The 72,089-nt window shown below is 33.1% G+C and overlaps 1 protein-coding gene across 1 annotated transcript; it reads left to right on the top strand.

The window, feature by feature from the left end:
- The first annotated feature begins 33,750 nt into the window (after nucleotides 1-33,750).
- Nucleotides 33,751-66,723, top strand: LOC133201905 (ceramide synthase 5-like). Its single transcript, XM_061337696.1, has 10 exons — nucleotides 33,751-33,917; nucleotides 43,268-43,391; nucleotides 45,351-45,457; nucleotides 46,652-46,709; nucleotides 46,811-46,861; nucleotides 60,373-60,465; nucleotides 62,214-62,342; nucleotides 62,576-62,682; nucleotides 63,770-63,926; nucleotides 64,335-66,723. Exons 1-10 carry the CDS (start codon nucleotides 33,754-33,756, stop codon nucleotides 64,467-64,469), a joined length of 1,125 nt encoding a protein of 374 aa, XP_061193680.1. The 5' UTR covers nucleotides 33,751-33,753; the 3' UTR covers nucleotides 64,470-66,723.
- The last annotated feature ends 5,366 nt before the right edge of the window (nucleotides 66,724-72,089 follow it).

Here is a 72,089-nt window from a genome sequence, read left to right as displayed (position 1 = left end):
AAAATAGTATAACAGGTTTCACAATAAACGTCAATTTATAAAATTGTTATTATTTAAGTTCTTACAAAGGGGGGATGGAGACGTACCTCTATTTCTGCTCCAAAACTAAATGCGGGATTTTAAAGAAAGTACATGTGTTTCTTCCTATAAATTTCATGTTTGTATAAGTTTTGTAATTAAAGTGTTTTCATAGTTTTCTCATCTGTTGTTGCGAGAAAAAAAGTCCTTATGCATTACGATGGCTGATTCTTGATCAGTTTCTCTTTATTGATTTTTAAAATATGGACGCTATTTACTACTTCCGTTTCGTCCCTTTGAATCGTCGCATACATAATGCTCTTTTTAGCATTGTAACACAGAAGTCTAGTGAACCTAAAATCTGTCAATTCTTCCTGCACGAAATTGTAATTTGAATATTGTCTGTTTGTCTGTACTAGACACAAATAAGAAATCTGCCACAACACACAATCCATATGGAGCCCAGTCAAGTCTTCGAAACCATATTTGATCACCTTGAAAATTTATACAAGTGAGAGTTTTGTTTTTGGTATCTGAAACATATACAACATCATGATTTGGATTTATTTCCATCTGCGCCACAGAAATATTGGGAATTTTCTTGCAGACTTGTCTTTCCTTGGCGTCCATGATAATAAGACAGCGGGATCTATCATCGCTGATATCACACGTCACAGCGTAATGCTGTCTGTCGTATTTGCAGTGGCATCCTTTCCCAGGCAGAGAAATTTGTTTTCCTTTGGGATTTTTGGGAATTCCACGCATTAAGAAAATAGTCAGCAATTCCTTACCTTCTTGAGTGATGGCAAACTGTTTGCTATCAACCGCTGTTATATCCCGGCAATTGTATATGTTTTCTATAGAACCAATGTAATATCCAGAACTATCAAACACTTTAAGGTTTAAAATTCCCCTCATCATAAACGACCAACCCGCCGTCTTCTAACGCCGTTATACACGTAATTGAACACCTACATTTATCCTCCTTAGGAATACTGCAATAAACATTACGGGTAACTTCCATCGGAAACGATTTTTCTTGGAATTTTGGCGATTTTGAAGTAATTGAATATTCAATGGAAGAACCGCAGACAGAAAAAAGATAAGAACCCTTCTCTAAGTTTGTATAACAGTTTTCACGATTCCTAACATTGTCTTCAGCTGAAAGATGTCCACTAACTCTACTAGGGAAATCAGGAACTAAATAAACCTGTGCCTGGGTGGACTGTTCAAATTTCGGAGCAGTTACCCTATTGGAAAAACTAACGTTATCCGAAGGAATAGGAACCTTGCTCGGAGCTTGTTTTACTGCTTTAACTACTCCTGTCATTGTCTTTTGTTTCAAATTGCTGTCTGTCCTTGAATCACCATTATGTGACCTGTGCTTGACTAATATCTGAAAATTAAAGATAGCTAAATTGTGTATAAAAATAATTCGATTTCTATTTTCTAAAAACCTTAGAAATTAACATGCATATGCTATATTATATTCATCCTGGTGCACATACATTTTATATATATATGTAGGACTCCAGAGTGCGATGGGACTCTAAAGTCCGATGGTCATGCCAAAGTCCGATGGTCTGCGACAAACCCCGATGGTTTGACACGCCAAAGTCCGATGGTGCGGAAAAACGATTGGCGTTTGTGACGTCATAGTACTATTGCGCCAAACTGCAATGCCGAGCCGTGCCAAGGTCTTAAAAAAGTATAGATAAATATCATTATGCGAAAACTAACCCTAATCTCTCGGATAGGTGCGAAACTAACTCAAATCGCTCGAAAAGTGTGTACCAACTACCTGTATAGTGTAGATATCTTGGGTGGGTGCGAGACTACTCTAATCACTCGACTAGTGTGCGAGGACAAACCCTAAATCTCTCGGGTTGGTGCGAAGCAAGGACTTCCCTAATCAGTCGGGTGGTGTGCGAGGACTAACCCTAATATCTCTGGTGGATGCAAGCAATAAGCAAAATCAGTAAAATTGTTTGCGAGGACGAAAACTGAACTGATGGCTTTTGAATGCAGGACAACGGCGCCACGGATTGCCGTCTGAATATTGTGACCTTATAAACGTTGATTGCTTCTCGGCACTATCGGACTTTAACGTGTCAGACCATTGCACTTCCGCGCAGCGCGTCTCATAGGAAACGAGCCATCGGACTTTGGCGTCCGTACCGACATCAAACCATCGGGGTTTGGCGAGACCATCGGACCTTGGCGTCACCATCGGACTTTGGAGTCTTACATATATATTCAACATTGAGTAGTGAAACCAAATTAAGAAGTAAGACGTGAAATTAAGTAAATAAATATTAATAAATTAAATAGATAAAAAGCTTGAGAGCTACAAAGACACTGCTGATTTAGTCATTATTGAAATACCTGATATATGGCCCTTAAAGTGAATTAACTTAAGTTAACTAATTAACTAACTTAAGGTCAATATTTAGCTATTCAAAGGTGAATTTAGATTTTTCAAATTAGAAAAATTATTAATTCCTCAAATAATGCTTTATAAATATAGTTTGATAAATTGATATTGGGGCATATGATGTTTTAAGTAAACACAAAAAAAGAAAAACATTTCAAACTGTCATTTTCATTGAAAATTTAAGAAAACAAGTCATGAATATGGGAGTCCCTTTCCTTATGAGACAAAGGAGTATGCATACATGTACTGCCTACAGACTCTCAACTAACGGTAATTTATATATACATTGTACTTGATCTATTTAATATCACATTTAATTGAATATAGGTATCGGGATAAGTTTTGAAATGATTTAAAATTGAATTCCACGAAAATGCTTGATTTTCTACAGCCAGAAGAAATCAATTATGATTTTGAAATGCATCTAGTGCCAAAACGACAGTAAAAATTCATATAAAAGATCTGGACCTAAAATTGAGCTTTAAATTAAGATTCAATGGGAATCTTGAATGTGTCATTAACCAGCAGCCCTCACCCACACCCCATAACAAGCATGCAAACACAGTATAAAGGAGATTTAAAATTTTAAGAACGAATTTCCACACATTTAAAGCCAAATATCAGGATTATGAAATCACACATTCTCATTATTAGACATTATGAATAAAAAAGGAAAAAAAGCAGCAAAAATATATAAATAAACTTTCACTAAATTTCATGTTTTTTTCGTTGTAAATATACATACATATATATATTTATCTATTTATTCTGCATCAAACCCAAATGCAATAATGTTTTTATCATCGTCCAAAAGAATGTTGCTTGGTGTCTAACATGGACTAAGTTCACAATCTAGGACATCCCATTTAGTTACGTGTGTTTTCATTAGCCCTCGTTCAATTTCATCACGTATGGCAAAAAGTAGTACCAATGTCTATAGCTACTACCACCTTTCCTTCACCTTCTCAATATTGAAAAGAATATCAAAGAAAATACAATGCATAGAATTTTTTATCGTGATAGAAGTAAACTGCATACTAGTGTCCATACATATATATAAAAATATAAAAACAAAGAGGTCTTTAATATATATCAATTTTAAGAATAAACGGTAAAATCGTGGACAAAGCGTTTTTATCGAAATATAATTGGCGCACTAAGCTGAAATTCAGCAAATGTTTATTTATCATATTTAAGTGCATCTTAATTTTTTGATAAAATATAGACGAAAATAAAGATATTTTATTGCTTGAATGTGCACAGGGTACGGTCCTACGGCGCACAAATTAAAAAAAAACAGGGTTGGTTTCATTAGAGAAACACGAGTATTATTTCGATATAAAAGTATTATATAGATTAGGTTGGGGTAAAAATTATACTTTTTTTTTTAATCTACTATCTATTATGTCGTAGTTTGGAAATTTCAAGGTATTTGCTTAATTTTTGGCAATTTCCCGTGCATTTGAAATGGGAAAGTGGTAAACACAACACACGAAAAATGGCGACGTTTGATGACGTTACGGAGAGCCGTTCATTTTAATTTTTTGATTTAGACGTAGTAATATTAATGACGCCTTAAGAGACTTTAAATGACTTCAGAAGAAAACAAATATATATCTTAAGTACACAAGTGAAAGGGGTTTTCTAAGCGGAAGAACAGAACATATAGACAAACAGCTACTGGCAATAGCGAAAGACGCTGTCACTGTAGACCGTCGACATAAGATAGCCTATTTAGTTGAATGATAGTGAGAGTACTGTCCATATCTTACTAATAAATCTTCAGAAGGTCCCATGTGTGCGAGATGGGTTCCTCGATTATTTATGGAGGAATAAAGGGAAACTCAAGTATGTGCATCAATGAAATTCCCGAATTTAAGTGGGGCTTATCCAACAGAGGAAACGTTTCACTGCTTTAGATACTTTGACGTTATCATCCGTGCACCTTTAGGCGAAACCACACATAAAATAAAGTCTCATATTTTGTTTATTTGAACATATATCTATTTGAAATTTATGTATGTTGATAAAAAGAGTACTAAAAGAGTATTTAAAAGTTTAGAAGGCAATGATGATTATTTTTCACTCTAGACAACTTGTCTACGTTTTTATCGGACAACCCTAGTATTGCATTAAGAAAACAAATGTAAGATATTTGTTATATCATCAGAATGATAACTTAGCTAATATATTTATGCAGAATAAACTCGTGACAAAATAAACAGTTATAATGCCAAAATAAAAAAAGTTTTTAGAAATAATCATACTGCAAAAAGTTTACATTTTCCATCATTAATTTCAATTTTTATTTTCAATCTGCTTGGCATTTCTTCACTTGCTTTTGCACATTTCTCTATTACATTTGTGAATATTTGCGGGAGGGCATCCTTTTCTTCCGACTCTGTGATTCTTGATTCCGTGCGAAATTTAACAACCAGGGCTGAAATTTTAAGATTTGGTTTTTAAAGTGTTTGAAGTACAAGCTATTTCTCTTCGTGCTTAAATGAATAACCGTTTCATATTCAATAATCTTTTTTATTATTATTTCTTTTAATATGAAAAAGATTCTGAAGGAGACATCTGTATATAACATATATTCAAAAAGGGAAAAAAATGTAGCTGTTTTCTTCAAAAGATCTGCGTGATCGGAAGATCTCGGGTTCGAACCCCCTCAACTGACCTAAGTCGATAAAAAAATAGGTAGCAACTGTTCCCTCGCCAAGCGCTCGGCACTTTCAAGTGAAAGTTGCGGGTCCTTCGGATGAGACCTTAAAAACCAAGGCTCCATGTCACGACAGACGCTGGCACGATAAAGATCCCTCACTGCTCAATGACCCTGAGTGCCGACTATAGGTCTAAATTTGAAGCCCTTAACCGGTATATGGTGATGTCTCTACATCAGTGAAAAATTCTAAAATGGGACGTAAAACTACATACAATCAATTCATCAATCAATCAAAAAATATGATGCTCGTTTTCAGATAATTTCATAAGCATGAATAATAACAACTATTAAGGACAGACGATACGTTCCTCAATAATATATAATTTTTTCTAAGATTTTGTCATTGAAGTATTGCTACTTTAACATGTTTACTCGCAAAAAATTAAGGTACCTTACCAGGCATTTGTGCAAGATACCAGAGGATGTTTTTCCTATAAAATCCTTTTGGACAAAACTCAATTAGCCAATAGCACATTTTTTGGTGTTTCATTTTTTTAAAGACAATTAGAAATCAGTTTAGAAATCAGAAGGTTATTAAAATTTTGAATATTTTCCACATAATTCGAAGGTATACAAAACAGATATTTGAGGAACGTATCGTCTGACCTTAAGTGTGAACTCACAGTTGTCTTTCTGATTCTGCTGGTTCTGCACAAGTTTTGTATCAATTATGATTCCAATTCTCATTAGTTTTACTTCGGATATCAAATTAGCAAACAACAGTAAACGTTTCAATAGAGCAAGAATAACTCCATCCTCTGCCAATAACCTTGCATATTTTAGGCAAGCTTTTGTTCTTAAAATAAGGTATACAGAGCTTCCGACATGTTTTATGCTTTCGATTTCACAGTGCTCCAATTTTTCAAACTGAAAATTAAGATTTCTTATTTTTTCATCTATATTTTCCGTCAGTGTACGCGCCAAGGAAGAAAATGTGATATTCTTTGGATAGATGATACTCCCTTTTGCCATCACCCATATGTTGTCGTTAGCTGCAAGAAAACAGTGCTTAAAAGCTGAATTTAGAATTATATATATAGTACATAAACGAGTTGCAAATTTTCAATTATACATTTTACTTTACAGAAAGCTACATCTCGTAATTTATTATCGACTTAAAGGTAAAGTCAAATGAAGAATTCATTGATAGGAAAGATAATTTTAAAAAGACACCTTCAGTTGTAAAATCATAGCTGGAAAGATTTTGTAATAAATCTGTCAAAAGAACATCAGCATCACATGTACATTCCGCAAAATGCCATGACAGATGTGAATGAAAATGAAAACTTCCTGCTTGGTACAATTTAAAGCCTTCCTTGGAACCTGTAGCTGAAGAGCACAACATTAGATAAAGTCTTCATCAAATTATTCAAAGGTTTTAAAACCTAATCAAAATGTTATTGGAAAAATTTATTTTAACAACATCGCCCTCATTTGTCTGACGAAAAAATAGAGTATTCAAATAGGTGGGCTGCATTCTACTTTAAGTTATCAAAACTAAACAGTCCATACTCACGAAACATACAATCTTGCCTACTGAAATCAAGACAGTACTCATGAGGATTGTAGATATATCCATCAATATTCAATTCATCGACACCATGATTTCCTAATATTTGTGCCATTTCTTGTCTTCCAAATAAGCATTGAAATATCCAATGGATGTTTTTCTCCATCGTATCCTTGTTTTTAATGGTAAACGTTATCACAAGGCTCCCCTTTTCAATTTCCTTTATAGAGACGTCGTTGTCTTTTAAAGCAGGGAGCTCATTGATCTCCTCAATGTTCAAGTTACTTTTAGTAATAAATAAAGGCGAATATGCAAAATTTCTTTTTAACAGTGACCCCTGTAATATTGAAAGTGTATATATAGAAATATATGTGAAATTACCAAATTTGCCTTCTCGTGCTAAAGAAATTTCCTTTTGAAATTCACGTCCAATGTCTTTAAGCTCCAAACGATTGCTCATTCTGTTTGCGATTTCCATCAGTACAGAGAGAGCTTTATTACTGTCATTATCCGATATTGACTCTTCCAAATTGTTCTCTATGTTCTCTTCCCATACCCTCCATATTCGTAAAATATAATCAGCTATCCCAATACATCTGTCTGGAATTTTTTTAGTAGAATACCAACCAATAGCAGGTGAACCAAAAAAGCAATCACAGACGCCTGAGCGAAAAATGTCGCACAATATTGTAAATTTTAATTTGCTTATTCTATTCAGCCTTTCCAAGGTTAATTTGGATTCATCAGAGATCTTTTCCAATTGAAGCTTTGCTTTAAGATCCTCAAATCTATTAAATTTTAACTGTAGAATCTTCTGTAACAGATTTTTGCATGGTCTCTTGAGACACGTTCTAAGTGCCTCATATTTTTCTTCCCCTCTATCAGACTCATCTGCACTCATCATGAGTTTTTATATAAACTGCTATTGGAGAGAGAAACAACATTTTTTGTTTAATTTATCCTTGTTCAGCAAGTGCATTGTTTGTATTTTACCAATGACGTAATAAACGTTTAACAAAACTGCAGTCACACAATATACAATCTGATTATTCTTTTAACCTTCATACATGTATATCATTAAAAAAAAATTAAATAATTATACTGTACCGACCAGACCTGAGAGTCGAAGAAAAGTCTTTGGGACTGCTTTCTTAGTCTATTCTGAGTCACAGAAAGTCCTACATGTAAATCGCACAAAAAAAAAGTAACCTTTAAAACAGTTACTAACAATGGCAACATTTGACACAGCAAACACAGATTCGCTAATTCACTTTAGTGTTGGTGGTGCTAAGTCATAATTGGGTTGCAAATGAACTTTGGCAACATTTTGTGTTCAATATCTGCTATTATACGCTTAAAAGTAAAAGAAACCATAATGTATATATATTTTCATTTCAGGAGAACGATTACGCGTTAACTTAAATATACTAAAGCATTATAATTATGTAAACTATACAGTAGGCCTGAATATTGGTGGGTCACAATTTAGATGAGTGGTTTTCCATTAAATTTGGCGGATACAATTTTGTTTAATCCTATGGTATATTAATAAAAAAAAAACATAGTTATTGTGAATGCTATACGTTTCCTCAGGCAGAAAATGTTCTCAAGCATAAAAGTAGCAATGCTTTCATCAATTATTACTACTGTATGCATATTCAGTGCTAGAAACCAAATGCTCATTTTAAGTATCACTTAAATTACTTTGATGATTATGCTAAAGCAAGTAAATTGTATATTCAAAGGTACTTAAATTTTGTACATTTTAAATTTTGATGAGATAGATAGATGATGATGAAAGAGGCAGAGAGAGAGAGAGATTTATTGAATGGGAAAGAGAAGAGAGAGGAAAAGAGAGAGAGAGAGAAGAAACAGATAATTAGAAATACCTTACAGATAAAAAGCTTATCTCTAGCTTTTTTTCAACGAAGCTTTCAATTTTTCTACCCATAATATGTGCGGTGAAGTTGGGGTTTTAATAAGGAAAATGAAGCATTAAAGGAAAATCTGTCAACCATTTTTGTTCGAGCTATGTACTATTAACCTTAATTATAATTAAGGAGATATAAGCATTTAATTTCAACACTTGTTTTCTTAGCAAAATGATTTTTTATGCTCATTTAAAGATTAGGAAAATAAAATTTATGGTTATGATTTATTTTGAACCAAAGTTTTAAATGCCATATGTATTTTTTTTTTTTAAAAAAAAGGCGTGTTGAAATCTTCGGCATTCAAAACACCATTATCCGCATGGAATATCAGAAGGTAACCGTAATCATATTTATTTCAACATGGTCAACTTTCAACACCATAGAAATGAAAATCACTTTCACTCTCACGTTGAACTGGGACCACTGCTCCCTTAATTTAGCTTTACAAGTTTTATTTCACATTTAAATGGTTTGGATAAATTATGCACTTTTCAAGACAGCTTCATCAACTAAGAACTCACTTGGGGGAGAAAATTCCATCAATATATATTGTGAAATTTACTATTTAACTAAAAATCTTCGTTTTATTATTTACAGGTAACTGCTGCAAGATCACACAGGACATCGTTGAAGAAATCATAAGCGTGTAAAAACACCATAATATTATATATAAAATAGTTTGAATAATGTTTAAAACATCACAAATTCTACATATTAATGCCCGTAAAATATCTTAAGACCATTTTGACCTTATATACATTTCTCTCTACATTCCACCATACTGTATCTATAGTATATGTTTCTTTTCTTCCTTTTCCACCTCACTGCTTTATAATTATTCTGAAATGCAATATCTTTTTTGTCGATAGAATCCTTATAAATTCAATGAATGCTAGATGCCATGCTTGACGTGTCGCACAGTCAACAACGTTTTCGAAATTCATTTTATGACCAAGGATTTAGAGTCATTGAAAATTTTATTGAGCTACTTGACACCACCTTCAATCCTTTCAAATTTATGAATAATATTCTTCGCAAATGTTCGCAGCGTTTGTTATTCTGCAGGTTATACAACCATTGGAGTTCACTTTACTCGTACAAATAAATTTCACAATCGAGATGGATGAACAAGGCGTGCAGAATGCCTATAGCTTCAGTTATGTAAAATCATATTCAGTTTGTGAATTTAATACTTAGAGTAAAGTTCTCCTTATAGATTATGATAAAAAAAATATTATAAAAAAAAATTCTGAGGTTCATTTTCTCGGAAAAAAATATTCTGTTATTAAAAGTGACCGATCTCAAGAAAATCTACAAACAATACAAATCTGTAAAGAGCATAAAACACGAACCCTCGGAAATTCCAGAGATGGGATCAGGTGTCAAGGAGGAGAGGGCATCTCCTGTAGGAAAACGATTGTAAGGACAATATGTATATTCAAATGAGAATAAATTGAATAGGGACCGTAGCACAGTAAATTCATGCATCCCACGTAATACATACCTCATGTAGCATTACACTTTTATCACTTGCATATGGGGTTTGTATCTCCCCGTTGAATAGATACGCAAGAGCATGCTCAACGTACGAACATTTTTTTTTTAAAACGAGGCAAGCTACTGACAAACAAGTTCATGAAAAAAAAATATGAAAAGTCTCATTTAAAGTCATCATATTGCAAGTTTAATGGTCGATACAATGACCTTGTCAGCAAAAAGAATCATTAAGTTTACTGCTGACTGACGTTTTTGATACTAAATGTTAAGCCATTATTTACTCACTGCATTGTAGGAATTGTAGACGGATTTTCCCGTTTTCCCCCATCATGACAAGGAGCACTCGGCGGATGTGACCGGTTGCAGGGGATGCTTACTCCTCCATGGCACCCGATCCCACCTCTGATGTTTAAGAGGGCTTTGTTTGCTCTGCTCCTATTTTGTATTGTTTAATGGACTTTTGAGCTTGAATACTGTTCGTTATCTCCATATATTTCATGGACTCTTGAGTATGATTACTGTTCATCATTTTTCTTGTAAACTTATTATCAATGAAGACATAGTTGACAAAGTAATTGCGGTAAGATACAAGGCGAGTCACTGAGCACTCAATGCAATAAGAAATTCGTTTCGGTACCAAGTGCAAAGAGCCAAGCTAGCCCTAAAGCTCACTTTATCAAAGAACCCTAGCTTGAGTTCCTGTATATAAGCATACGTATCTAATATCACCGTAAATAAGGTATAATTGTAAATAAATTCATTTTCTGTACTTATTCATAATCTCAAGAAGAGCCAAAGGAAAATTTGTATTTATATGTGTCCACTGAGACCCTTTATCCCTTGAAAAATACCCCTTCGATTTTACCTTACAATACTTGTTGCTCAGCCAACAAAGATTGACCTTTAATAAAAAGTTTGGTGAACTGACCAAACTTTCTCAAAAGTGGACAAACTTAGAAAAGGCATAACCAATATACTAATATCTTACTATTTTATTTTCAGTTAATAGTGTATATAGATGGAATATAATCTTTAGTATGCTTCACTTATAAGAAAGAACAGGAATATGTTAATTCTAAAACGGTTTTCAACATTCCAGAGATATTTCATGTATATGTTTATATTCATTTTTGTTGGTAGGAAGAAAAAACTTGGGGGTTTCCCTTGTTAATTTTCCCTTTTTTTAGTTTTACCTGAGCCATTAAAAAGTGTTTTAGTGGGAGTGTATTCCATGAGAGATTTTTGCACTCCGACCATATATTATTAAATTTAATTTTCCCCACCAAGGGAGTAATTGCTTATACATAATATATTTACATGTATACATATCATATTAAAATTATATTTATTATTTTAATATTATATAATCATGATATATTTGTATATATATATTATGTTTGTATTTATTTTGTAATTAGAGTAATTGCATTTTTTTTCAATTATAGCGCAAAAAAAAAAAAAAAAAAAAAAAAAAAAAAAAAAAAAAAAACAACTTTGAAGTCCTTTTTATCATTATGGCTGCTTTATGATCAGTTTCTTTTTATTGATTTTTAAAATATGGACGCTATTTACTACTTCCGTTTCGTCCCTTTGAACCGTCGCATACATAATACTCTTTTTAGCATTGTAACACAGAAGTCTAGTGCATTTAAAATCTGTCAATTCTTCCCAATGTTGTCCACGAAATAGTAACTTGAATATTGTCTGTTTGTTTGAACTAGACACAAATAAGAAATTTTCTGCCACGACACACAATCCATATGGAGTCCAGTTAAGGCTTTGAAACCATATTACATCACCTTGAAAATCTACGCAAGTGAGAGTTTTGTTTTTGGTATCTGTAACATATACCACACCATATTTTGGATTTATTTCCATCTGCATCACAGAAATATTGGGAATTTTCTTGCAGACTTGTCTTTCCTTAGCGTCCATGATAATAAGACAGCGGGACCTATCATCACTGACATCACACGTCACAGCGTAATGCTGTCTGCCGTATTTGCAGTGGTATCCTTTCCCGGGCAGAGGAATCAGTTTTCCTTTTGGTTTTTGGGGAATTCTGTGCATTAAGAAAACAGTGACCCATTCCTTATCTTCTTGAATGATGGCAAACTGTTTACTCTCCATTGCTATTATATCACGGCAATTGTATATGTTTTCTATTGATCAAATGTAATATCCAGAACTATCAAATACTTTAAGTTTAAAATTCCTCTCATCATAAACGACGACTCGCCGTCTTCTAACGCCGTTATACACGTAATAGAACACCTATATTTATCCTCCTTAGGAATACTGCAATAAACATTACGTCTAACTTCCATGGGAAACGATTTTTGTTGGGATTTTGGCGAATTTGAAGCACTTGAATATTCACTTGAAGAACTGCCGACATCTAGAAGATTAGAACCATTGTCAGAGTTTGTATCACAGTTTTCACTATTCCTGACATTGTCTTCAGCTGAAAGATGTCCACTGACTCTACTAGGGAAATCTGGAACTAAGTGAACCTGTACCTGGGTGGACCGATTGATGTTCGAAGCAGCTGCCCTCCTATTGGAAGAACTACCGGTATCCAAAGGACAGGGACCTTGTTCGGAGCTTGTATTACAGTTTTCACTACTCCTATCATTATGTTTTGTTTCAAAATCTTTTTTTGGCTTTGCTGTGGGAATCTTCAGGTTTTACGACTTGTGCTTGTCTTTTTTCTGTATATTAAAGATAGCTGTAGTGTGTAGTAATAGAATTCTAGTTTTATTTTCTTTAGCTGATACCCCCCCCCCCCCGGAAAATGAACAAAATATTATTAGATAAATAAAAAAGAAATATATATACAGCGTAAGAGCTTCAAAGAACTCCGGGGCAAAAGCGTTAGGTAAAAAAAAAAGAAAAAAAAGAATTTAAACTGTTATTTCCCCTGGAAAATGAAGAAAACCAGCTATAAACCATGGGATTTTTTTCTTTATCAGACAAAAGTTATGTATCCAGATTGCCTACAGAAAACTTGAAAATTATATTTCTTGACCTCTTCTTAAAAATAACATTAAATTGAAAATGTATCTGAATTACTTTTCACAACATTTCCAATTGAATTCCATGAAAATGTTTTATTTTCTACACCCATAATTCACAGGTAAAAGTTAGTTACGACTGATTAATTTTAACTTCATAACCGATCCAATACCAAAAAGACAGTATAATTGTATTTAAAATCCAATTGAAATCTTGAATATATCATTAACACCCCCCTCCCCCTCGGCATCACCACCACCCTACAGACACAACATAGAGGAACTTTTTAAGAACAATTATCTCCATATTAAAAGCCAAGTATCAAGGTTAGAATTTTTTTTACCAACATTATCCGATATTATGTCTAAAAGAAGCAGCAAAATATCTATGAACTTTTCACAAAATCCCATGCATATTTTTCTTGGAATATATATACATATACAAACTGCAACCCAATTCCTACCTTTTTCGTGATTACTACTTTCCGCCATATTTATAGTAGTTGTTTTTTTTCCTATCCACCTCACTGCTATTTAAAAATTCTGAAATGCGATAACTTCCTATTTCTTTGTCCAAGGAACCTGCATATATTCAATGAATACTATATGTCATTCCTGATATAACATTTGCACAGCCAACAAAGATTGACCTCGTTTTCGTCAATTTATTTTACGACCAAGGCCATGGAGATTTTGAAATTTTCGTTGAACCTCGTGACTCCATCCTATTCAAATCCTTTCAAATTTATGTATAAATGCTTTGCAAAAGTGTGCAGCATTTGTAATTCTGCAAACAAGCGTGTGAAACACTTTATGTTGTAAATAAATTTCACAAATTTTGAATGATGGAAATAAAAAGAAAATTACATTAACTTTTATTGTCCATTAGTGGATGCAAGAATTACAAAACACTTAAATATCATTACGGCATTTATGGAAAATAAAAAGGGAACAGATATGTAAAACATGTGGGTATAGATATCGATTAGAATTTCTTTATGATTCATCTCAGTCTGAGCCCCGGAGGAAGGAACCAGCATAACTGTTATTTTGTTGCCAGGTAACAGTTTGTTTAATACTTAGTCTCCGTCCATCATTTGCTACCTAAATTGGTTTCAATAAAAGGTTATTATATTTTAATCAAGATGATATCTTGATATTTCTTTTTGTAGAATTTGCTCTATTTCAGTTGTGGTTTTGGTTGGTTGGTTGTTTGTTTGCGTAATTTTTTTCGCTTTTTTGGCTAATATGTTATTTAATCATTTGAATTGAATACACCTTGCACTTAAGACTCTTTTTTAGCATACTTAGTATATAGAGCAGGAATATTATGATTTCAAACTCATTTTGACAGTACCATGCTTCTAAATGAAATAGATATAGATAATGAATAGTGATCGATCTCAGGAAAATCTACAATTAATTCAGATCTGTGAAGTCAGGGCATAAAACGTGGACCTCGTAGGAAATTCCAGAGGTGGGATCAGGCGCCAAGGAGGAGTTTTTTTTTTAAACCACAGAACCATCATTTACTTAGGATTTTTTTTTTCGTTTTGTTTTATTTCTATCTGTAATATCGTTATCTGTAGGTCTTATTTGAGAGGACTTGTATAAAGATATATAGTGCCCCCTGGCTCCAGCTTTATCTAATTATGTACATAAGTTATAGTACAATACTCTTTGAATTCAATATTTAAAAAATATATTATGTTTATTTCCATTGAATTCAAAAGAAATAAACCAAAAAAAAAAAAATATTAATATGAAACAAAGTTTTATTAATGATTTCAGTGAAACTTAAAGTTCATATCTAAACCCCTCGTAATGAATTTTTTTCATGTCGATTTTAAAAGCGGTCACGTTGTTCACGACAACATCGTCCTTGGAGGGGCCCGTCACATACAGCATATCACACTTTGGGCGTGTACTGATAAGTCCCACACACTCTACCCCCGATATTTCTTCTTCTTCTCCCCTCCCCTCCGTACTCCTTAATTTCATAACCGTCTTTGTATCAGCATTACAGATAAAAAGATATTTAGATGCTACAACAGTTAAGTCCATTGGACTCCATTGTAAACGCTTGAACAGAATTACACTCGGATTATTCCTCTCGAAATAGAAACATGAAATAGTTTTGTTTGTCTTGTCCGAGATGAAAACTTCATCATGTTTGGGATGCATTGTAATGTGTGAAACATCAATGTTAGGAATTTTCAGACCCCTCGCCTTTCCCTTGTTATCAATAATAACTATAGACCGAGAGTCGGGGTCAGTCAGGTCACAAACAACACAGTAATGTCGTCGGGAATATTTACAATGAAATCCTATTCCCGGTAAAGACAGTTCCTTACTTTTGGACCTGATCGATGCTCTTTCGATAGAGAAAAAGCTAATGACGTTCTTATGGGTTTGAGTTATTGCAAAAACGTTCGTCTGATCCGTTCCTGTGATGCCGAAGCAGTTGTATATTTCTTCTTCCAGTGACAAACTTTTAATTCCTTTCTCGGTAAATGCTTTCAGTTTATGATTAGCCTCATCATAAACAACAAGTTGTCCGTCTGCCAATGCAGTCATGGCTGTAATATGGCATTGTGAGGTGTCGTCTTTGCTTGTACAAGGTAAATGGTGAGACACTTTCATAGGAAACGCCCTCTCTCTATACGATCGTCGCAGAGAAGAATTGGAAGAAACTCTTCTTTCAACTGCAACCTGTGCCTGTTTTACCTCCTCTGTAAAAATATCAGAAAGTCTGTTAAAAATGGGTACATTGTATATATATTAATTCAATGTTTAGGTTCCTTCAGGATAGTTCTTTAAGGATAAATTAAACATGCATATTAATATTAGGCCCACTCTAAATTCTTTAACATAAGTTTGCTAAGAATTTTGCAAAGTATTAACAATTTCAAGTCAATTTGCATTAAGATACGAATATAGGCCAGTTTACGTGAAAACGTTTACCATTTATCTCCATTCCAAATAACAATATTCCTCTGGTACATGTATAATATTTCTGGAACAGTACTCGTGAAATCTATACTTTTAGTTGAAGGAGTCCCTCTTATTTTCTCTAGTAGATTACTCCCCGTCCTTATTTACTGTTCGCCCACACCTAGCTCTGGGTTATGACATACATTCTATTTTTATATGCTGGGATTACCGAAAATGTCACTCTATAGATATTTGTCAACAGTGCAAAGTATTCTTTAAATTTGTATTTTGGTTTCAATAATAGATTTTTAAATGTCCTCTCATGAATTCAACAGAGAATGAATGTGAAAAAACGTGCATTTAAATTATGTTATCATCATCTTATCAATATCCTTGTACATTAGAAATTCATATAAATAAATAATTATAAAAGCATTTTAGCGAGAGTGTCTTTAGAATATTGTTAACGGGTGTGACTGTCATTAAGTGCGATAATGGATGGAAAACGACAATGATGCAAAATATAATGTTTAAAAAAAGCAAGTCCTATTTCTTATGTACAGTAAAACGCAGACCACGGTAGATTGGTTATCCTAATATGTAGACATTAACGTTATTTCTTACACAGTACAACACAGACGACGGTGGATTAGTTAGCCTTATGTGTAAACGTCAACGTGATTTCTTACACAGTACAACACACACCACAATAGATAAGTTAGCCTAATATGTAGACGTCAACGTTATTTCTTACACAGTACAACACAGACCACGGTGGATTAGTTATCCTAATATGTAGACGTCAACATTATTTCTTACACAGTACAACACACACCACAATAGATAAGTTAGCCTAATATGTAGACGTCAACATTATTTCTTACACAGTACAACACAGACCACGGTGGCTTAGTTATCCTAGTATGTAGACGTCAACATTATTTCTTACACAGTACAACACACATCACAATAGATAAGTTAGCCTAATATGTAGACGTCAACGTTATTTCTTACACAGTACAACACAGACCACGGTGGCTTAGTTATCCTAGTATGTAGACGTCAACATTATTTCTTACACAGTACAACACACACCACAATAGATAAGTTTCCTAATATGTAGACGTCAACGTTATTTCTTACACAGTACAACACAGACCACGGTGGCTTAGTTATCCTAGTATGTAGACGTCAACATTATTTCTTACACAGTACAACACAGACCACGGTGGATTACTTATCCTAATATGTAGACGTCAACATTATTTCTTACACAGTACAACACAGACCACGGTGGATTACTTATCCTAATATGTAGACGTCAACATTATTTCTTACACAGTACAACACAGACCACGGTGGATTACTTATCCTAATATGTAGACGTCAACATTATTTCTTACACAGTACAACACACACCACAATAGATAAGTTAGCTTAATATGTAGACGTCAACATTATTTCTTACACAGTACAACACAGACGACGGTGGCTTAGTTATCCTAGTATGTAGACGTCAACATTATTTCTTACACAGTACAACACACACCACAATAGATAAGTTAGCCTAATATGTAGACGTCAACGTTATTTCTTACACAGTACAACACAGACCACGGTGGCTTAGTTATCCTAGTATGTAGACGTCAACATTATTTCTTACACAGTACAACACACACCACAATAGATAAGTTAGCCTAATATGTAGACGTCAACATTATTTCTTACACAGTACAACACAGACCATGGTGGCTTAGTTATCCTAGTATGTAGACGTCAACATTATTTCTTACACGGTACAACACAGACCACGGTGTATTAGTTAGCCTAATATGTAGACGTCAATGTTATTTCTTACACAGTACAACACAGACCACGGTGTATTAGTTAGCCTAATATGTAGACGTCAATGTTATTTCTTACACAGTACAACACACACCACAATAGATAAGTTAGCCTAATATGTAGACGTCAACATTATTTCTTTCACAGTACAACACAGACCACGGTGTATTAGTTATCCTAGTATGTAGACGTCAACGTGATTTCTTACACAGTACAACACAGACCACGGTGTATTAGTTATCCTAATATGTAGACGTCAACATTATTTATTACACAGTACAACACAGACCACGGTGTATTAGTTATCCTAGTATGTAGACGTCAACGTGATTTCTTACACAGTACAACACAGACCACGGTGTATTAGTTAGCCTAATATGTAGACGTCAACATTATTTCTTACACAGTACAACACAGACCACGATTGCTTAGTTATCCTAGTATGTAGACGTCAACATTATTTCTTACACAGTACAACACAGACCACGGTGGATTAGTTAGCCTAATATGTAGACGTCAACGTTCAATTGATCATAAACACCTAGTGACTTTCAGTGAAAGATCAGGGGAAACAGACCTTAGATACATGTACAAACAAAAATCAGTTCCAACAAAACACAGCATATATTTATCAATTATGTACACACTAAAGAAATAGCATGGTGTATTAGAAAATTGATGATAACCGCCTAGAAACATGTGACTTTTCGAGTCATACCGTCATTCTAGTCAAGTCCAGAGCTCTGAGTCAAGTCAATATAATGCTCCATCCAGAACTAATTGCAACAGAAATTATTTCTTCGCCAGCAGTCTCTAACATCTTCCCATTATATCTTAATAAAAGTATAGGAAAATGTTATTAGGCAGAAGTTGTTAATTTTGCAACTATATTTTAATTTTACACTGTATTTACTAGGTTGATTGAGATGAAATACCAGGCTACCGTAGTCGCCACGAAACTGTAAACTCTCAATCAATAAATGTATGTAATATAAAATACATATTCCCTCAAGATCTTCCCAAAAATACAACAAAATAGCATATTTTTGTCCAAGTATGTAAATAGTTACAAATTCAAACTGCATATGCATGGGAATTAAGCTGCTCCAGTCATCACCGTAATGTATACTGCATTGCACATATTTGATAACAAGCTTATCTTTTAAAAAAGATAGGTGAGCTAGCGCGTTAGCCATCATAAAACACAGAATAAGATATCTGAACCCTTTGTTAAGTTGCTGAATCAATTAATTATTAATAGGCGCCGTGGTGCACTGTGTAAGGTAGGGGGAGGGGGTGTGTGTCTCAATTCAGAATGAATGGTGAAAGTGGGCTTCACATCGGCGATGGCATAAGTCATTAACTGTGCTTTAAGCATTCTGTAGCTGACTGTTATTTCAATTTTGACGTGAAATATAAGAGATCAGTATAACCTAGGTATGGGCACCTAGTTTAAAATTATCCAGTGTAGTACTGTTTTGTAGCAATCGCATCTTCTCGGGTCTTTCCGGTAACATATACAATCTGATTAAAATCAGATACTTTGATCCGTTCACATAGATTGCTGCACAAGGCCAAGATTTTAATCAGGTTGGCAACATATATATCCGAGACTGTTTGCCGAGCTTGCCAGAAAGAAGTTAAGAAATACTTGGTTATTAATATTCTTTTAGAATTAACCGATCTCTTCAGTCTTGGCATTATAAGACCTAAGTTTAACTGTTACTTTTTTAACATTTGTATACAGCTTAGACAACAAAGCACAAAACTTCAGATCATATGTATTTTCAGATAATTAAACGAAATTTACATGGTACAGTTTATCTACAGTTGTGTTCCCAGAATGCCCTACCGTGAAGTCGAGCATGCGTATTCCAGGAAAATAGACTAACGTAGTTGCTAGCGCTCGAGCGCTAGCAATAACACAAGTTAATTTCAATATGAACGCAATATTAACCATGTGACAAATTAATTGAAATGCCTGCACCATGATTGTGATAAACTAAGGTTAATTTACACTTTACAATCAAAGAATTCTGTTTCAATATATAAGAGGATCAATGCAGAAATGTTTGCTACGATTTTTCATATTAAACAATTTATTAGGCCTAATTTTCATAACCGCCTAACCAAATGTTACATTTTGAAAATAATTCAAATTATTTCACTACTGTGTTCCCTATAATCTGATATTTCAGGGCACGTATCATGGAGAGATGTGTTATCTGTCAAGAAGCTGGCAAATATTGTAAAGCAAAAAACATCTTAACATCCAGACATTACAACCTTAGTAAAGTATTGGTCAATTGCTTGCATTTTACATACACGTACAATCAAGAAGATTTTGAGAGCGATAATAGCACGTTATTTTAATAGTTTAAGTACGTTGTAAGGCCCGTCCCAACAAAAGTCCAACTTAAGTACACATCTGAATCAATCGATCTCATTGCATTTCATCTGAGTTTAGTTTTGATCCAATGATCAGATCACCCATCTTGTATGAATGTTCATGATATGCAGCCATTGCAGTGGTTGTGAATAAGTCTTTACATCAACTTTTGTATGTGATTCCAATATATGTCATAAGTTTCTCTGCAACCCCTATCTACAAGGGTTAAACTATGTGACCATTAAGTTGAATACTTTTTTCATCATTTTTCTTTGTTGATGATCCCTTCTATTTGCAGTTATTGTTTCTTGCAAAATACAGATTATGTTCAATTGTGTTTTTTATAGTTCATAAGAATATCCTTTTGTTCAACTGAATTTTGATCTTTTTGAAAAAAAATTGCAGTACAGCGTTATTGCTAGTATTCCTCAGATATCTAGTACTATCTCCTTTATATAATTAGGTCCCAAAAGAGTCATGAGCTGTGCACCAATACGACAAATATAGGCATTGTTACTGGGGCATGTCGACATATGGAAGACATCAATGATGAAAAAAAAAAACTATGTCAATTTCTCCATACAGACAAACTCCTTTATCTCGGAAAAATTAGAGATGATAATTTTATTCTATTTAATGGAGGTCCTTATGAAATTGAAATTTGAACTCTTCTTAAAAATAGTTTAGATTGACTAATGAAATATCTCACACCAGAGTAAATTTCTTGGACACAGCTATTTACAAAGGGACAAGGTTCTCAGAAACCCAACTAATAGACACCCGTTCGTATACATGTGCATCAAACCTAACAACAGCTTTCAGAACCTAGACAGGCAAAGTGCGCACATCCCGCAGACTTCAGGAACCTCATTAAAGGAGAGTGTACTAGATATCTGCGTAAGATTTGCAATTTTATTTTACATACATATACAAAATATTACTTTTCCATCACAAATGATTATAAAAATGGGTTAATTATTCAGTATGCTGTGCCCAATTTCTATCCAAACTAAAGGTACTGTGAACAAGCTTAAAAAATATTTACCCCCTCCCCTTCCCTTCCATTTTTCCTAGAGTGCTGCGTCCAGTATTTATTTCTTTTAAAATTATGGCCAGTACTGGGATTATACGCTGCCACAAGTGACCTTGAACTTGACAAAATGACTTAGGACCTAACTCAAGTCTCACATCATAAGCAATCTTTACGCTAAGAGTGAGCTTCCAATGTTTCACAGTTACAAAATAGGTCAGGACAGAAATTATCCATTTTTGAAAATGACCTTGATTTTCTTTCCAAAATGACCTTGGTTTAAGGTCATGACATACCCGCTGGGCATATATAATCTTTGTGTGAAGTACACCTGTCTATTATATTTCCATTACAGTCTATGTCCAAACATTAACACTTTTTATGCCAGTGACCTTGAACTCGTCCAAATGGCCTTAACCTGCCAGGGACCTTGAACTTGCCCAAATGACCTTGAATCAAGTCCATGATAAGTCGTCAGGTCATAAAAAATCCTTGTGCCAAACATGAACTTTTAATGTATCTGCATTACAAAGTTTAATATGGCCCGGACAGATTGCATGACTAGACGGATAGACAAACGTACAAGTAGACTCCTTATTTCTCCCAGACTTTGTTTCGGGGGGGGGGGGGGGGGTATTATTAACTGTAGACGTTTTTTAAAATTCATTTTAGTGGCCAAGATCAAATAAATTCAATTACGGGCCTCATGAATAGTAATTTCTTCATTTTCACAATTTTATGATTATTTAAAAACTTTTTGCACCCAAAACTGGGGTTTTGCCTGATTATTTTTTCCTTTACTTTTAATATAGATTAAGACATATGCCATGCGTCATTTTGATAAAAGAAAAAAATTCTGTACAGTTGCAATTTGTCCGGGGTTTTGCCATTTTATATATAGATTGATTGGACTAAAATGAGGTCGGAAAATATGTTAAATTGAATCTAGAAATCTCTAGACAAGTAATTTCATTTTTTTCTGCGAACTGGTTGAAATTTCTGTTAGCGCCCCGAGCTCTAGAAACCATGTTAGTCTTTTTACTGGAATACGCATGCTCGAAATTAACCATAGTGCATTCTCGTAAAAGATACAATGTCAGTTTCGTATTATCATTTGAAAATAAATATTATCTGAAGTTTCGTATTCTGTCGTCTATACTGTACAAAAAAGTACCTGTCCAGTAACTTAGCCCCGATTATGTCAAGACTGCAGAGATCATTGATAATAAAACCCCAGCTTTAACTTCTCGGACCTTTCCGGCAAGCTCAGATAAATCTCGAATGTATTGCGCAAGCGTCCGTGACAACCACCTTTTCACAAACATTGAAATAAATCCAGAGGGACCTCTTACATGTACCCATAGAATCTTAAACTAGACTTCATTGAATGCAACATATGATATAACCTAAATATATATAACAGAAGAGACAGTCAACTCTGTCTAGCCAATATTTTAATTGATAGAAAGCGACTCCATTTTGCACAAAATTTTAACATCAGGTGATTTACAGTATTTTCCAAGCCCGAGAAGATGTAAAGCAGTACCACACTGGAATGCATTTGTATTTTAAACTAGGTTCTCATTGGTTCTACTGATCTCTTAAAATTATTGTAGTTTCCACCTTTCCGTAGTTATTTAATATTGTGTAAATAATGGTTTGGGTCGTGGATATCGTCCTGCATGGCTCAGTTGGTAGGGCACCTGACTAGTGATGCAGGGGTCCTGGGTTTGATTCTCGGTTCAGCATACATTTTCTCCTCTCCTATTACATAATTTGGTGTCGTGACCAGGATATGACAGTTGAAAGACCTGCCAGGTAAGAGCCTGGGTTGGTGTCTTTGGGTGCGAAAAACCGGAGGGAGGAATGTGCCGGTGTCAGATGAAATCCCCAGTGGCCAGATAGATCAGTTGGTAGAGCACCTGACGGAAGATTCAGGGGGACCGGATTCGAATCCCGGTCTGGTCCGTCGCGTTTTCCTCTATCCTGTTACAACTGAAACTACAGTGTACGACAGATTGCTTAAAGCACAGTGATGTCATTACCGACGCGAAGCCCACTGGAGCTGGCACTGCAATACCTTAAATAAATGATTTAATTTTGTTATGTTCAACTGGAGGTTTTTTTGTTGAAGATGATATTCAAAGTCTTTAAGGAATGATTGTACAAGATCACATTCCCATAGAGTATCGATGTTCAATTGTTTCTTCTCCTGGTTGATAAAAATTACACTGCTTGGAAGTTACGTTTCTGATTTTGAATAAAAAAGAATTATTAGCCAATATTTTATTTTAAATCCTGTACTGAAACCAATGGAGTTTACAGTTTTTTGTAACTTGGAATGGTTACTTGTGAATTATTTTCCATTCTTGCTATCCAAGTCAAATAATTCACTCCATTTCCTGTAACCAGCTGTAACAAAGGAATTTTGACAAAGAATAATATAAAAAAAAATTTTTGGTTGATTTTTTTTAATTTCAATACAAGATAAATATTAGACATAATCATAGGGTTTTCTGATTTCTGTAAGTTTTTATTGAAGTCGCTCTTTTTCATCCAATTCTTACATGTAATTGAATGATTAAACTAGAATATTAACTATTATTAATAGGAAGTGAGACAGTGCTATACTGAGGATGTGTCTGTGTGAGGGGGGTGGGTGGGGTGGGGTGGGGGGTGGGGGGTTAGGAAGACTTTAGTGTTAGTTTAGAATATTCTTATAGATATATATATATATATATATATATATATATATATATATATATATATATATATATATATATATATATATATATATATATATATATATATATACATTTGTGGTATCTCTCTATTATATAAACATGCAGAGAGCAAATATCTTCATACCTGTATGAAGTTTTTCGAAGGTCAAAGGTCATTACGTGACCTAATCACACAGCGCAGTAATATCTACATAAAAAGACTTACTTATCAATATAGCATGTTTTTCATGCATGAAAATGTACAAAATACGCAAGTAAAATAATAATCATTTTATTTACAATGTAAACGAATATTGAATACAGTTCTTGATCGATTTTACAAACAGAATAGAAAACTACGTGTTATAAGTTTCTTTTCTGAGCTGCATAGTCTCAACGTTTACCCTTATTTTTCTTGCAGACCTCTGAATGCTATAATTTTTTTTTCATTAAACTTTACTCACAATAAATTTGAAAATCTGCTGAAAAACATCAATGTAATGCAATCACGCCACAAACAGCTGACAAACACTGCGCTTTGGAAGTTCGGTAGGCACACCTCCATCATCGAGATCGTTGTGACGTTGTCTTAACGTAGGTCGCGGGTTTGCAGGCCATTTAAAAGTGTCCGAAAACATATCATGAAAATTAGTTATATGAATCCTCTACCTTCGTTTTATATTCTCTGAAAATTTTATAAAATTCGTCTGCATCGTTTTTGTGTAATTAAATCCCAAACAAGCCATTGTTGTCGTTACATTTTCGACGTTATTCTATTGAATTATATAAGAAAAACGTCGTTTTCGGCTCGTTTTGAGGCAAGATTTTGTTTCAAAAAATATCAATAACTTTTAAATGGTGCAGACGAAATTGTTTCCCCTTTGGTATTTTAACAAAGAATTGATTTGAAAAAAATCAATGTGAAAAAATTAATATGTCTTCGGGTTAGTTTTCGCGTAATTTAAATGTGGATAATTGCTTTTATATCGCAAAATGTAACATTTTTAAGAACGACGTCATAAAATATCGCGACGTCATGCTTGACGTCGTGAATGTCTTTCCGGTATTCAGTGCAGAAAAATAAAATAATTTTTATTTAAAAAAAAAAAATCACGTCTATCTGCTTTCAAGTGACCCGTGAATCGTATCATAATAATTCAATATCAATGAAATGATTATTAGACATGTTTCTCTTCAGATTAGGTTTTTTTGTACGTTATATATTTGTGAAAATTCTCGCAAGGGACGTTAAACAACAGTCAATCCTTTAGTTTCTTTCTTACAAGTTATTTTCTTTATGTGTTGTTTCCTTATCGTTTCTTTTCTGTTAGTTTTTGTTTTGCATTTTTTCGTAGATTAGACGTATCCTTACATTTGGTGTATTTTTCTTTTCCAGCGTGCTGGCGGAAAACGCTATCCTCTAATTCAAGTAATTCAAGTACATAATTTTTTTTTATTTAGACCATTCAGCAAGGCGCTCAAATCTACGAATTTCTGCCAAATATCGTCCCGGCTAAATACAATATATTTTCGGTGTATATTTGAAAAAAAATATTTATTTTTACATACCACATTTTCAGAGGGGTAAATGGGACGAGAATTTACAAATTAATTTTATCTGACGTTATCAACAGCCATTTTTTAGAACATTAATTCTACTTGTTGGACATGGAAAGCATGCTGTTGCTTAGGGGACGATCATTTCATTCGGGGAAGGGGGGGCTTACAGATTTTGTAAATAAATAATCTGTCCTCGAAAATGTTGAAAATAAATAATCTGTCCATGACTACCGCTAGTTCTAGCAACCCCCCCCCCCCCACCCCTCCAATGGGAGTTTTCAACTTTGATACTTTGATGTATTTCTTTCTTTCTTTTTTTTGTGTTTTTGTTTTTTTTGTTTGCTTGTCAGACTTTTCCAGTGAAGCAGAAATAAATAGTCTGTCCTTCACCGACATGAAAATAAAGAATCTTACTCGGTATATAAAATTTGCCACCCCCTCTCCCTCAAAATCAAATAGTTGTCCCCTAACAGGAGGTCAGTGTCGCTAAAAAATTGTCTTTGTTTCATCGTACCTTAGCAGTATTTAATTTATGATAAACTTGTAGATTTATATATTTTAAAAATACCCTTTTTTAAAATAAAGGTTAATCTTTTAATGTAACAGGTGTATTTGCGATTCTTTTTTAAATAATGGCTTCTTTATTAATAAAACAAACTGTTAATTCAAATACGATCAAAGGAAAAAAGGTCAGATGAATCTTATGTCCATGTCGTTTCGCGATACCCAGTGAAAACAAATCAATCGCAATTTCTCGGGCCTTTCCGACAAGCCGAAAAACAACCACTTGTATTTTCCAAGCTTGCAGGAAAGGCCCGAGAAGATAACAAATAAATAAACGTTTTTTAATACTTCCAGTGTCGATCATTTGAATCGTAATAAGCCTTCTTCACTAAATTACCAATTCCAACAAAAGTTATATGTAAGTATTGCATCGACTAGACAAATCGTAAAAAGTCTTCATTATTTGTGATAAGTTGTCGCTTAAATAATATAACACTTAACTACCAATTCCAAGAAAGCTGTAGCTAAATAATAATATACTGAAGAATTTAATAAAACAAAAATCATCGCAGATTTCTTTTTCATTGTGACGTCATAATCAAATGTGCACAAGAAAGTCGCCCAAATCATATAAATTGCGTACCCAGTTTTAACGACGTCAGCAAACCCGCGACCTACGTTAACAATGTAAGCTGTCGCTAGTGTTTCCATGTCAACATCATAAATTAATAAATATGCCTGACTGAAATCGTAGATTTTATGTTTTTGATCAAATTTTGTACTTGATTTCAAGTTATCTGGTCCGGACAAGTGTCTCCATCCATCCCTTTCCGACCGAAATTCCTCCAACTTTTTATTATCAAACATCGGACGTGTTTCTTGTGTTTTTTAACATCGAATATGGGTTCCCATGAATACAAAAATTCCCGGACACCAATATGCTCACTATATTTGATCACATCACAAGTAGCCTTTCACAGAAGATTCCCTTCAAAACAGAATCCTTTGCCAGATGAATTTGAAGCGTAACCGCTTTTCAAGCCGATTTACATCTAGCGTAATTTGTCAAAATCTACGACGTACAGTTAGTGCAATATTTATATTCGATTACATTCGATTGTCCGTCTCAAATGTATATATAAGTAATAAATAACAAGTTTAAAAACTTCAATGGGAATTGAAGTGGGTCGGTACGTGATCAAATCTTCTGAGAAGGCCTTCGGCCTTCACAGGATTTGATCACGTGACCGACCCACTTCAATTCCCATTGAAGTTTTTAAACTTGTTATTTATTTCTTAAATATATTTTAGGAATGACTCTAATTCTTGGCCAAATTATTCGAGGATAACCTGGTTTGGGTCAGTTTACGCTTTATAATCCGCGAAGCGGATTATAAAACAGCGTAAACTGACCCAAACCAGGTTATCCTCGAATAATTTGGCCAAGAATTAGAGTCATTCCTTATAATTTAATTCTAAAATCATTAAACAACTCTGGGTGTAAAATTTCGTTGCTTTTTATTAGTTCGAATTTGCCGCTCAATAATACAACCCTAGTAACGGAAGTGATGGGAAGCGAGGGGAGGTAAAAACTGATACATAGTCCTAGCAGCCATGTTTTTTGTTTACATGTGGTAAGATCCGAGTTACTGTTTGAAGTTATTAAATCTGGAATTTTCCATGAATCCCGAGGACTGGAAATGAGAGGATTGCATGGATACAGACGATTCAGCTGGTTGTCAGGGGGGTGTGTCCCCATACCAAACCAGGTTATACAGAAATAATTTGTGTTCCTTTTTGGATATTAACCAATCAGAGGCTAGAATACAAACAAAATTAAATTATATATATATAATTTAATTTTGTTTGTATACTAGCCTCTGATTGGTTAATATCCAAAAAGGAACACAAATTATTTCTGTATAACCTGGTTTGGTATGGGGACACACCCCCCTGACAACCAGCTGAATCATCTGTATCCATCCTCTCATTTCCAGTCCTCGGGATTCATGGAAAATTCCAGATTTAATAAATGTACCTTTAATTTCAAACAATAATTCGATCTTACCACATGTAACCAAACAACATGGCTGCTATGCCTATGTATCAGTTTTTACCTCCCCTCGATTCCCATCACTTCCGTTACTTCCGTTACTATGGTTGTATTATTGAGCGGCAAATTTGAACTAATAAAAAGTAACGAAATTTTACACCCATAGTTATTTAATGATTTAAAAATTAAATTATAAGGAATGACTCTAATTCTTGGCCAAATTATTCAAGTATAACCTGGTTTGGGTCAGTTTACGCTGTTTTATAATCCGCTTCGCGGATTATAAAGCGTAAACTGACCCAAACCAGGTTATACTCGAATAATTTGGCCAAGAATTAGAGTCATTCCTAAAATAAATAAATAAATAAATATATATATATATATATATATATATATATATATATATATATATATATATATATATATATATATATATATATATACCTGATTGACAAACATATTGCTTAGTAGTCATCCAGTGCCTTGGTGTCCTTACCAAATCCACCCATCTTCCGGTTGCCCCAGTTTTGTGGAACAATCTTGAAATTATTGTGTGGTGCTTTCTTAATGCGGTCGCTATCTATAATAGTAAACATTTTTATAATTGTTAATTCATTTGCAACAATTTTTCATTAGAGGAATGAATAATCTTTTAATTGTTTTAGTTTTTCCACAAATTTCTCCAAAGGAACCCCCTGCAGGCACCATACTGACTGCCTTATCACGCTCTTCTAGGGTCAAACGCCGCATACGGTGTAGCTTTTTTCTCAGAGTTTTGAAATAGTACAAACATAAGAACACAACCACTAAGAAAAAATAGAAATTTATTCCACCGAAAAAATATGGACACGATTTTTTAATTTTTTTTTCTTCAACGAAATGGTTACGCTTCAGTAAACATTGCTGTTATTTATCAGTTAAGAATTTAAATGCCTCATTTTTTTTTATTAAAGTAACATAATTATATATCATAAACATCAGAAACAAGTTTCATGGAAATTCTGGTGTTGCTTAACTTATTAGAAAATCCTACTCCTTTAACGTGAGAGAAATAGAGATTGATTCTTCTAGAATAATATGTATTGAATGTAAAAATACCAATATAGGTAAAATATATATTGGTGTGTACCTTCCAGCTGAAAATGCAATCGACTTTTACAAAGATGAAATATCAAAACTACAAGAATTATATGACTATTGTTGTAGATGGGTGAATTAAAAAAAAAATGACCAAATGCATCTTTATCAACCCACACTAAAAATACATGCAATGAAAATAGATTTCTATGTCTCAGCATATGTCTTTAGATAGTGTCTAAATACCTGCCAAATATCTCGTTGATATCTCAATTAACAAAAAAGTTATGCCCAAAAATGATGCTAAAATTGTCAGGAGTGCAACACCTTTTTGTGACATTTTGAAATTTCAATATTTTTTGGAGATCTGTGAAATAAAAAATAATGCTTCATGTTGAAAATAAAGACTTTCCTGATAATATTCAAAGTATTGAGCTTTAAATGTGGACTGTCATAACTTTTGTTTACTCAAGTTGTGGTCGTGGCTGATGTTTAAAAAAATGTTATACCATGTCAGGAGTGCAACAGAAAAAATGTAGTGTTGCCAAAAAAACATCAATTGTAAAATTCTCATAGAAAATTAAGACAAAAAAGAATTTTGGAAGTGTAAAATAATAACTGATATACATTTTAAAACTTAAAAATGTTATATAAATCACAAGCAGCATTAATGAGAGTCAAGTATATGTGCATACCCAAAAATGTCAGGAGTGCAACATTTGATGTTTTGCTCCCAAGCATGAAAAAACTATTATCATTATATGATTTTCTGATTTTTATTTTGGAAAATAAAGACACTAAGAACATTTTTACCAAATAGATTTATCAATTACAGGTTCTGTCTGTGCTTCAGATCCATATTTCTATGGTCAGGGGTGCAACACATTTTTTTAAAGATTCAAGTTGTGTGAAGAAAAGACTTCTATTCATGCTTAGAAGTATTCATTAATTAATAATGATCTTTTTGTATAATTTAATGCTAAATTATTGACAGTTTTATTATTAAAATCCTTCCTCTTTCTTCCTCTTTCAATTTTATCAATTCAGATGTGTTTTTATTTTTTTTTTTTGCGATTTTTTTAATAAACGTTAAAAATAAACACACTAAAACATTGTCATGAAATTCAAGTAATTCCTCCTCAACTTCACTGAAACAACAGAACAGGTTCTTATGTAATTTTCACTTCACAATTCTACTTTAAAGGCACCAATGCTTTTGGTCAGGAGTGCAACAAATATGTTAGAATTATAAATCATCCAATAAGAATAAAAATAAAGAAAAAATGATGAGTAGAATTTTTCTGGTGGGTTACTGTGTTTGTCTTCTAAAGGAAAATATGCTTTAAAATATATTTTATCTTCTAAATATACATTTAAGCTAGTTTTTTTGGCATAAAATAGGGTATAATTCCAGATAAAATGTGAATTTTAAATACTTTCATCTGTTTAATTATGAAGTATTGGACTATAAGTATTGCACAATTTCATTACCACTTGATGTTGCCAACACTTTATGAATTTTTGTGTTCTATGGTTTTAATTTTAAACTTTACTGCAGTCAGGAGTGCAACAAAACTGGTTCATAATTACCGATGCTTTTTAACTATCTTTACTAAAAAATAAGTTGAAAAAAAAATGCTTGATACTATTTTATGTTCAAAACACTATGTCTATCAACAAATTACAGAAAATTTACAGTCAATTCAGGGAATGTTTTTCATCCTTTCACATATATTTTAATTACAATTTATATATATTACACTTTGCAAATAATCTTGTTTTAAGGTCTTCAAAATATGAAAAACCTGCTGTAAACGATGAAAAATATCAACACGACAAATTGATTTACAAAGTAAGAATGGGTTATTGTGTGTTATAATTTTTAAAACAATGTTAAATAAAATACATATCAGATGTCAGGAGTGCAACACAATAATGTAACATAGGGTCACTTCAAAATCTAGTATTTTTTGTAAGAGAACTCGTATATAACAATTCTTTTTTGGCCTAGATTTAAAGAATTGACTTGAACGGACAAAAAAGTGAGCTTTGGGGAATTTTATTGCTTCATATTTTTTTCATATTAAAACTTTTCAAACCAGAATTGAAAAAATAATGTAAAATAACAATCAAAAAGACAATTTTTTGTCACATGTACAAGAGAAGATACTCATTGAAGGTATAGATTTAATCATTTATACCCCTTTTACCATTTTGAAGCATAAAAAACTATAATTTCTTGTGATTGTGTATTTTAGAAAGTCTTTCAAGGTGTAATGATAATTTCTTTTTTCAAAAGAAATTTTACTAATAAAAATTCTGAAACTTTTTAATCCAATTGTCTATTCCATTGCCACTTCAGGATTTTGAACTAGAATGCATTTGCAATATGATGATATAAGTGAAAAATATGTTTTAAGTAGTTGAATTTTAATTTGCCAAAAAAATTCAGTTTGGTGGTCATTTTTTTTTAAAATTCACCCAGATACGGTCATGTTATCATAGGAGGTGATTTTAATGCTAGTTGTCTGGAAAGAGACGTGGGTCGCTGTAGTTTTCATAAGTCAAAAGAATTGCTAAAATTTGTAGAAAAAAAATAAACTTCATTGTCCATATGCAAGTGACCATTTTTGTACCACTAAATATACATGTACCTTCACTACGAACCAAACTACGCTAGATTACATTTTTACAGATACATTCATGGGAATGTTACTAAGTTCCTATGAAATTCTGGATGAAGGATCGATATCGATTACTTTGGATCATTTACCCGTGATAGCAGTGTTTGATGTAAATAGCAAACAACATAGAGACTTGCAAACTTGAATGAAAGTTTCCCCGCGTGGCATAAAATAAAAGAAAGTGAATTACGTTCATACGAACTATATTTAGCAGAACAACTAGAGACTAGATTTAGGAACATTATTCCTCAAACACATAGTGAAATTAATCAATTCAATAATGTTTAATTGCATGTGCTATTGAAACTGTACCGGTGAAGAGATTCAACCCTCACACTAAACCTTACTGGACAAAGGAAGTGAAGGAATCTCACAACAGAGAACGGAAAATGAGAAATATTTGGGTAGCCGATGGCAGAATGCAGCATGAATCGTACTTTAATTAATTACAAACAGGCTAAAAGAGAATTTCGCAGATGCCAAATCGACGCATTTGAAAAATACGCCAAAGACACCAAATCAGATATATATCATGACGCTGGATGCGACATCCGCCTCTGTTGGAAACTTGTTAGCAAACAGCGTCCACGTCGTGACAAAATTTGCTTGAATGTACAGAACAAAATTTTGGTGTTTATAATGTAAAATCAACAAATCCAACACTAGCTGATAATATAGCATGTTTGAGTGCAAGTGCTACTGGTTTACAAAAAATGTTAGATTGTGCTTATACCTAATCATATCTATGGCGTTTTTCTTTTAATGCTCAAAAATCCAGTATATCGTCAAATCTGGTAAACAGATCTCTACAACACAGCAACCCTGGATATTAGGAAATGAAATTTTTCCCTTGGATGACAATTACAAGCACTTAGGAATTATTCAACAAACTCGATTTAAATCTATAGAGAGGACATATGCAAGCTGTAACAAGGGTAGAAAATCATATTTTGCTATTCAAAATGATCTGTCAAACAACTCAAACCCACTAACTCTTGCCAGCCTTTACAAAAAAGTAGTTATTCCATCTTTGCTATACGGATGTGAACTTTGGAAAAATTTAAAATCAGCAGATCTACAACTATTCAAATAAAACTATACAACTATCAACTATACAAATTTGATGTTCATTTATATGTAGAATTAACTCACATGTGTGATTATGAATCAGTGTTTTTATCATTATTAGGTGACCTTCTCTCTTCATATGAAATAAACAAACTCTCTTTAATTTTTGTGTTTAAGTCAAGATTAAAACATTTTGCACCACCCAGACCTTTAAACGTAGGCGGACCATTTCATATATAACAGGCGGACCTTATATGTTATCGTATAAGGTCCTCCCGGACCTTAAGGAAGCTCTAAACACTGCTCACTAAACATGCTAAAGAGTTCAAATTCCATGGTAGTTTTATGCGCTTAGAGTGACCTGCTCTTTGATGTAAAATGGAATACATGGAACTCTACATTAAATGACACAATTTAAAATAGATTGAAGCATTCTTAATGTTACATTAGACCAAGATAAAGTAATTGTCTGAAAACATTATTTTCAAGTACTTTCCCAATTTTAGTAAACAGAGATGATTTCAGTTCAATAATACTTCATTGTCCTTGAACATTCTGGAGAAATATGGCAGGTACCCTATGTTGAAAATGAAGTAGAAAAATTCAATAAATTATGTACACCTTTATATGAAAAATTTTCTCAAAGTCCAAAAAAAACATTTTATGTTAGTGTTTAGAGCTTCCTTAAAACGTGCCGGAACGTCGCCGGTTTGGATTTTCTTTTTACACGGATGTCGGCATAATATCAAACATGAACATGGAGATACTGTGGAATGAGAAATTTTGGTTTCCCAAGGGAGTGACATGGAAAGATATGCAGAATGTGGACCCCAAAGTGTATATTCCACAGATTGAGGATATAGGAATCTTCTCCATTGTTGTCGGGCTCGTGCTACTGATCACTAGATTCCTAACGGAGAGGTAAGGCGAAAGCGGCTTGTCTCGAATTTCCTCTATCACTTGTGATGCAGCGTAATGCATAATCGGAAGGAAAATATAAACGTGTTAACTTATTCCATATCATTATTTTAAATACATTGGATATGCATTGTTATTTAATTCTTGTACTGACCACAAATTCTAGCATGCAAGTTTTTTCCCCTTAAATGAGATGTATTGAAACTGGAACAAGATTGAACACCCCATAATCATGATAATTTGGTACGCAAAATACCAGTACTCATTCCACCAAATCATAAGCCTGATTTTTCTTACATTATGGGAGTCAAAACTGAAGATAGGGGTTCAAATTATCCCTAAACATTCACTGATCCCAGGACTAGTGAGCTTGTTAAATTTTATAACTAGTCCTTTATAACATTAAACACTAGTCCATTGGCAAATATTTACATTCCTCTTGCATTTGCCTTATAAAGTGTGTGGAAAGCTTTGGCATTCAAAACACCAGAATATGGACAGGGAGTAGGGGTGAAACGATACACCTCCTTCACGGTTCGATACGTATTGTATAATTTTGTCTCGGTTCGGTTATTTTCGATACGATACATTTTGATAGAAGGAAACAAATTCTACGTTGTTTTATGCTTTCTTTTTCTAAATCTAGTCACATATTTTACGAATTTTATTTGCAAATTGACTAGAAGAAATTGATTAAAATTATTTGACTGTCAAAAATTATTTTACAAGCAATCAGTCATCAAAAATTTACGTTTTCTATACTTATTTATTCTGAGTAACGTGTTATACCTTATGCCAAACCCGACTGAATAACGATCCCGACCGAAAAATGAACCGAACCGAAAATTAGAGATTTTGCACTGTGTATCAAACCGAGAAAAAATACCGCGGTGCATCGATACCGCGGTGAACCGTTTCACTCCTAACAGGGAGGTCAAAAGGTTAAGTTATGGGTAACTTTTATTTTGAGGTTGAAAATCAAAATTCATACTTACGTTGAACAGAACAGATAGTTTTCGATAGACGTGATTTTATCAAGAGTTATTTCCCGTTTGGTCGCCATCCCCAGATTCCTTCATAATTCAACCAATTTAAGCTTAATTGGCATACTGGACATTGAGATAGAGATGACACTGTCTTTCTACCAAATATACGTTTGATTAATCCCCTTTCAATTCATAATTTTATTAGATGAATGATTTTTCCCTTTATATTTCTGTTATGCATGTTTAAAATTGGTTGCTCAAAGAGGAAAATTCACCAGTTTGACCTCCAAGAGGTCAAGGGAAATATCTCGGAGGGAAAATACATCATATGAAAACTATCTATTGCCTGCTTGGGCTGTACAGACAAATTTTCAAATTTGTCCCTAGCAAAACATTGACTTTGCCATTATATATGCATATGGAATGGGGGGGGGGGGGGGGGGGAATTCATTTTGTGAGATCACTGTTCACATAATGTGTGCCAGTAGACATTTCAAAATGATAGAAACAGCAAAATTAATGTATGATACATATAAGCACAGGTGTTTATATTTTCCATGTTTCCAAATTTTTTTTCTAACATCTTGGTAGGTCTTGGTTTCTTAGTTTGTTACTCTGGTGGAATTTTAGCCATGAGCTTCTTTTTAACACATTTTATAGATCGAACAAAGATTGAATGCACTATTTCTGCTAAAAATGAAGCCAAGATGAAAAGCAATATTAATAATTTCCTCTTTTTATGACATGTGAAGGTTAAATTTCTTTTCCTTTCTCATATTTCTGTTTAGCATGTTTAGATACCTGATTTTATACCTTTATTACTATATCATATATATATAGATGTTAAAAATGCTACATACTGTTGCACAGAATGGTTACATATAATGAGATACTTTTTGAGATAAATTGGAAGTTTACATTTTCCCCTCAATGTGAGGTTTATAACATGGTTTTCCACAAGAGCTATGGATTAATTTTGTTCCTCACACTGAATTAGTACTGTTCTAGAGTGATTTCTCCATCGAAAGTAGGATAATATTAAGTTCTTAGTATTATCAAACAGACCAAGGTTTGTATAATGTTTTGAAATGATAATTTTTAAAGATAACTCCACATTAAAATATTGATATTTTGGACACAAGCTGCAATTCAGGGTTAAACAAACTGTTCTGGAGTTTACAATGTATGCAAAAGCCATGTTCAAAATTTATGGTGTAAATAATATACGGTACCAATTTTGATGCACCAGATGTGCATTTCGACAAATTATGTCTCTTCAGTGATGCTTATGCCATAACGTTGGAAATCTGAAATATTTATTAATAAATTAAAAAAAAAAAAACTTTGAAGAGCTGAGAAAAGGGGTGCCAAGGACTGGAGCCAAATACGTCGAAGGATCAGAGCTATGCATGAGGGAGATAGTCCTTAATTTTGAAATAAATTTCTAAATTTTACTACAGCAATTAAATATATATTTATCCGTATCTTCAAGCTAGTACCGAAGTTCTTAGCTACTGGGCTGTAGCTACTGTGTCCCGTCGGGGACCAACAGTCCACCAGCAGAGGCTTTGACCCAGGGCTAAGTAAAAATGGTCTAAGTAAAATTTATATTTTGTAGTGAAGTTAATCCTGCAGATCCTCTTTGATCCCTAAGGCCACACCAATAAATTTTTTTGTTCGTCTGACCCGCGCGCTCATATTTAAACAAAACTATAAAAATATTTTTAATTTCGATTTCCCGCACCATGGAAATTATGTGCTATTTTCTATTCCATTTCCGCTCTATTTTTCGTATTTTAAATCTGCTTACTCTGCAAATCAGAAAAAAATATAATTGTCCACGCAAATTTTTGCACACTCCACCTAAAAATTTTGCCTACAAAAAAGTAATATTATTATTTAACCGCTCACCCGCTCGTACTTTTTTTCATCAAATGTCCGATGATCAAGAAATTAAATTGGTGTGGCCTAACCCCCAAATTATAAAAGTTTACCCATCAACAGCATGAACAGTGTTCAGAAATATAAGCACAAAACTAGCAATAATAAAGAAAACTGTAAATCTGTACAGCGTTATTTCTGTGAATAACAGCATTGACAAAGCTTTGAATCAAGATTGCTGTATAAAAGCTTCTACTTTTACATGTATACGAATATTTTATTCTCCAAATTTACTGCACATACTACAATCCATGCCTTAAATTAGTGAAAAAAAAATTAAAATTAAAAAATATAAAGTGTTCTGTGTTTGGAGACTTCCATTGATTTACAGAAATTGATATAAACTATGTATAAAAAATGCACTAACTAGCCTAAGGATGCATCATTTCAGGAACTCTATATATTCCCCTATAAGTCGGTCTACTTATAAGACGTTTGAATTTTTTTTTTTTAGGTTAAGATTGAAGGATTTTCCATTGATCCCCTTATAAGTACAACTTTTTGTCAGAATCAGTTGACAATTTCATTTTCTCTAATGTTTTTACCCATGTGTCAAATAATACTTTGGGAATGACACCAAAATTTTATCTTTTATTATCCCCTCGTGCAACTAGTAGCTTGTGGGCAAGATATAAAGAGAACCTTAAAGTTTGCACTATCAATTTTCAGCCTCCACATAGTCATACTCATGTTGCATTGTAAAAGAATGAACCCTATTTATTTTCAAGTTAATCGGTGAAGTATTTCTTAAAATATCGAATTTTTTCCTACCTTGAAACCCTGAAATTTTATGTACGAGTTGACAATACTCACTTACGGTTAATTAAACTGGTACCCTGTTGACCGGGTAAATTTGGGTCGCTTCGATGGCACCAATCCATGGGGAACCAGTTTAAAAAGACAAGCTACTGTCTGCAGTAGGTGTGTTTTGTATTTGTGTATACTCATATCATTGTGCATATCTTGAGACAGTCTGTATGAGTCATCTCTGACACAGAATTGAAATAATTTGATGAACGTCGTGGTTTCTTTACCAAATTACCACACGTTTGTTTACAATATGGAATTTATTCTTGAGGCGCACGTAATTCTTAAAAGCTATTAAGACATTTCACAAGTTTCATCGACCTCTCATTGCCGATATATTGTCATTTTTCATTATGAAAAAATATTGCTTCTGTGGGAATTCTCAGATTTGATGCATATTGCATGCAACTGTGAGGTACATGTATACTCAGGTAGGTAAATTACTGAAATTTAGAGCATACGTGATATGTTTCTGTTAGGAATAATAACCTAAGTCAGACTTAGAGTTTTGGACCAAACTCCCCAAAAATCTGACTTATATGCAAATATATAAAGTAGATGTTTGACTACCTATGAAATTATAGTTCTGTGAATGTCATTGTACCAAGTAATTATACCCCCGCTCCGAAGGAGAGGGGGTATACTGTTTTACCCTTGTGTGTCTGTCTGTCTAGCTGTGTGTCTGTCTGTAACAATTTTGGTCGCAGTTTTTTCAGCAAATTTTTTGTACGAATCCGATGTCAACTTCCTGTTCCTCCGTGCGTCTGTCCATACCATACATAAAAAATGTTGGTGGCAGTTTTCTCAGCAACTACTCATCGCAGATGCTTGAAATTTTAGCACACTCATTGTTTAGGCATGCCATTCATTTTTGGACAAATCCAATGTCAACTTCCTGATTACCACTGTGTCTGTCCATAACTGAACTTGTGTATTCACATCAGAGCGGCGGTATTATTAGTGAGCATTGGCTCACAGACCTTTTGTTTTGCACTTAATTTACATGATTCATGTAGCTATTTTAATAAGTACTATATACATAGTACATGCTACTACATGTTTATACATAGTACAGGCTACTATATACATAGTACACTATATACACAGTACAGGCTACTATATACATAGTACACTATATACATAGTACATGCTACTATATACACAGTACATGCTACTATATACACAGTACAGGCTACTATATACACAGTACAGGCTACTATATACACAGTACAGGCTACTATATACACAGTACACTATATACATAGTACATGCTACTATATACACAGTACATGCTACTATATACACAGTACAGGCTACTATATACATAGTACACTATATACATAGTACACTATATACATAGTACACTATATACATAGTACACTATATACATAGTACACTATATACACAGTACAGGCTACTATATACACAGTACAGGCTACTATATACACAGTACAGGCTACTATATACATAGTACACTATATACATAGTACATGCTACTATATACACAGTACATGCTACTATATACACAGTACAGGCTACTATATACATAGTACAGGCTACTATATACACAGTACAGGCTACTATATACACAGTACAGGCTACTATATACATAGTACAGGCTACTATATACATAGTACAGGCTACTATATACACAGTACAGGCTACTATATACACAGTACAGGCTACTATATACACAGTACATGCTACTATATACACAGTACAGGCTACTATATACATAGTACAGGCTACTATATACACAGTACAGGCTACTATATACATAGTACAGGCTACTATATACATAGTACATGCTACTATATACACAGTACAGGCTACTATATACACAGTACAGGCTACTATATACATAGTACAGGCTACTATATACACAGTACACTATATACACAGTACAGGCTACTATATACACAGTACAGGCTACTATATACACAGTACAGGCTACTATATACACAGTACAGGCTACTATATACACAGTACATGCTACTATATACACAGTACAGGCTACTATATACATAGTTCACTATATACATAGTACATGCTACTATATACACAGTACAGGCTACTATATACACAGTACAGGCTACTATATACATAGTACATGCTACTATATACACAGTACATGCTATTATATACATAGTACAGGCTACTATATACATAGTACATGCTACTTTATACATAGTACACTATATACATAGTACACTATATACATAGTACACTATATACATAGTACAGGCTACTATATACATAGTACAGGCTACTTTATACATAGTACAGGCTACTATATACATAGTACACTATATACATAGTACACTATATACACAGTACAGGCTACTATATACACAGTACAAGCTACTATATACACAGTACAGGCTACTATATACACAGTACAGGCTACTATATACATAGTACAGGCTACTATATACATAGTACAGGCTACTATATACACAGTACACTATATACATAGTACACTATATACACAGTACAGGCTACTATATACATAGTACACTATATACATAGTACACTATATACACAGTACAGGCTACTATATACACAGTACACTATATACATAGTACAGGCTACTATATACACAGTACAGGCTACTATATACACAGTACAGGCTACTATATACATAGTACAGGCTACTATATACATAGTACAGGCTACTATATACACAGTACAGGCTACTATATACATAGTACAGGCTACTATATACATAGTACATGCTACTATATACACAGTACATGCTACTATATACACAGTACAGGCTACTATATACACAGTACAGGCTACTATATACACAGTACAGGCTACTATATACACAGTACAGGCTACTATATACATAGTACAGGCTACTATATACACAGTACATGCTACTATATACATAGTACAGGCTACTATATACATAGTACATGCTACTTTATACATAGTACACTATATACATAGTACACTATATACATAGTACACTATAAACATAGTACAGGCTACTATATACATAGTACACTATATACATAGTACACTATATACACAGTACAGGCTACTATATACACAGTACAGGCTACTATATACACAGTACAGGCTACTATATACATAGTACAGGCTACTATATACATAGTACAGGCTACTATATACACAGTACAGGCTACTATATACACAGTACAGGCTACTATATACACAGTACAGGCTATTATATACACAGTACATGCTACTATATACACAGTACATGCTACTATATACACAGTACATGCTACTATATACACAGTACAGGCTACTATATACACAGTACAGGCTACTATATACATAGTACAGGCTACTATATACATAGTACATGCTACTATATACATAGTACAGGCTACTATATACATAGTACATGCTACTATATACATAATACAGGCTACTATATACATAGTACACTATATACATAGTACACTATATACATAGTACACTATATACACAGTACACTATATACATAGTACAGGCTACTATATACACAGTACACTATATACACAGTACAGGCTACTATATACACAGTACAGGCTACTATATACACAGTACAGGCTACTATATACACAGTACATGCTACTATATACACAGTACAGGCTACTATATACATAGTACACTATATACATAGTACATGCTACTATATACACAGTACAGGCTACTATATACACAGTACAGGCTACTATATACATAGTACACTATATACATAGTACATGCTACTATATACATAGTACAGGCTACTATATACATAGTACATGCTACTTTATACATAGTACACTATATACATAGTACACTATATACATAGTACACTATATACACAGTACAGGCTACTATATACATAGTACAGGCTACTATATACATAGGACACTATATACATAGTACACTATATACATAGTACATGCTACTATATACAGAGTACAGGCTGCTATATACATAGAGCACTATATACACAGTACAGGCTACTATATACATAGAGCACTATATACACAGTACAGGGTACTATATACACAGTACACTATATACATAGTACACTATATACATAGTACACTATATACATAGTACACTAAATACATATTACACTATATACATAGTACACTATATACACAGTACAGGCTACTATATACATAGTACAGGCTACTATATACACAGTACACTATATACATAGTACACTTTATACATAGTACACTATATACATAGTACACTATATACATAGTACACTATATACATAGTACACTATATACACAGTACAGGCTACTATATACATAGTACATGCTACTTTATACATAGTACACTATATACATAGTACACTATATACATAGTACACTATATACACAGTACAGGCTACTATATACATAGTACACTATATACATAGTACACTATATACACAGTACAGGCTACTATATACATAGTACAGGCTACTATATACACAGTACACTACATAGTACACTATATACATAGTACACTATATACATAGTACACTATATACATAGTACACTATATACACAGTACAGGCTGCTATATACATAGTACACTATATACATAGTACACTATATACATAGTACAGGCTACTATATACATAGTACACTATATACATAGTACACTATATACATAGTACAGGCTACTATATACATAGTACAGGCTACTATATACATAGTACACTATATACATAGTACACTATATACATAGTACACTATATACATAGTACACTATATACACAGTACAGGCTACTATATACATAGTACAGGCTACTATATACATAGAGCACTATATACACAGTACACTATATACATAGTACACTATATACATAGTACACTATATACACAGTACAGGCTACTATATACATAGTACAGGCTACTATATACATAGAGCACTATATACACAGTACACTATATACATAGTACACTATATACATAGTACACTATATACACAGTACAGGCTAGTATATACATAGAGCACTATATACACAGTACACTATATACATAGTACACTATATACATAGTACACTATATACATAGTACAGGCTACTTTATACATAGTACACTATATACATAGTACACTATATACATAATACACTATATACAGAGTACAGGCTACTATATACATAGTACACTATATACATCGTACACTTTATACATAGTACAGGCTACTATATACATAGTACACTATATACATAGTACACTATATACATAGTACACTATATACATAGTACACTATATACATAGTACAGGCTACTATATACATAGTACACTATATACATAGTACACTATATACACAGTACAGGCTACTATATACATAGTACACTATATACATTGTACACTATATACAGAGTACACTATATACATAGTACACTATATACATAGTACACTATATACATAGTACACTATATACATTGTACGCTAAATACACAGTACACTATATACACAGTACACTATATACATAGTACACTATATACATAGTACACTATATACACAGTACACTATATACATAGTACACTATATACACAGTACACTATATACATAGTACACTATATACACAGTACACTATATACATAGTACACTATATACACAGTACACTATATACACAGTACATGCTACTTTGTGTCTATTGCAGGTTAATAGTGATTCCTCTGGCAAAATGTCTGGGAGTAAAAGTCAGAAAGAACGTCCAACTGACAAATATTCCAGAGTTAGAACAGCTATACAAAAGAAAGAAAAATGATGCCAGATCTATAAAGGTAAACATCAGATCTATAAAGGTAAATATCAGATCTATAAAGGTAACATCAGATCTATAAAGGTAAATACCAGATCTATAAAGGTAAATATCAGATCTATAAAGGTAAATATCAGATCTATAAAGCTTAATATCAGATCTATAAAGGTAACATCAGATCTATAAAGGTAAATACCAGATCTATAAAGGTAACATCAGATCTATAAAGGTAAATCTCAGATCTATAAAGGTAACATCAGATCTATAAAGGTAAATACCAGATCCAAAAAGGTAAATATCGGATCTATAAAGGTAAACATCAGATCTATAAAGGTAACATCAGATCTATAAAGGTAAATATCAGATCTATAATGGTAAATATCAGATCTATAAAGATGAATATCAGATCTATAAAGGTAACATCAGATCTATAAAGGTAAATATCAGATCTATAATGGTAAATATCAGATCTGTAAAAGTAAATATCATATCTTTAAACTAAGATAAATTTCTGGAATGTAAAGGTACATTTCAGATATATAATGATAAATACCAGATATATATATAAAGGTAAATGATATCTATATTAAATGTTAAGTCCTGTAAAGGAAATATCTCAGAGGAAGTTATTGGGCCCGTTTTACAAAAAAAAAAGACAAGAAACCTTAGTTGTTTGAAAAATATTGCAAAATTAATGATTCTGTTAAAAATTATAAGCATTAAAATATCTTTCTAAATTCTTTTTTTAAAAATATTAAAACTCAGCTATGTTACACAATTACTCAGTAATGGATATATGCCGAATACTGTTCTATATGTAAAATTATCAGACTGTTTGAGGCCCATTAGGGCCGAAAACAGTCTGATAATTTTACATATAGAATTGTATGAGACATATATCTTACTTAAAACATTGCTATTTAAATGTCCAAAAGTTACATGGAGGAGTCCGATAATTACACAACAGGAGTTCAGGCATCAATAGTTTTCTACCTGAAACCACCTAATAAGTAGACAAAAGAAAAGAGAAAGTTTTTTTCTTTAGACAGTAAAATCAGTGAGTGAACTCTTTTGTTTCATTCATTCAATGGCAGTCGTTTGGCTTAGCAGGAACTATGGACAGTGGTCAGGTGATGAAGGATTTTTTTTATGATTCGGAATATTTTTTTTATTCAGTGCATTTGACATTGATACAGATACAGTGTTGGATTATGTCTTCAAAATGCATTTAAAGTAAAAATGCGGATTTTTATCTAAAGTTTTAATTGGATCTTGGGTTCTAAATTCATTTAAACTAAACCTTGATTTCACTCTGGTTGTTGTTTTTTAACTACTGTCCGATTTTGTTATCACTGCCGTCCGATAATATGTTATTGGACTGCTAATTATTATTATCGGACGGCTACAGGTAAATTTTTAGACTGCAAGAACAAAGGCATGACGTCACAGCAATGTTTTAAGATATGTTACACAATAACACAGTTGTATTACACAATTACTCAGCTATGTTACAAAATTACTCAACTATGTTACACAACAACTCAGCTTTGTTACACAACAACTCAGTATGTCACACAATAATTCAACTATGTTACACAATTAGTCAGCAATGTTCCACAATTAGTCAACTATGTTGTACAACAACTCAGCTATGTTACACAATTACTCAGCTGTGTTACTCAAAAACTCAGCTGTGTTACATAATTAGTCAGCTATGTTACACAACAACTCAGCTATGTTACTCAATTACTCAGCTGTGTTACACAATGACTTCAAATTTAGTATGGGGATAGTAAAAGGAATACATTTCTATCTTTAGGATTCAAATGTTTGTCAGAATTCTTTGGTCAGCAAATCCACATACCATTTCTCCTTCCTCACTCTTCTGCAATTGTGAAAATCTTAAATGGAAAAAAGAGAAGAATGATGCAGAGCAGTGATATGTTTATCCTATGTCATAGTCATTAAATTTTCTTGATAGGAAGTTGCAAAAAAGACTGATTTATCAGAAAGGCAGGTTCATCACTGGCTGCGGAAACGGGCTAAGAAAGACAGCCCGAGTACCATGCAGAAGTTCACTGAGTGCAGGTGAGGATAATATACAGTAAACTTGTCTGATCCGAATCTATTTAGATTGGCCAGACTAAAAAACATTCTGGATTTGAAAACATTTTTACTGATTCAGAAAGAGACTTAAGTTTTCATATTACACAACATCCCAATTAGATAAGTTTCAGTGCATAAGACAAAATTTAGGAAGATGTCTGTATTAACATGAATGAGGGGGGGGGGGATTTTCCATTAAAATTTTCCGTGAAAATAAGGTGTCATGAAAAATTGTACAGTGTCTTGAAAACCAGGGACGTTGATTGATTGATTGTATGTTGTTTTACGTCCCATTTGAGAATTTTTCACTCAATGACACATAGAGACGTCACCATATACAGGTGAAGGGCTTCAAATTTTGACCTTTACTCGGCACTCAGGGCCATTGAGCAGTGAGGGATCTTTATCATGCCAACACCTGCCGTGACATGGGGCCTCAGTTTTTAAGGTCTCATTCAAACTTTTACTTCAAAGTGCCGAGCGCATGGCAAAGGAACCGTTGCTACCCATTTTTTATTGACTTAGGTCTGTCGCGGCGAAGATTCGAACTCACGACCTCCCGATCACAGAGCGAGCACTCTACCGACTGAGCTACCGGGACATGTTGAAGTGAGTTGTAAGTCCTTACCTCGATCTTATTCTTTATGCCTTTTTAATCTCAATATCTCTAATTTGTGGATATCTGTAATTTTTGGATATCTCTTATATTGGGTATCTCATTCAAAGTTTTTTCTCTCAGTCCCACTGAGTTTGAGATTAAGAAGTTTGACTATAGTTAGAACCATTTTATTAAAAGCCATTTATTAACTGAAAGATTTCTTCAGAGGTGAACTCTTTTATCAATGTAATTACAGATCACTAATATTACATATATTTCACACACCATATATTAAAAATTCCAACAGGTAAATGTAAACAATTAAATGTCTTAATTAATTTCTTTTATTTGTTATTTTGAAGATTATGTGCAATCATTGCAGAAAAAAATTACAAAACATGCGTACATGTATGCAGGTTATATATTTTTTCTGCAATATCCCAACTGTTACATGTATCTCCCCGTTAACCCCCCCCCCAACCCCCCCCCCCCCCAACCCCCAAAAAATAAAAAAATAAAAAAAAAATGTTTAAAGAAATTAAATTTTGTGAATATTTTAGATTCATTTTATTTTTTAGCTACCATTTTATGTTCTACTGTACCATGTTTGTGTATGGACTCTACATACTATGGGATGTAAGTAAAGGATTTAATATTCATGTATTTTATGTGGTACATGTAGCTCTGTCAGTATTTGTGAGTATATATTTACATGTACAAATGAATATTTTCTCTAGAAATCCTGGTTTTGGGAAACAAAGTATTGCTGGATTGATTGGCCTAAACAGGTATGTCAACTCTTAAGGTAATTTAGATTAATGTATCTATTTTTTTTAATACCACAGATACATGAATCATTTAACACCTAGATATTAAATTACAAAATTTTTCTTCTTTGTTTGTAAGTGAACCTGAGCCAGAACTGATTTGGCTGCATTACCAAAAACCTTGAATGAAAACTTAACTGTTATCATTACCATTCAGAGGCCAGAGACAAACTACAGTTTATAGAGAAACTTTATTTTTATACCATATATAACTTACATTGACTTCAGTGTACATGCCAAATTCAGGGAAAATCTACCGTCTAGGTAGTTTTTAGGGACCATCTCAAAATACAGGTACATGTACTATAGGATTATATGTAAAATGGGAAAGTGCCAATTTTTAGCACTTCAAAGCAAATTATTTAAATAAGACTAAAGACTCTTTGCTCAAATTATAATATGTGATGAGTTATACTATATTGTACATTATGTGAAAGAAACACAAAATTCCACTGTCTGGTTTCCAGAGGGGGTATCTCAAAATGTCAAAATTAATGAAATTTTCCTGTTTTTACGGAGTACTACAAAATATGACAGATACAAAGGATTTGTACAAAAAATTACAAACATAATTGTGAGATTCTCAAATTCCTATAATGGTTTAAATTTCATCTGCTTATACAGTCCCTGAAACGTTCTACTTTCCCATTTTTCCGTTCGCTCACCGTTCGTTCAGCGTGCGTTCACCGTCCGCTCTCCGTTCACAGTTTTGCGTTCAGCGTTCACCGTGCGCTCGCGTTCACCGTTCACAAAGCGTTCAGCGTTCGCTCTTCGTTCCGTTCACTTTGCGTTCACCTTGCGTTCAGCGTTCACCTATCGTTCAGTTTTCATTGTCATTCGGAACTCCGAAGTGAAAGGACTTATCTTTTTGTAGGTTAGGAGTTACAGGTTTTTTTAATTTAATAACTTACATATCGTGTCTGAAGAATAATTATTTCAGGGGGGGGGGGGGGGAATATCTACGATATATATTTTTATTATTCTAACTTAGCTGTTAGGTTATTTATTAAATTACTCTGGAAAATGAATGTTGTTATAAGCACATTCTGTACCTATGTAGAACGATGCTGAAATATTAAATTTAACTAAGGGCAATGTGCAAATACTTCAAGCACTGCAACATTTTGTTGTTTTGTTAAAGACGACAAATCGTTAATGGAGATATAATTATCCAAGTCAAATAATTACGCAGCAAAATTACGAAAATATTTATTTATAACACGTTTTTTTTTCAATTACTACAGAAAATATGATAGAACTAGTTCTGAGAGTTATACGTAGTACTGCGGATATCGTATTAATTTTTTATCTTTGGAGCGAATTAAATTGATGGCGTGGTTAAAGGAAATATTTATTTAAAATGTAATGCACTACAGAATTTTCTCTACTATAATATGTAAAGTCTATAGTTATAGAGAAAAAAAATCTTTCTTCACCGTAACTTTATATGTTTGCCATTCGATATGATTAATACCCCCCCCTTTTCCCCCTAAATCGGTTACTTAGTCAGTATTGTATTTCCAGAACATTTTAATTAACATTTTAAAAAAAAAGTTAAGGTCTTTTTTAGATCAAAAATTTCAGTCTCAAAACAAACAGGCATCTAAAAAAGTCACAAAACAATAGTAGTTCAAAATGTACACGTGTCGGCGGTGGTATTTGGAATTGGCAGAGAGTATGTTTAAAATTCAAGTGTTAATGCCCTATGTATTTAATTCAATTATTATTCAAATGTTGGAATCAAACCTAGAAATGATAAAAATAAATGTTAAACTTGTTGGAAGTACTTGCACTTCGTCTTCGATGTGACGAAACTTTCACACCTGCACAGTGTCGAATGATTTTGATTGACAGGACAAGCACGTGGACTTCGTGTGAACTTGAAGCAGGAAAATAAAAAACGACTGTCAAACAAATGGATTTGATTTGTTGATTTGAAAAAAAGTTACTTTCACTGTCTGATATACTTAGAAAAAAATTTCAGAGTTTTTGTTTGATATAGGTACAAACATGTAGTGAAGCCTGAAATAGGGGGGGGGGGCTAAAACGGAATCTCTCTCTCTCTCATTTGTCTGTTTAATAAAAACTAAAACAGCATATTACTTGAATATCAAGTTCTGAAAATTGAATTTATAACAAATAATATGAATATGTATCTTTGTATTATCTTGTCCGAGTATAATCACGGCCATCTACAGATAAATGTAGAAGTCTGCTCAGTAAACATGGCCTTAGGAACCGGGGGGGGGGGGGGCGTGCCCCTCTCCCCAATAATTTTGCCGATATATAGATTACTATAGTAAACATAGATACTATATGCTTGTGCCCCCGCAATAAAAAGTCTGATGACCTTTTTTTAAGGTCTTCCGCTCCAGGCGGAAGACCTTCTACTGATTCTGATGGTTAAGATTATTATTCTTTTTTTTTTTCTTCTTTTTCCTAGACGCCAACTTTGAGACCTCATATCTCGCTCATTTCTCAACGGATTTTGCTCAAATTTGCAGAGTTTATAGACGTTACAAAACTCTATCAGAATGCTGTCAAACAGTTCAAAAAGTCACTTCCGCTTTTGAGTTATTGCCCTTTAAATGAAAATTTATTAGGCTTCATTTCCAGACAAAGGCTCCGAGACTACAAAAGCTGGAGCAGAAATTCTACCGAATTTAGATAATAGAAGGATTGAAGTTGTGCACATCTATTTTTGTTTTTTGATTTCTGTATTCAAAATGGCGCTAATTAGGGGTCAAAATTTAGAACGCCTAAAAGAGCGAAAATTTAGACATATTTTCCTTTGTATCTTTAAAACTAAAAATATTTTGATAAGACATGTAGAATAAAAGTTGTGCACAATTTCAAGGCCTTTCATTTGACACCACTAAAATGGGGCTGGCCCCTCAAATTAGGGATCTGGAGCCCTTTAAAGTTTTTGCTTTATAACTCAAAAACGGTAAATATTTCGAAATGGCTGTCGTTAAAAAAGTTGTTCTTTAACATCTTATTGATTTCTAGAAAATGTTATTTTGTTCGAGTCTTGTGTTTTAAATGCGCCAGAAGCTTGACCCATTTACAGGTAACTGTTTTCATTCAGCAAGTAAACGAGAGCTCTTCATGCGTGTAACTAAAATAAACTTACTATAAATAATAAATCTGGCTACATTAGATGCTAATATTCTTTAGAATAAGGTTTTTGAAGTGTTTTGTGCTTTATTTCCAAGTTATTTTTTGACAACTTTTCGTTTTATTTCATTTTTTTCAAAGTCGAATAAACCAGTCTACTAAAAAAAGGGGAAAAAAGATAACCTTTTCTTCTTATCATATAAAAACAAACAATATACTGAGAAAATAAAACATAACTTTGAAGCATAGACTATTTACAGCCATTAAGTGTGCGCCTTTTACATTCACCTTGTGTGTTTGCAATTATGTAACACCTCCCTCGATAGCGCGTAGCAAAGGAGGTCACCGGGGATCGATCGGCGTGTGTGATCCAGCGACCTAGTCATACAAAAAACAAATCATAGAATGGCCATTCCAAATTCATTTTGTAAACTAAGTCATGAGTGGATAAATATGTTGAATTTTTCAGATTATTTCATAATATCTTTGATAAAATCGCTAATGTATTTTATTTAATATTTTATTCGCTGAATTACAGGAAAGTTGCATAGTTATTTTTATAAACAATTTATTTCTCGATATCGAGTTAATTGTCTGTTTTATTCATAATAAAATTCAAAATATGTAACCATAATTAATTCCTACTAGTAATGGAACTTTTGAAACTTAAATGTACATGTATGTAATCTAATATACGTTCTTTTGTCGACGCCCTTAAAATGTACAACTGTATATATACAAAGCGCCCCAAATATATGCATATCGAGCGTATGGAAAAACAAAATCCCACATTCACACGCGCCTCCAAAATATGTAGAATGAGACATACATGTGTAACTGTATTTGAATATTACAAATTTATTAGACACCTAACCTTGAACAAATTATTTTTTTCTACTTAACTTGTTATTGTATGCGAACAAAATGATAAACATGTAATTATTTATAGGTTCCCATTATTTTTGCTGAAAATCAGAACACATTTATCAGCTCTCTTAAGGTTTTAAGGATACATACAATCTACACGCATGCAAGTACAGAACATGCACGTTTTATAAGTGCATATGCAAGAGCGCCCCAAATATATGCATATCGAGCGTTTGAAATTCAGAAAAATTCTAAATCCCAAGTCTTTTTTTCCCATTATCTTTGCAATAAAATATCAGTTAAACTGAAATGATTTTATTGATTTACAGCATATATTAAAGTCAATTATAGGTCCGCTGAGTTGATCATGAGTTGTTTTCATAACGGGTAGTCCTTCTGGCCAGTCATCGTCACGGTTTGTAACATCGTAATTACACAGGTAAATACTAAGATGTTCCATAAGAAATGAATTACCGGGAGATGTCTCGTTTTCTCTGATCATATATTAATTGACAGCGTTTATGAACAGCTGTTAAATCACAGGCCTTTGTAAACCGGTAAATCACATAAAAGAAAAATCCGAGACAAAAAACAGAAAATATAAATGTCTCTGGAAATAACATTGCCTTTAGATAACTAAAATAAATTAATGTCCGCCGATTTTTGAATTAATCTGAACATTCATTGATGTGTACCTGTACAAGCAGTGTGTATATTTTTATGAAGCCTTCGTCCAAACGAACAATATCATAAATCTTGAATGAATTAACTAACCCCTCAGTACACACACATTCGCCTACACCTGAAATCTAATCAAAATCAGATCTTTTTTACGGCCCGAAATTCTGATAGTCGCTGTATTTCTAATCTGATTGACTATACATGTACAGTACATGCAACGCAGATCCCGTATTTCCCGCGCCCCGTCGCGGTATAAACACAACGCTGGATTTGGCCAGGTGAGACTGGTAAACCGCGTTCCCTCCGCGGGAAATTCATGACCTACCTGTCCCCGCCGCGGTTAAATCATCGATCAACTAGTATCGTAAACAAACGGGAGTTATCTCCCCGAACAGGAATTTTGCGAAATTCCCTCTTTAAAAAAAACAAAAAAAAACAAATTAAAATCCCGCAGTGTACAGTCCCTGAAACGTTCTACTTTCCCATTTTTCCGTTCGCTCACCGTTCGTTCACCGTTCGTTCAGCGTGCGTTCACCGTTCGTTCACCGTGCGTTCACCGTTCGCTCTCCGTTCACAGTTTTGCGTTCACCGTTCACCGTGCGCTCGCGTTCACCGTTCACAAAGCGTTCAGCGTTCGCTCTTCGTTCCGTTCACTTTGCGTTCACCTTGCGTTCAGCGTTCACCTATCGTTCAGTTTTCATTGTCATTCGGAACTCCGAAGTGAAAGGACTTATCTTTTTGTAGTTAAGGAGTTACAGGTTTTTTTAAATTTATTAACTAACATATCGTGTTTGAAGAATCATTATTTCATGAGGAAAAATATCTACGATATATATTTTTATTATTCTAACTTAGCTGTTAGGTTATTTATTAAATTACTCTGGAAAATAAATGTTGTTACAAGCACATTCTGTACCTATGTAGAACGATGCTGAAATATTAAATTTAACTAAGGGCAATGTGCAAATACTTCAAGCACTGCAACATTTTGTTGTTTTGTTAAAGACGACAAATCGTTAATGGAGATATAATTATTCAAGTCAAATAATTACGCAGCAAAATTACGAAAATATTGATTTCTATTACGTTTTTTTTTAATTACTACAGAAAATATAATAGAACTAGTTCTGAGATTATACATAGTACTGCGGATATCCTGTTAATTTATTATCTTTAGAACGAATCAAAATGATAGTGTGGTTAAAGGAAATATTTATTTAAAATGTAATGCACTACAGAATTTCTCTACTGTAATATGTAAAGTCTATCGTTATAGAGAAAAAAATCCTTCTTCACCGTAACTTTATATGTTTGCCATTCGTTATGATTAATACCACCCCCCCCCCCCTTTCCCCCTAAATCGGTGACTTAGTCAGTACCGTATTTCCAGAATATTTTAATTAACATTTTAAAAAAAAGCTACGGTCTTTTTTAGAACAAAAATTTCAGTCTCAAAACAAACATGCATCTAAAAAAGTCACAAAACAATAGCAGATCAAAATGTACACGTGTCGGCGGTGGTATTTAAAATCGGCAGAGAGTATGTTTCACATTTAAGTGTTAATGCCCAATGTATTTTACTAATTTATTATTCAAATGTTGGAATCAAATCTAGAAATGATAAAAATGAATGTTATAACTTGTTGGAAATACTCGCACTTCGTCTTCGATGTGACGAAACTTTCACACCTGCACAGTGTCGAATGATTTTGATTGACAGGACAAGCACGTGGACTTCATGTGAACTTGAAGCAGGAAAATAAAAACGAGTATGACTGTCAAACAAATGGATATGATTTGTTGATAAAAAAAAAAAAAAGTTCCTTTCATTGTCTGATATATTTAGAAAAAAAAATTCAGAGTTTTTGTTTGATATAGGTACACACATTTCGTGAAGCCTGAAAGAAGGGGGGGGGGCTAAAACTGAATAGTACTCTCTCTCTCTCTCTCATTTGTCTGTTTAATAAAAACTATAACATCATATTACTTAAATATCATGTTCTGAAAATTGAATTTATAACAAATAATATGAATATGTATCTTTGTATCATCTTGTCCGAGTATATAATCACGGCCATCTAGAGACACATGTGGACGTCTGCTCAATAAATCATAATGAAAAAATAGAAATGACACATAATATATTATTGTATTAAAAATCTAAAATATGAGCGTATAAATGTAATTTTTTTTTCATTACTTTACACGAAATTGCCTTGACACGGAGATATATATATGAATATAAGTTACAACTGCTTTAATTCATTCTATAAATCATAAGTTTTCTCTGATTTGTTATCAAATAAGAATAAACATTTTTATTTTCCAACTAAAAACAATATCTTTTATACTTCAGCGTTCGGCAACAATTGCAATGTTTTAATGCGATAAAAATCATGTGATTAAAAACTTAATGTGCATGCATCGTCTTTCTTAGGACAATTTTGGAGAATTTATTTTATTGACTTATTTATTCATTCATTAATTTGTTTACTTATTTATTATTTTTTTTTTTTTTTGGCACCTGACATTATGATACAGTAAAATAGTTTCAATGCAAGGAAAAGATCAGAAGCATTCCGAATATATCGTTCATCTTGCGTTCACCGTTCACTTTGCGTTCGCGTTTGCGCTCCGTTCGCGTTCTGCGTTCGCTCACCGTTCACCGTTCACACATCGTTCACCAAGTTGCGTTCAGCGTTCACACATCGTTCACTCACCGTTCGCTCTGCGTTCGTTCAGAGTTCGTTCACCGTTCGCTCAGCGTTTGCTCACCGTTCAAGTGGGAAAGTAGAACGTTTCAGGGACTGTATGTATATTTATGAAAGTATTTTCTTGTATTTCGCGAAAGGTGAAAATAATGAATGAACAAAAAAAAAATATAAAGCAGAATATATTTAATCGTTTTTTTTTTAATTTTATTTATTATTGTTAATTTTGTTAAGTTATATATCAATACTAAAGCGACATCTTTTTTAAAATAGTATCAAGAAAACTATTTATAAGCTGAGTCATTTGAGAGTTTAACGTGACAAATTTTAATGTCGGAAATATAAGTTCTAATAACTTCTCTTTTCAAATTATATGCGAACTGCAATGTTACATACACGTGCTAAACAATAGTCAGTGCGAGTTCCGATTAACAGTTTTCAGCATTCCTATGAGGAAGAAAATATATCTATATACTGTTCATGTTTTTTTTTACCAAATTTTGAACAATATAATTCATTTAAATAATTTCACTTTACTGTATTAATGTGCAAGCATTTCCCTGAAATTGTCGAATGACTGGAAAGCTGTAATATTCGATGGTGAGCGTTTGCATTGAGTAGGCGCGTGAACGTTATAAAAGATATCAATAAAATATAACAATTTTTTTCCCTCGATATTTACTTCTTTTGTAAACAGTGGTTTTTAATTTAAACATTTCTCCAATTACAGAAGATGGAATGTGCATGGTGATGAACTTCACAAAACAATTAAAACGGGGGGGGGGGGGGGGGTATATCACTAAAACTTATTATTCTCAATAATACTCAAGAAAAAAAATCAATGCCAAGTTTACTTGAATATATTCTGTTTCTTTGTGTATTAAGTATTAGTCGCGATCATTTTCTGTCTATAGGGATTAGCAGAGCAAGAGCAGGAAACGGCATGCCCTAGGGGTTTCACACCTGTCCTAGAGTACCTGTGGTAAATTTCTCTGCATGTGTAAGGCGTTGTCTAGCCATACAACACACCAGTCCCTTCAACGTTTCATTATTTCATTATTTCTTCATTTTCAAATGTAACTACAACCATGAAAGTTACGCGAGTCAATATATACTTTTTTTTACCCTGAGTGTATGTTAAAAGGAAAAAGATCAATCATACTTTTAAAACAAATTAATAGAGTTTAAATGAAATAAAATAGATCAAATCAAATTATGTTTTATTACTTTTTTTTTTAAATGCCGACGGGCTTGGTATTTATGTTTCTGTTTAATATATATGTACATGTACATGTGCATATATTATGCAAGTAGAATGTAAAATAAAAAAAAACGTACAGAATGTTACGGCACGTGCAACGTTTTTCCTTCGGTCAGTTTATTGATTTATCGAGTCCATCGATTAAAACAAAATATTCATGATAGAATTTCAATGAAATGAATTGCTTCTGGATTATTTTTTTCAAGTTTCAATATGTCGTTTCTGTAAACAGATATTATACATGTACTGTAGCCGATTTATCAGTTTATTGTCCAGTTGTGGACTTTGACTAATTCTACGATCAAGTTTCTGAAAAACACCAAAATAGTGACAGCTACAGACACTATTTAAGGTCTTCCGTTTAAATAGCACGATTAAAGACAAAAAATATCTACCGAAACAAGATCACCGTCGCAAGCCACGGGTTTTGTGTCAATTCTATTTCTACAAACCCGTGGCTGCCTCCTACCAAGTTCTCTCGTTCTCGCGACTGAATCATTGAATATTTATGAAGTGACGCCAGATTTACCCTGACCAATGAAATCACTCTGTAGCAATTTTTGGTACGCTTAAATGGCGGTGCCCATAATGAAATCATGTTTGCAAAGCGTTGCAGATTTATTGAAAAAAAAAAATACGATAGATCCTGAAGAACAGATGTGAGTAACGTATATTCTAAAATACTTACAAGGTTTTACATTAAAATACAGGGTTTCGAATATAGACGTTGTGTGAGAACGCTGAATAGCGTTACTCGTTAAGAAAGGAAATTCGAACCGAAGTTGATGTACAGCTCGTGGTTATGGTTACATCCAAATACAAGATAGACTGATCATTTTCAATGGTTCTGACTTGATTCTGGTTCTGACTCTGACTCGTTATTTTTATGGATTTTTCATATGGAGTACATTGTAAATGTGTACTAGAAGATTAATTTATGGAAAAAGACGAATAAAAATATTCTTGGACCCCGGGGTGTATATTGGGGGGGGGGGGGGGGGGGGGGGTTCCTGTCCACAAGCACCTGTGCAGCATTCAAGCTTAAAAGACCATTCAAACAATACAAATCAGGAACAGTGCAAATCTTTTGAAATCAGAGGTAGAATCAAGTGCCATGGATCTGTCATGTTGTAAATTTTGAACTTACCGGTTGTCAGTATTTACTGCCACCCGGTAAATTCAAAATTTATAGCATGAGAGATCCTTTTCACGCTAGCACTTACCCCGACACGAGACCTTATACGGTCTCATCCAAAGGACCGATCTCCACGTTTTACTACTTATCCAAACTGGGCATAAAACATTCTCAATGAATTTTTTAATCATTATGTTGAACCTAACAAATTATTCCGACTCGCTGTATGATCTGAAAAACATGGCTGAACTTATCCATTCAGAAACTCACAGACTGGGATTGCTTTTAACCAGTGTGTGTTATGGCCTTGATGCAAGGTCATTTGGTCGAGTCAAGGTCACTGACAGAGAAACTGTAATTTCGCTACCGTATTTGTACTAGTGAAACATTGCTGGTATCATGCAGAGTGTGACATGGCCTTGACTCAAGTTCAAGGTCACTAAGGATAAGATGTTTTGACTGTATGTATGGACTAAAAGAACATGACGTGTCACTGTGAACTTTTCAAGTTGGTAACACACAGATTGGGTTTTATGACAAGAGTGTGTCATGGTTTGACGCAAGGCATTTGGAATGTTCAAGGTCACGTACATTCCTTTACAGTTTTTCCTAGCGAAATATTGTAAGTTGCTTCCCCTTACAAGATTGCTTACATGTATAACTTTAGAATGTGGCATGACCTTGACTCAAGGTCACTTCTTCCTTCCGCAGCTCCAACGGAAGACCTATTCGTTGCTTTGCAACGAGCTCGCTCTAGTTCTTTTTCTTTTTTGCTTGTCAGGAAATTTTTGGTAGTGCCCCCTCAACTATCAACTGAAAACGTATGGCTGTGCCCCCCCCCCCCCCCCAAAAAAAAAAAAGAAAACCGAATTTGCTTCCTACGGGCCTGGTAAATCATCATGTAAAATAGAAATGACACATAATATATTATTGTATTAAAAATTTAAAATACAAGCGTATAAATGCAAAACGTCCGCTGACCTTTGTAATTTTTTTTTCAGTACTTTACACGAAATCGCCTTAACACGGAGATGTATGAAGGGATGTTACAACCACTTTAATTCATTCTATAAGTCAGAAGTTTTCTCTGATTTGTTATCAAATAAGAATAAACATTTTTATTTTCCAACTAAAAAAATATCTCTTATACTTCAGCGTTCGGCAATAATTGCAATGTTTTAATGCGATAAAAATCGTGTGATTAAAAACTTAATGTGTGTGCATCGTCTTTCTCAGGACAATTTTGGAGAATTTATTTTATTGACTTATTTATTTATTCATTTATTGGTTTACTTATTTATTATTGATTGATTGATTTATTTATTTTTTATTTTTATTTTTTTTGCACCTGACATTATAAAACAATAAAATAGTTTCAATGCAAGGAAAAAATCAGAGGCATTCCGAATATATCGTTTATCTTGCGTTAACCGTTCGTTCACCGTTCACTTTGCGTTCGCGTTTGCGCTCCGTTTGCGTTCTGCGTTCGCTCACCGTTCACCGTTCACCAAGTTGCGTTCAGCGTTCACACATCGTTCACTCACCGTTCGCTCTGCGTTCGTTCAGCGTTCGTTCACCGTTCGTTCAGCGTTCGCTCACCGTTCAAGTGGGAAAGTAGAACGTTTCAGGGACTGTATTTTATAATTTTTTTTATAACATTTTTTATAACCCCCTCTTAAAGAACATCAGTTTATCATAACGTTTCAAACACATTATTATGACATCAATCTACCTGTCGATTGAAAAAAATCGTTTTAAAAATCAGTTATATAAAATTGTACATGTAATTTGATTTTTATACCCCCGCTCAGAAGGAGAGGGGGTATACTGTTTTACCCTTGTGTGTCTGTCTGTGTGTCCGTGTAGCTGTGTGTCTGTCAGTAACAAATATTTGTCGCAGTTTTCTCAGCAACTACTCATTGCAGATGCTTGAAATTTTAGCACACTCTTTGTCTAGGCATGTCATATGGTGGAATTCATTTTTATACAAATTGGATGTCAACTTCCTGTTTTTCCGTATGTTTGTCCATAAAAAATTTTCATCGCAGTTTTCTCAGCAACTACTCATCGCAGATGCTTGAAATTTTAGCACACTCTTTGCGTAGGCATGCCATATGGTGGGATTTATTTTGTACAAATTCGATGTCAACTTCCTGTTTTTCCGTGCATCTGTCTATTCCAAATTTCTCAGCAACTACTCATTGCAGGTGCTTGAAACTTTAGCACACTCTTAGTCTAGGCACGTCATATGGTGGGATTCATGAGAGCGTATATTCACATCAGATTGGGGGTATTACTAGTGAGCATTCGGTGTGGGGTTTTTTTTCAGTACTTTGGGACTGGGGGCTGGGGCCCTCAGAATTGGGAATTTCAGTGTCAATTAGGCTAAATTGGGAATTTCCAGGAAAACCCAGTCACATAAATAACATTGTCAAAAAAACTTAGTTTTTGTCATTGTATTACTTTAACAAACAATTTTTATAACAAATCAAGCCTATTCTTGGTATGAATTATCTAATTACTTATATCAAGAACAATAGTGGTATGAATTATCTAATTACGAAGAAATCCAATATGGCTGAACAACAAAACCAGCTTGAACTTCACTGAGAAACATGCAATAAACAAACTGAATTTAATCACATATTTTGTAAGTTTTTCTTTTTGAAAACTTCCAATACATTTTGGGAAAATACAGGCATATTTTTAATTGGGACTGGGGCCGAATTTCTGCCCCAAATCGGCCCTAAAAAATCACTGGCATTGGCTCACAGACTTCCTGTTTAACATATTTAACCTGTAAATTCTTAATTTTGTTTAATTTTTCATTAATTATGTGAAAAAAAGTTGCTTTAAAAGAATGAATACGCTTCATATTTTATTATGACGCACAAAGTATTGTGCAATGAAAACCCCAGTCGGCCTCCTTAAGAAAACAGTGTCCTCAGCCGTCACCCACTTCAATTTTTGGTTACGTTGTGCAAAATCCTTTGCAAAATCACATTTCTCAAAATCTTTGTGGGAGATGCATGTGGTCTAGTATATTATCTGAAAGAAAATTCCACTGAAAATTTTTGTTTTCTGCAATTTTTTAATGAAAATGCACACAAGTTCATGACATCACAATTAGCATTTAAGGGGTCATATTAGAAAAACGATTTGTATGTTCTTACTGCATGTAATTTCAATGATTCAGAAAGTATGGGTTTTAATTCCTGACATCACTTTCATATTAATTTTACAAAGATACAGGGCCAGATTTGTATTGAAACTGTACTTTGTTCTTTCTTCATATCATATACATGAACATGTAATATTTAAAGAATGAATTAAATAGCTACTGAAATTATACTGGTATAACCTGGGTTGGAACAGTTTACTCTTTTTTATAAACTGCTTTGCTGTTTTTGATAATTAATTTTTTTCATCATTAATTGTAGAAAATAAAATTTCTCCTTCAAAAATGCCTTCAAATTGTACATACTTTAAATGTAACGTCAAGCGGATTGAGACGTTTTTGATGTAAGTCATGATGTAGGCAACACAGGTTATACAAACTTAAATAATTTTTTTTATCCAATCAAATGATGCATTATTTCTTTTTTTACAACCAGTTTGAAAATTAAACTATTACTCTATGTACTGTAATGCATATTTTGTAAAACATTTCTATAATTCATTCTTTTCATTATGATTATAGAATGTTACCCGTGGTGTGTACTGGTATTACATAATAGAACTGGGTTTCTACTGGAGTTTGACCTTCACCTTGTTGATTGACCATAAACGTAAGGTAAGGGTACAGCTGTTACATGTACATTGTGACCTTCACCTTGTTGATTGACTTTGTACATTGTGACCTTCACCTTGTTGATTGACCTTGTACATTGTGACCTTCACCTTGTTGATTGACCATAAGCGTAAGGTAAGGGTACAGCTGTCACATGTACATTTTTGTCAAACCAAAGTTTATATAGCTAAAAAAACAGTTTCTTTCTGAAGGATGAAACCACACCAGCCTGGTGTGATAGAACGTAGAAACCATGGCAACGGTCAACATTGCTGGACAATCGGGTAAAATTCCAAAAATACTGACAGGGCAGAATCTATGGATGGGCACTTCACCTTTATGTGTATAAATCATTATGTATACATGTAGTATAATGAATATATTCATGCAGTTGAGGGTAAGATGGAAAACAACCATTGTCAACCTCAGCTGTGCCTCAGTTGACAATGGTTTTCTTGGGGTTAACAATTTTCATTGCTACCCTCAACTGCAGTATTTATATAATGTTTCATAGTGTAGAATATTAGTTATCCAGGTTCATGTTATTTGCTTTTTATCATAGAGAAACTATGCATTTTGAAGTCACATTTTTTACCCCCGGCTCAAGTCGGGTGTACGGAAATTTACACCCGACTTTGTAACCAATCAAAGCTCATGTTACAAGCTACATAGGAAATAATTATCTTTAAATCTTTTTGTAAATAAAAAATAGATATGAGGATTTGACATTTAGAGACTACTTTGGAATCGGTATCGTCTGACATTTAGATACTTTTGATATCATCTGACATGTAGATACAAGTACTTACTTTTGATATCATCTGACATTTAGATACTTTAGATATTTGTCTTGCATTTAGATACTTACTTTAGATATTATCTGACATTTAGATACTTACTTTAGATATTGTATGACATTTAGATGCTTACTTTAAATATTGTCTGGCATTTAGATACTTATTTTAGATGTCTGACATTTAGATACTTACTTTAGATATTGTCTGACATTTAGATGCTTACTTTAGATATTGTATGACATTTAGATGGTTACTTTAAATATTGTCTGGCATTTAGATACTTATTTTAGATGTCTGACATTTAGATACTTACTTTAGATATTGTCTGACATTTAGATACTTACTTTAGATATTGTCTGACATTTAGATGCTTACTTTAGATATTGTATGACATTTAGATGCTTACTTTAAATATTGTCTGGCATTTAGATACTTATTTTAGATGTCTGACATTTAGATACCTACTTTAGATATTGTCTGACATTTAGATACTTACTTTAGATATTGTCTGACATTTAGATACTTACTTTAGATATTGTCTGACATTTAGATAGACACTTACTTTAGATATCCTCTGACACTTTAATAATTTACATAATATTTAATTTCTTGCTTTACATATCAGCTGGACACTTACATAAGATATCCAATGACATTTAGATACTTTAGGTATATTCTGACATTTTTATACTGTCTAAAGTAATCATCTAATATTTAGATACCTATGTTTCATATCTTTTGACTTTCAAATACTTATAATAGATATCCTCAAACATTATACATGTTCTAATGATACGTCTGTTTTTTCTGACATTTAGATACTTTCTTAGATATCCTCAAACATTTAGATACTTCCTTACTTAGATATCCCTGACATTTAGATACTTAAGATGACCTCTGACATTTAGATACTTACTTGCTTTAAATATCCTTTGAAATAATCTTTTTTTTCAGGACTTTAAAGAGATGGTGGTCCATCATCTGGTGACGATGACTCTGATGTACTTCTCCTGGGTGTGTAACTTTGTCAGGGTGGGGACACTTGTACTGTTGGTACATGATGCCGTTGATTATTGGATGGCTGTAAGTATTGGTGGGAGTTAAATAAATCTAAAAAAAATGAAGATAGGAAGATGAGAAGTATTATGAAAGTAATATTTTTAACTCCATGTGGAGATATCTATATGGAAAGCCCCCCCCCCCCCTCCCAAATTATTTAATATAAATTCCTACCATGTGTATCTTTTCATTTTGATAGCAAGTAAATAATCGTGCACTAATTGTCATGTTCAGATTATTTCTTTTTTCCCTGACAGGCTGCTAAGATGGCCAAGTACTGTAAGAGACAGACGCTTTGCGAGATATTTTTTGTCGTGTTTGTCATCGTTTGGATCCTTACAAGACTTATGATCTACCCTCTCAGGTACTGATTGTTACAAACAAATTAAAAATGATATATATGTAACTATAGCATTTTATATCCTAGTTCAACATTTTGAAATATTTTTTCCCCTTTTCATGAATGTTAAATTAGGAAAAGATTTTTTTCGGGGGGGGGGGGGGGGGGGGGGTTGTCTGTGCTCAGAGCTTAACAGAAGAGATGTGACATCCATTATATATAATTATAATTAAAAACTGATTTAAAACTTGTGATACTCAATAGGACAATTTCTAATTGAATGTGTTACACATACAGTAGCATGTACTTTTGAATAGGTTTCAAAGGTACATTTCAGGCCCCTAGCTCTCACATATATTTCAAAAGTTTAAGGATGTGACAAACAGATGCTTAATACATGTAATTGGATCCTTAACTTTGAATTTGCTTTTCCCCAGGCAACGCAATGAGAAAAAAATTTAGACACAGGCATAGCAATCTAAGGCATGATACAGATATGATATATATCCCTGTACAGCTAAAGCTATAGTGAATATAATCAATACAGAGAAAAGAAGTAGACACAGGCATAGCAATCTAAGGCATGATACAGATATGATATATATCCCTGTACAGCTAAAGCTATAGTGAATATAATCAATACAGAGAAAAGAAGTAGACACAGGCATAGCAATCTAAGGCATGATACAGATATGATATATATTCCAGTACAGCTAAAGCAGTAGTGAATATAATCAATACAGGGCATCATATAAGTTATTATAAGTTTACATTTCTAATAATTTTCCCTTAGTGTTCTTTATAAATAGAAATTGCAATTCATTTTCTCATGAACTCGGATGGATAAGCATGAATATGTCCATGACATCAAAAATATAGTGCAATCATTTTTTTCTTTTCAAAAATGATATAGTTCATGCAATGACAGATTTTGTTCCTAGTTGGCAGATAAATAATGTAAATATATGATCATGATGATATACATCTAATTTTTTGAAAATTGATGTGGTGCATGAACTACAAGACTTCACGCCTGCATATTTATCATGAAATGTGAAGCATCGTAGATCAGGTTGTCATGAATTTTCAAATTTTCATTTTCTTTCAACAGAGTGCTGTACACCAGCAGTATTGAGTATTACGAGTACCTGGATTACTTCCCCTCGGCGTACCTGTTTAACGCTCTCCTGATTGTGCTACAGATTCTACACATTCTGTGGACCTTCATGATCATCAAAATTATTTTACAGAAATTCACTGAAGGGGAGGTAAGTGTTTAAATACCAGATAGAAATCTTTAATTAATTAGTATTCATTAAAATCATTCAAAATGTTTAATTTGTCTCAATTTATTCACAAAAAGCCGGAAACTCAACTTCTTATTTATTTAAAAATGGATTATGAAATACTCTGAAATCACTGATTTTTGTGGGGCTTAATTTTTGCTGTTTTTGTGGTATAAAGCGACCCATGAATTGTTAAATTCCAAATAAATAATAACTGCACTTCTTCAATCATGAAATCAGATCCCCACAATTCAATATTTTTCCTCTAACAAAGAAAATTTAACCCCATGAAAATATGTTATTTTACAGTTTAATTGAAAGCTCTCTCTTTGAGCTGATTTCAGGTAAGAAAAAAAATATGTAAAATTATCTTATTTAATGTGATTTCAGCTGAAGAAGGACAGCAGAAGTGACTCAGAGTCCGATACAGATGACGGCGACACGACAGCATCAGAAGAAGCCTCGCCACAGAGACACCGCATGGTGACACGACAACGAGCCAACATCATGAACGGCACAACGTGATGTTGACCATATCACATGTCTACTTTATCATTACCGTATCATCTTAGGAACACCACTAATGGACTATGTAGCATCTACTGTCGATCACCAAGTTTTCGCAATACCTTATTTTCGCAAGAAATTTATTTGGTATTTATAAGTGAGGCATAATTTTTGCTAATTTTGGTTATTGTTAAATTTGTGTATTATCTTTGATAAACAAGTAAACATGAGAATAAATTTTCATGAGCAGGGAGTCCAACATAATTATGCGAAAATGAAGTTGTTGTGAATAAAATGTGATTTACAGTATTTTCAAATTTTGCAGGCCTAAATACCATTTAACATTAAAATTTCTTTTTATTGTAAAATGTTAAATCTTAAAGTAGGCATTTGCATTGGCATCTGTACATGTAATAGTAAACCCTTTTACATTGAAAGGTTTATGGATAGCAAAAAATGAAGGACATGTCAAGAAGTAATTCTACTAGCAGGAGTTATCAAAAAATTGCAGGAATTAGAAAGATGGTAACACTTTTTTATATCATTTCTATTTGACATGAACAATTTTATTTCTCTAAAAACCTATCCAAGACAGACTTTTTTCCTTAAAATATTTAATGTGTTAAATATTTACAGATAAATGATCAATAGACTGGATAAGGCTTTTCAGATCTCACTCTCCTGCATCAGTACTAGGAGATTTTCAAAGAATCTTCTACTTAAATAGATCTGTTCAAAATAAGTGCTTATACATTGTACAGGATGCTTTAGTTTTACAAAGTACTGACAAAAAGAAGCATTAACTGTTAACTTTTTGTAAGTTTTAATTTTGTTGGTTTCTGGCATTTTTATCCATCATGGGTATTCAGAGAATATTACATGTACATGTTGCCTTGTTAGACCGTATAAAACTACCTATAGTCAGGAAATTTTGGTCTGGATAAGTCTGATGATCTTGCAGGCATAAATACTGTAAATATACTTTTTTCCCATGAGGCCATAAACCATAATTTCCTGGAATGACAATTTCATTTCAATCTGCAGGTAGAAAATTAAATTTCAGATTTCTTAGATTGCCACTAATTCTTTAAATGTACTTAAGTTACACTGGGGCAAATTTCCATGAAAAAATTTGTGACCACATACATAGCATAAATTAATACCATGTGGAGAAAAGTACCTCTACAGTAAATAATAAAAATCATCATTTACGTGAATCCACCAAATGTGAAAAATGTTAGAGACTTTGATGAAAGGAAAGTTTTAAGACTGATTTTATTTTTTTCACTTTTGACAATCTCCCTTGTGTTTCTTACAGTTAGATTCTTATATGGCAGTCATTGAGTAAAAGGAACATGTAAGATGAGCTAAATATCAGAGTGTTTGTGTGTTTTAGTCTCAAATATATATCTGATTCTATTGAAAATGATTAAGTGAAAATGTGTTAATAGTTAATGAATAACCACTTATGTACCTTTACAAGAACCACTGAATTTACTTGTTGCTATCAGTGTACAAGAACCACTGAATGTACATGTTGCTGTCGGTGTACATGAACCACTGAATGTTGCTACCAGTGTACATGAACCACTGAATGTACTTGTTGCTACCAGTGTACATGAACCACTGAATGTACATGTTGTTACCAGTGTACATGAACCACTGAATGTACATGTTGCTACCAGTGTACATGAACCACTGAATGTACATGTTGCTACCAGTGTACATGAACCACTGAATGTACATGTTGCTACCAGTGTACATGAACCACTGAATGTACTTGTTGCTATCAGTGTACATGAACCACTGAATGTACATGTTGTTATCAGTGTACATGAACCACTGAGTAGTGTACATGCTGGTACCAGTGTACTTGGTCAGCTACTTGTACATATATGTACTGTTTTTGTTGCTTTAAGATGAAGACATTGTCAGTCAATTTTAGCTCTGTTCTTATGGTGTGAAATTAAAACTTGTCTTTATGTTGTGAAAGTATTGTATATGTACTAGCTGAATATGTATAATTGTATGCATAACAATTTATTATGTACCCCAGGTAATGTATAACTAGACAAGTGCTTTATAGCTTAAATTTTTGTTATGAATCACATACCATTATATTGTATTCATTTTGATTTATTTGTTTTCCGAAAAGGATTAAAAATTAATTTATTTGTGGAAGTGCTTACTGATAGAATTGCAATGAAAACTAAATGTTTCTTTGTTTTAATATATAATAGCATTGTAAACCCTTGTTTAACCTGTGCTTCTTGCTGTGTTTATATATGTTTTTACTATATATAAAAACACATGCATTTATTTTGTAAATCCCAGTTGAACAAAATCTTTTTTCTTTTCTTTTCTTTCTTTCTTTCTTTTTTTTATATAACTTTATTTAATTGATCTGAATGAAATCCATATTGCTCTAAGTAATGTCTGTATTTTATATATGCTAGAGAATTTTGTTCCTTTGTTAATTTACATTGTTTTTATTGAATTTTTTATTCTGTTCACAGCATTTTGTTTTTGTTATGCAACAAATATTAGTTTTGGGGTTGATTTTTTAGTAATAAGTTTTTGTGCAGTAGAAATATTTACAAATAATAATCTCAGTCAACCAGGCTTTAATTAAAGTGTATATGATTTAACCTCACAATTACAGAAGAATTTTTAGCTGATATATCAATACCTTGCATTAGATATGAATATTTACAGGAATGTGAACTTCTGATGACCATAACTACAGTAAAACATGTTTATAGCAAAGTGCCAGGGATGGACTATTTTGCATCTTATAAACATAATTCTTTATATCCTTTAAATTCACAATATATTTTAGAGCCACGGGGCATGAAAATCAATTTGCTATAAGAGTGTTTTACTATATTCAGGTTGTATGAGAATTTACACTGTGTTATGTTTGATTCAATGAAGTAATTCAAGGAGAATGGTGTTTCATTACTCTTTATAAGATGCTCCATTACGAACCTCAAATGCATGTATATTAAATAGGTGTGTGACTTAGCTTTCCATTACGTGTAAATTCTTTTGTACATGTATTTGACACTGGGCATAGTCTGCCTCCTTAAATACCCCAATAATTACATCATGTATTATTATCGAATTCAATTCATTGCCAAGTACTGTAACAAGTTTCTGATTAAGCTTTGTAATATGCTTTATGTTTGTTGTGAATACCTTTGATCTTTTTTGACTATTTTTATGTGTATTGATCTCATTTTTTAATTTTTATCTCTGCCAAAACAACAAGAGAGGAGTTCTGTTTATATCTGTGTTTTCATGTCTGTCTGCATTTTTCTTTGTCTGGACAGTTGTAAAATGATAACAATGAAATTATAGGAATTTTTCCACCTCGCATCAAAGTATAAGAGAATTTGATTTCTAGTGACAGAGCTGGAGATGTTGGTGTGAAATACAGTAAAAGGAAACACAAAGTAATGTCATGCCAATTCAAAAGAACTTACAAAACAAAGATTAAAACAGGACTACAGAGAACACACTTATCATGAATTTATGCTTACAGATAATTGAATATTATTCTCTGTGGTTTTAAAAAGCTGACGTAACAAATTACAATCATAATGATCTAAAAACTATTAGACCCTGGCACTTCGGATAAGCTTGTTTTACTGTATGGAAGTTGAGACTTCAATTGACTCTTTTTATGTCTAACTTCCCTTTTTGGAGCTTCAAAAATCGTATTTTAGTTCCTAAAGTAATATGAAAGGGGGGATCTGTAACAGAACCTGTAAACATTGCAAGAAATTGCATTAGTGGCTTTTAAAAAACAGATTATTTATTAATTTTAATAAATCCTTTGTAACGGATGAAAAATAGGACTTAGATATATTATGTCAGATAATTCAGTACTTTAAAACAGATAAATAAAATGAATCTTACTGTGTGATTTTGAATAAACATTGCATAAGAGATTGACTATATTCTGTATAATTGTTCGTAGTATTTCAACTCTTTGAACACAAATCCAATTTATTTCTGAACCTTTAAAAGAGGATGTATCAAAGAGTTATTTCCCTTGTTCTTTGAACGTTCTTACCCCCGAGGTTTGACAAGGGAAGTAATAATACAACAAAATTACCTTACAGTAGTGGAAGTAGCTTTAAATCGCCATATCCTAACAATTCTACATATCGGTGTTCGAAAATTAAGTTTTTATTTACGACCACTAGCCATATAAATTGTGTAACAATATTTTATAGGTTAAAATTCATCTCTATCAGAATTGTATTAAATGTTAACTACAAGGTTAATTTGCTGTTAGACTTGATGGAGAGTTTCAATGAAATTATAATTTCCAGACTGCAAGTGATTTTGTGTTGATAATCTACATAAGTAATATATTCTTTATACATGTTGTGTATTTATAAATATGTTTTTTTTACCAGTTTTTGTTTAAATTGGATTTTTTCAGCTTTATACATATACATCATTTGCTCATTTCTGGGGTTTTTTCATATGCATGTATATTTACATGTATCACTGCATTCCGTAGTATTCTAAACTCTTCTTCCCCTTTCAATTTCTTACATGTATTTAGTGTGAATCATTCACAAATGTACATGCTACAGTTTTTAGCAAATGTTAAGTTGTTTGTAAAAGAAAAGGACAAACGCAAGCTGCAAATCTAGTGTATCAAGCAGTTTATGCGACACATATTTTATGCTTGGAGGAGGCTTCTTTAGTAGTAAAATTGAGAAACGTTAATATACATATCTGATTATTTATGTACAATTGAGAACAATGAAAGGGACAAATGACAAAGGTTTTATTTTTTGATGTCCCAAACTTTTTACAAGAAAATGAAGGAATGGAAAGAACTTTGTAATATTTAGGTGAATATAGTATATTTAATTAAATGTTAACCAATTAGTTGTACCTTAATTAATTTTTGTACTTTATTAATTTTGTATTCAGGATTGTTGTTGATTTGTGTTATCTTTTTGTATTATTATTAATGCAATATAAGTTCAGTGACAAATAAATAAGTTTTAAACGCCCTTGTTTTAGTGTCTTTAAAGTGAAGGATTCCTGTAATTAATTATCCCTTTAATTCTTGCGTGGATATAAGTAGCAATAGAATTTATGTCAAAAAATCAAACACAATCACATGTGTGTTCAAGATCTCTTACCTGTGCAATTGCTTATTTTGAAATTGTGGCTTATAAGGTGCAGGTTTTATAAATCGATTTAATTCAAAATGGTTCGAATATTTTGCAGAAGTATCTACTTTATTTTAGGAATGACTATAATTCTTGGCCAAATTATTCGAGTATAACCTGGTTTGGGTCAGTTTACGCTGTTTTATAATCCGCAAATTATTCGAGTATAACCTGGTTTGGGTCAGTTTACGCTGTTTTATAATCCGAAGCGGATTATAAAACAGCGTAAACTGACCCAAACCAGGTTATACTCGAATAATTTGGCCAAGAATTAAAGTCATTCCTTATAATTTAATTTTTAAAATCATTAAATAACTATGGGTGTAAAATTTCGTTGCTTTTTATTAGTTCAAATTTGCCGCTCAATAATACAACCATAGTAACGGGGAAGTGATGGGAAGAGAGGGGAGGTAAAAACTAATACACAGGCCTAGCAGCCTTGTTGTTTATTTACATGTGGTAAGATCGAATTATTGTTTGAAGTTAAAGGTACATTTATTAAATATGGAATTTTCCATGAATCTCGAGGACTGGAAATGAGAGGATTGTATGGATACAGATGTTTCAGCTGGTTGTCGGGGGGGGGGGGGGGGGTGTCTCCATACCAAACTAGGTTATACAGAAATAATTTGTGTTCCTTTTTGGATATTAACCAATCAGAGGCTAGAATACAAACAAAATTTTATATATATATATATATATATATATATATATATATATATATATATATATATATATATATATATATATAATATATATATATATATATATATATATATATATATATATATATATATATATAATATATATATATATATATATATATATATATATATATATATATATATATATATATATATATATATATATATATATCACTTTGTATGTAAATACCCTGAAGAACATGAAAAATGAAAATGTAATGGTATACCTATCCATGCATTAGTAGGTGTATAGGGCAAATTTTTTAAGGAATTTGCCCTTAATGTTTCGCTAGGAGAAAGGTGAACATAACTAGCAGAGACAAATCTCATAAATTCTTTAAAGCAATACGATTAGAAAATGGAAAAACAAAGACTCCTGGACAAACCAGGGGTGACATCAGTTGTCTAGGAGAGTATGCATCCTTTCTCACATCCGCCCTGAGCACACTGTATTAATCAGATAAACCGAGTAATCCATAGCCAGATACAAACATGTCAGTCAAATTCCGACCTAACGAGAGATTGAACTACAGAAAGGGTCATTTTAACGACCATAGAATCAACAAAATGTTGAAGTTAAATGAGATTGTTGAAAGCCCTCTAACATCAACTTATTTTTCAGTAGCCTGCATGTCTAGGATTAAAAAAAATTGATTGTAAACAGAGCTTGTCCTCGCATACCGATTTAGTTGGAAGACAAAGACACCATATTCAGGTTATAAATAGAATCTAGAAAGTAATTTTTGGGGGAAAAAATGAAGTCATCTCGTTACCTCACCTGAGCTGAAAGCTCAAGTGAGCTTTTCTGATCACCTGTTGTCCGTCGTCCGTCTGTAAACTTTTCACATTTTCAACTTCTTCTCAAGAACCACTTGGCCAATTTTAACCAAACTTGGTACAAAGTATCCTTGGGTGAAGGGGAGTTTAAATTGTTAAAATGAAGGGCCAAGTTCCCTTCAAAGGGGAGATAATCAAGAAAAGACAAAAATTGATTGGGGTCATTAAAAGATCTTCTCAAGAACCACAGGGCCAGAAAATCTAGAATCTAAATTGTTCAAATCATGACCACCGGGGGTAGGGCGGGGCCACAATAGGGAACCCAAGTTTTACATTGAAATATATAGTAAAAATCTTTAAAAATCTTCTTCTCAAGAACCACAGGGCCAGAGAAGCTGAAACTTACGTGGAAGCATCCTGGGGTAGGGCAGAATATAAATTGCTAAAATCATGACCCCCGGGGTTAGGGCGGGGCCACAATAGGGAATCCAAATTCTACATGGAAATATATAGTAAAAAAATCTTTAAAAATCTTCTTCTCAAGAACCACAGGGCCAGAAAAGCTGAAACTTATGTGGAAGCATTCCGGGGTAGAGTAGAATCTAAATTGTTCAAATCATGACCCCCGGGGGTAGGGCGGGGCCACAATAGGGAATCCAAGTTCTACATTGAAATATATAGTAAAAATCTTTAAAAATCTTCTTCTCAAAACCACTGGGCCAGAAAAGCTGAAACTTATGTGGAAGCATCCTGGGGTAGTGTAAAATCTAAATTGTTCAAATCATGACCCCGGGGGGTAGTGAGGGGCCACAATAGGGAATCCAAGTTTAACATTGAAATATGTACTAAAAATTTAAAAAATCTTCTTCTCAAGAACCACTGGGTCAGAAAAGCTGAAACTTATGTGGAAGCATTCCGGAATAGTGTAGATTCTAAATTGTTCAAATCATGATCCC

The sequence above is a fragment of the Saccostrea echinata genome, unplaced genomic scaffold (genome assembly GCF_033153115.1).
Source record: "Saccostrea echinata isolate AGI-Se365-2 ecotype Australia unplaced genomic scaffold, CSIRO_AGI_Sech_v1 ptg000046l, whole genome shotgun sequence".
NCBI lineage: Eukaryota > Metazoa > Mollusca > Bivalvia > Ostreida > Ostreidae > Saccostrea > Saccostrea echinata.
This window is presented reverse-complemented; position numbering and strand designations above follow the sequence as displayed.

Coding starts and splice junctions, on each gene's coding strand:
- LOC133201905 (XM_061337696.1), top strand. CDS start 33,754: ATGGAGATACTGTGGAATGAGAAATTTTGGTTTCCCAAGGGAGTGACA. Junction 33,918..43,267: donor ACTAGATTCCTAACGGAGAG/GTAAGGCGAAAG, acceptor TGTCTATTGCAG/GTTAATAGTGATTCCTCTGG. Junction 46,862..60,372: donor GGATTGATTGGCCTAAACAG/GTATGTCAACTC, acceptor TTATGATTATAG/AATGTTACCCGTGGTGTGTA.